At 34.6% G+C, this 71,580-nt stretch overlaps 1 protein-coding gene and 1 long non-coding RNA gene across 2 annotated transcripts; both read right to left on the bottom strand.

Moving 5' to 3' along the window:
- Positions 1–24,730: 24,730 nt before the first annotated feature.
- LOC127839696 (uncharacterized) lies at positions 24,731–55,274 on the bottom strand. Its single transcript, XM_052368080.1, has 15 exons — positions 55,084–55,274; positions 54,402–54,471; positions 50,781–50,877; positions 50,530–50,675; positions 49,487–49,604; positions 48,336–48,408; positions 47,862–48,065; positions 46,780–46,909; positions 45,920–46,030; positions 45,109–45,306; positions 44,650–44,747; positions 30,677–30,773; positions 28,735–28,938; positions 28,292–28,389; positions 24,731–24,943 (listed from the first exon to the last, which is right to left on the bottom strand). The coding sequence occupies exons 1-15, from the start codon at positions 55,111–55,113 to the stop codon at positions 24,731–24,733; spliced, it is 1,887 nt and encodes a 628-aa protein (XP_052224040.1). The 5' UTR covers positions 55,114–55,274.
- Positions 36,337–42,452, bottom strand: LOC127839438 (uncharacterized). The gene is made up of 3 exons (XR_008030350.1): positions 42,364–42,452; positions 38,354–39,443; positions 36,337–37,935 (listed from the first exon to the last, which is right to left on the bottom strand). It is a non-coding gene; the product is annotated as an uncharacterized LOC127839438 (long non-coding RNA).
- Positions 55,275–71,580: the final 16,306 nt, after the last annotated feature.

The following is a 71,580-nucleotide window of genomic DNA, read 5'->3' as shown; positions in this document are numbered from 1 at the left end:
GTTATTTAGCGTAGTTAACAGTCAGAGGAATTCTTAACATAATGATTTTCGGTTTATTCTTAATGACGTCACATAAACGTCATCTGATTTTACGATGTAGATTTTAGCGCGAAAACAAAAACGGGACTATTGTAACGTCGACACGTAAAGACACAAGTATATAAGTTTTTATATAGAAAATGAGCAAGCATTTGATTGAAAGGGTTAAGTTTCTCGTACGTCGGACTTGGTACCTCCTTATTGAGAATTTTTTACCAGCTTATTTAGTAAGTTCCTCCATATAACAGAAATCAAATATATCTCCTGATGTAAGAGTTGGTACCTTCTTTTTTAAAGATTGGTACCTCGTTATTTAGAAATAGGCATCTCGTAATTGTGGAATTGGTGTGCCCTTATTTAGAAATGAGTACCTCCTTCATTACGAACTGGTAACTCCTTATTTAGAAACAAGTACCTCCTTATTTACGAGTTTCAACCTCCTTATCGGTATATTATTTTCGAGTTGGATCATCCGTATCTATGAATTGGTACCCCCTTATTTACGAATTGATACCTGTTTACTTACGACTTTATACCTCCTTACAAGGAGTGTGAAACTCCTTATCTATTTATGTATATCTTTATTTGGAGAGTCTTATTTGGAAACCAATGGTATTGACGGCACAGTGAAGATTTCACTATGCACGTGATTCAGGTTAGGTGGCTCTATAACCCCCTTGTTGTTCCGGAGAATGATTCCGTTTCCATGGAGATGACCGACAACGACAGGGCGCGCTTCACCATCCAGCGGCAATTCTCCATTGACTGATAACCGAAGTGTTTTAATTATGTTGAAAGTAATGTACACATGTGCGCTCCAAGTTAATAAAGCGAATATCGCCAAACTTGTTACAATATTAAGTTTCTGCATTGAAATATGTTTAACCAATGAATTCGTGCCCTTATTTAATTACATATAATAATGGGTTCGATTTTATGTTTTTAATCAATACATATTGGTGTTGTTGTTGTTTTTTTTAAACTTTTATTCTGATTTTGGAAGATATTTGTTCATTTAAATCAGTATTTGGAACATACTAAAATACATGAGTCGTGTATAAAGATTTAACTGCCAGGTTCCAAGCATGGAAATTAATTAATTAATGGAATCGAATAAACTGGCGGGGTACGTGATTCGATCTTGTGTCTCAGTAAAAATGTTCCTGGTGATCAAACCAGCACATAGAAAGGATGCTGGCTCGTACGCACACGTTGTGAATGCAACCACCGTAATCTCCGCCCGATTTTGTCAAAGATTGAAGTAAACTGCTGTTTTGTCTAGATTTCTATTCTGACATAACTCAAATTAATGAGCAATTTAATAGTATGTCAGTAAGTGACAAGATACGCATGTTTGTATAAAGGGTCTAACACGAAACAAAGCGATGTTCAGCAACAGCACCCTGCACATAGAGTAAGTTTGTGAGTGGGTTGTTTTCAATTCCCAAACCACGTTCACTTAACACATTCTGGGTTGCATGTTAACCGATCTTCAAGTTTTCTAAAATTTCATGCATGGAATGCGTTACGTCATATTAAAACTTCATTTCATCGTCATACATTTATACTATCCGTTTGGACGCCCCGGAGATCGTTGGTTATCCATCACGTGACATCCACATGCAGGTGTGCGAGCGGACACCACGTGTCGTCATGTGATGCAACGTGACCGGTCAGCCCTCTCCCACCATCACGTGGTTCTACCTTTTTCAACATTACTTTCAGCCATATTCAGGCGAAAAGCTAACCAACGCCTACTGTTCCATTTTACCAGTACTGAGTGCACATATTTATACCAGTAACTGACAACTGCCCTTCTTAAATCAGAGGAAAGAGATGAATGGTATAGACAGGATTTAACGACTTATCGCACACGAGTTAATGAGGCGGGGCCGGGGATCGCGCCCGTGATTCTCAGATTTTTGTCTTCTGTAGTCAATACAACCAAACAACACGCAGAGGCTACCTCCCCTGTCAGTAAACAATAAGATCTCTGTGAAGAGTTCCCTTCTAAATTTGGAAGAAAAAATTCTGTGACGTGCCTATCAGAGTAAAATTAACAGTTGCATACACCGTGATAAAAAAATAATAATTTACAAGTTTGCAATTTAAACAATGGGACACGAACACGCGCGTAACCTTTAAAATGTGATTTCTCGTTTCCTAAACTTTTAAATTTAGACGAAGATTGAGCGTATAAATGGTAATGCATATAAATCAAGTCGTTATTCAAGACATAATTGGTTCATATGATCCATCACCATGTTATGTTTCGCTTTTTAGCATATTCATTACCGTGTTTAAAGTCACTATAACGCTCAAAATCAACGAAAATTTCGTTAAGTATATCGTAAAATAAAGTTAGCACCTTAACAGTCAGTGTTCCTTATAGCAACAGCCAAAATTTCAACGCTAGATGTGGTATGATTACTTAGATTTTTGTAGATACAAAATGCTCGTTTTCATTTATTTGTGGCCATAATTAATTCCGGGTGTGTAGACATACCGAAATCCCCGTAATAACCGAAATCCCCCAAAATCCCCCGAAATCCCCAATAATATTTATTATTTATCAAAATACTGCTGATATTAAGATAGAATATTGCAAAATACAATCTATTCACTGATGAAAAATTGTTTTTTTCCATGTTTGGTAGTGAAAAACTAAAATATATACATAATTATTGGGATTCCGAGTATGAATCCATAGTGCATGTTTTCACATGCACGATCAGGTACAGAAATCCCCGCTGACCATGAATTAGGACTACAGGTTTCACTGCCATTTACCGCTTCGACCATTATCCTTTTTATTATTCATCTGTTTTCAAAGTATGCCTTGTGAATTGTTGTGCAATACATACTCTAATACAGTAACTTACAGTGGATGTGTGATTTATAAGGCCTTTTAACAATAACTTGATAACAAAAGCTAACCAAGTTGGAAATTGTGTGTCGCGTGTAATCTCTTACATAGTCCCGACTTTAAATGTTACGGTCACATTTGAAGTATGGTGTTCAAATATCGACATCGAACACTTTGCACGGACTTTAACTTCAGAATTTATCGGACTGTTTTAAACAAACGTATCACCAATGATCAATATTTGGTAAGAATGTCTTGGCTACAAGGCATGTGTCCCTAGCTAGAAGGCCAAACTCGTACCAAAAGTTCAATGTTCAAACTATGTGCATGACTGTAGCTCAATCATTTTACCGGTCTTTTCAAAATAAATTCTAAAAGTGAGAGGACGGACGTATTGTGGTCAATACATTCCTCAAAGTTGAAGCCTGTATTGTCATACAAATGTGAGGAACATTCTTTAAAACGGGCCCGACGTATATGCATCTAATTTAGTTATTTTTTTCACTTACTCCACTACATCTTGTCATAAAGCATACATGTATACACGGCAGATCTACAATCACATGATCTTTATTCCGGACGTGGACCACTACAAACGAGATCAATATCGATGCGAGGTCAGCAACGCGCACAGAAATGACGTCATTGTGTTCCACGTTCACGGCATAGGTAATAGGAAACACTTTAGAGTTGCTGCCGAACGTGTTCGGCCCCGAGATTTTCAGGGGCGACATCTTTATTGAATAATTAAACTGTTAAACACTTATTATTGTATATGAAACATTATTCTGTTTACTTGTTAATAGGCTTTTATAGAGCCTGTTCTTAGTGTCATCTGCTTTGCATTTGCCCCATCTCTTTTAACAGAATGCAAATAAAAACATCGATTAGCTTAAACAAACTCTCACCATTTCACAAGTTATAAAGGGCCTCACGTTTCCATATGGTTTGTGATTGTATATTTCTGCACATTTGTGGGTGAATTCATCTTCGCATAAACGCACTACATTGCCCGTTTTGTTTTTAAATAATGTGAAATATGTTTTAAAAAAAACAAATAAAAGCTAAACACCCTGTATAATTCTCCGTGTATTTACAAAACTTCCGGTCTTAAGCGCCACCACGAAAGTAGCTTAGGCTCGTGTATTAATGCTTCTCTAAAAAGAGTTGGTGCGCTTGTTTAACGGCCGTAGCGAAGCTGCGTAAATAACGCATTATATGTAAGCCTCGCTCTGGGAAAACGGGGCTTAATGCATGTTTGTAAAGTGTCGTCCCACATTAGCCTATGCAGTCCGCACGTGCTGATTACGGACAACACTTTCCGCCTTAACAGGATTTTCGCTAAGATACTTCCTTTCATCGAAAAATACCATAAAAGCGGACAGTGCTGTCCCTGATAAGCCTGTGTGGACTTTACAGGCTAATCTGGGACGAAACTTTATACACATGCATTAAGCATCGTTTACCCAGAGCGGGGTTCATTTGAAGAAGGGTATAATTTTGCGCATCTTGCAGCTGCTCAGTTTATATTGTTAACACACTAGAACACAAATATGAAATAATTCCTCACATTTCAAGTGTAAAACATGTCGTTGAATAAAACAGGTCATGCGTGAAATAGGGATTGGATGCCATTGCAAACTTCACAGATTGTGGATTGACTGAGTTTAGTGAAGAATAAAAATAAAAATGTTGTCATGTGAAGAATTATAATCTAAGTTTCACAGACGTGATAATTAGGACTTTGTGAACAAGTATTTGTACTGTCATCTTGATTACATTATAGTGGATGTATATCGTTTATTATCGCATATGTGTTCCATTTCAGATCGGATTTTATCCTATTACCAAATGAAAATCGATAGTATAACAACGATCGTATAAACTTCAGCTTTATACTATCGCTATTTTTAGATCAGATTTTGGGTTTTTCCAACAAATGGAGAATATGTTTTTGTCAACTACGGAAAGATAAAATCGTCAAAAAATGCGTTATTTTATAATTATAAATGGAAAAAAGGGGGACAAAATAGGATACATATAATATTATGTGAGTTTTGTATAAAGATAAAGTTTATAATGCTTGGCTCGAACCATGGTAGCGCTCGGCAAGCCTCGCGGTAACATGGTTCTAAGCCTCGCATGATAAACTTGATCTTTATCCAAAACTCACATAATATTCTATATATAACACTGGACCCAGAAAACCCGTGCGGGCCGGGCATGACACACACCGAAAAAGCTCATTCTAGCTGGGGCCAGAGTAACAACGATGACAACTCGTTTACATTAATGATTGCTTGCAAGACTTTTAACACGATTATTGCAGTGCCCCAGATAATTAGTTGGGAAATAGGGTTATCACCCATTGATTTTGAAAAATACGGTAATTTCATTCTTGGAATAGAGTGAAATGAGTTACAAAAATAAATACCAAACAATCATTGCTGCTTAACTTCTGTTAAAGCTGCATACTTGTATTAATTCAATAAAACTGTAAACGAACATAATTAACTTTAATAAACTGATGATCTTTAATCCCTGAAACTGTCCATTATATAAACTTTAAACTTAAAAAAAGACATTTTTATTTCGCATCGTAATATAAACTGAAAGTACAGACGCTTTACAAATACATTCGCAATGAGCGACGGATTAAGTCAGATTGAAAACGCATGTATCTCGTCGTAAATAATTTGGTCATACGCTTTACTTCACTATGAAATATAGTCCGCAGAGCGTTTGAATAACTTGGACTGTTTTTCCGGCTCCGTCATCCAGGGGGTTGCTGAAGGAAAGCGTCAAGCCAAAGAGAAAATGCCGAAAATGAGCAAAGCATTATCGATCGAAGCTGTACGCTTGTATCGTACGCTTAAAAATTGACGAATTTGCGTAAAAGTCAAATTAGTTGCGATTTCAATAGGCATGATATTGTATTTCTTTGCGTTTTAAACATTTTAATAGTGTGAAAGACGCATTTACGCAGATTATCTGGGGCACTGTTATTGCACATGTAAAATGATAGAGAAACAACATAATACTAAGGTTTAACCAGAAACCAAACCTCTAAAAGTGTGTTCTACAGCTGTTAAATATTTATCAATCAACGCAAATAAAACTAGCAAGACATTTCAGGTAAAAATTAAAGTTAATGACATGAAATGGGTGTGCAAAAGTTCAAAGGGATATTTTCGACGAAAAATACAGGAACGGTATTGCATTTTTTTTAAACGAATTTAAATGAAATTATTCTCGGTTTGATAAATACCGTATAGTATGGTGTTATACGTGTTATTTAGAAGAGAGATTATGGTAATGGTTTAGCGCGAAAATTGCACGGGTTTTGTGATTAAGATTTAGCGCGAAAGCGCACGAGTTTTTCGTGTTTGGGTATATATGATTTGCAAATCTATTGAGTCGCCATTCAAGGGTGTATTTCACAGGCAAAAGTAATGGAAAAGGAAAACGAAGGGGTGATAAAGTAGTTTAGGCGTTCATTTGCGAAATACATAGTATTCTGAAGGAGATTTTCGATGAGAGGACTGATTCTCTGCTAGAAGCGGAATGGTGAGCTGGAACAAAGGTCAGACTTGATATTTCTGTTTATTGTAATAACACTGGCTACAACATTACGATTGAAATTTACACAGTTTGTGTTTGTTGTTAACTTTTATGATAAGTATATTCAATAACATGCTCCATATCTTTATTTGTGCTGTTGTTTTTGTTTAGTTCCAACTATTCAGATACATCAATTGATTTGATTATTGGGTAAAAATGAAACTATTGAAGTTCAAAAATAGGTCGCAAATGTAATGGTCTGGTAGGATTATATATAGGTAAGGCCACATAGTGTGTCACTCCAGGTTGTTTGATAGCAGAGTTAGATCACTCTCCCTCTTGTTTTTACGAACACCTTGCTTTATTTTTGTTGTTCTTAAGATATAACCCCTTATATGGTAATACATGTGTTACAAGTTTGTGTATTAGTTCCAAACGTTTGATTCAACAAACGATTAATAACAATTAACTGCCGTTTTTCCTTATAATTCAGCACGATGGTTGTGTGCGATATATGACGTGGTATGATAATGAGCGGATGAAAATTTATGCGAACGTATCTTTCAACTATTCAGGTTTTCCAATTGTGAATTAAGAATGTAACATCAAAAATCGATATATTACGGAAATATATATTCTATTCATCTATGAAACAGCTATAGAGACTTGTCTTGTAAACTTTTTCGGAACATGTTTCTGTTTTGCATATATTACATCTCGTTCGCTGGATATTGAAAAAACAGTTTATATGTAATTGTTGTATACAATTAAAAAAATCTCAAAATTGAATTAAAACATTAAGAGTTATTATATTTTTCATAATAATTTAAGACGTTAAGTTTTCGCTGCAAGGTTGGTGTCAATAACGGTGCATGCATATGTGCTAATTAATTTACGATATTTTGGATAAACTTTGGTATAAATTTGGTTTGAAAAGAGCGTTGACAATAAGACTGTTGTTTTAAAACTTAGATGAAAGGCATTTATCGGTTTTGTTAAATTTAGTTTCGTCATAGTTAAATGCATTTTTAAAGATTATGTACTGTAATGATAACAAAAGTGGACCGGATTTATTTGCATTATAAGTCATTTTGTTTTCGTGATAGTTTTTGTTCTTGTTTGGTGGTCTGTTGGCTTGATCTGTAAAGACATTTTGCTTTTATGGTGTTTGGCCGTTTTTTGAATGCCAGTTAACATGTATAATTTGCCTATCGTTTTGGTGAAGGCCAGTTGACCAGATGTGGATAAACCCAGTTAGCGCGTGTAGTTTGTTAACCAAACTTGTTAAAACGTGCGTTTACATTTACATTTTTGTTTTTATTTAATGTTGTTAAGATTGTACTGTTCGAAGGGTATTATATATATTGGAGAACATTAAATGTATGTTATTAAAGGCCAGATTGGAGTATGTAAATTAACCGGTTGGCTCGGGTTGTCCGTTGACAGTTTGTTGAAGGCAGATTTTTTCAGATGCGTATAAGCCAGTTTGCTTGCGTGTCAGTTCACTAAAATGTCTCAAAACACATGTTGAAATTGCATTAATACATGTTTGCGAAGTTTATTTTTTCAGTAGCTGGACAGTTCGAAGAATAAATAATGAACAGTGTAACATTATAGTAAGAGGGCAGCTCGAACGGTATAATTTGTTTTTTTGTGTAATTATGTGTTAGAAAATAACTTGTTAAGATTAATAATGGTGATTTTATTGATGATGATGTTATTAATGTTGATGATGTTAGCGTTATTGATGAGGAGGAGGAATATTTGACAGTATTTTGTGTATAGATAATACTACATTTACGAATTTTGAGTGAATTAAATTATTTTAGGTTTGATAAATACCGAATCATGTTGGTCTATACATATTATTTAGAAGAGAAAGAGAGTATGGTTATGGTTTAGCACGAAAAAATGAATGAGTTTCTAGGTTTTGCGTTTAATTGAACAAAAACAAGTAACGGTTCAGCAACAGGGATTATTCTCAAAAGGTACAGGCATTCCTTTTAGAGTCACAGAAATTCAACTTTGCATCAATACCGGTTTTCTTTGCGATTTGTTTGATGGGTTAAAATTCCATAATTTGACGAGTTTTCCAGCCGACCAAGTACCTATAGCTTTGTATTTGAGTGTGTTAAGCATTGTTATTTTCAAATTAGTAAATCAAAATTAATACGGTGTTCTATTATATCAATTGAGCTCATGCTATTTCCATGAAAATTTGAGTCGGGTTTCGATCAGTAGCTTAAAGTATGTCTGTGCTGGTGAATTGAACCTAAAAACAAATGTCAAGTCGGTAGTTTTAATTTTAAGAGCAGAACATACGTATTGATTACGAGAACATTAGGTACATGTGTTTGGTATTTGTGCATGTCTCTTGTGGTCATTGGACCAAGTTGTTTAAGGCAAATTGGCCTGATTTGGAAAGCCAGTTGGCTTGTATGGTTAGTTGACCGTTTTTAAAGCCAGTCTTTATGATGTGTGTAAGCCTGTTGGCTTGTGTTGTCAGGTTACCGAACTTTCTTAGAACGAAAGTCTCATAGAATTAACAATATTTGCAAGTTTATTGTTTGCAGTGCAGTAACTGGACAGTTCGAATAGTATATTAAGTATTGAAGAACATAAAGATATGGTTTATGTAGTATGTTATTATTATTACTAGGATTATTATTATGATGTATTTTATTTTTGTTTTAATAAATATTATAAATTTTATAAATATTGTTTTATTATTTCTGTTTTATTCTCTTTTTTATTATCTAAGTGGCCGGTTGACAGTTTGTTGGTGGCCATAGGTGCCTGATGAGTATAAGCCGGTTGGCATGTGTGGTCAGTTGACCGTTTGTGAAGGCCAGAGTATGCCTGATATTGATACGCCAGTTGGCTTGTGTTAGTTGACCGTACTTTCTTAGAACGCATGTCCACATGGAATAAACAATCTTTGCAAGTTTATTTTTTGCAGTGCAATAACTGGACAGTACGAATGGTATGTTAAGTATTGGAGAAAATAGAGGTATGGTTTATGTAGTATTTTTTTATTATTATTAAGATTATGATAATGATGTTTTTTTATTTTCGTTTTACTAATTATCATTAATTTTGCAAATATTGTTTTATTATATCTGTTTTATTCTCTTGTGTATTATCCGAGTGGTCATTTGACAGTTTGTGAAGGCCAGAGTGTGCCTGTTGTTGATTAGCCAGTTGGCTGGCTGTGTGGTCACTTGACCGTTTGTAAAGGCTAGTGTGTGCCAGATGTTCATTAGCCAGTGTGCTTGTGTTAGATGACCGTACTTTCTTAGAACGCATGTCCACATGGAATAAACAATCTTTGCAAGTTTATTTTTGCAGTGCAGTAACTGGACTGTGTTCGAATGGTATATTAAGTACTGGAGAACATAAAGGTATGGTTTATTTACTATGTTATTATTATTATTAAGATAATGATTATGACATTTTTAATTATTGTTTTATTATATCTGTTTTATTCTCTTGTGTATAATCCGAGTGGTCAGTTGACCGTTTGTGAAGGCCATAGTGTGCCTGTTGTTGATTAGCCAGTTGGCTTGTGTGGTCATTTGACCGTTTGTAAAGACCAGAGTGTGCCATATGTTGAATAGCCAGTTGGCTTGTTTGGTCATTTGACCGTTGTTGAAGGCCATAGTGTGCCTATTGTGGTTGAATGTTATATTCTTATTGCTTTTACAGATGTTTGTTATTATATCTTTTCAGTTAAATGACAGTTCGAGAGGTATATAACGTGGTGGAGAATATTTAGGTATTCATTTCATGTTTTGTATTATTTATAATTTATATTCTCTCTTTGTTTTATTCGAAAGTCCTGTCAAATACAAGCACTCACTCCTATTTGTCTTTGGGTTATTATTTGTATGATAATAATAATGATGTTGAAAGGATGATGATGATATGGATAATAATTATGATGAGTATTTAATAGTATTTTGAGAATAGAGAATAATAAATTTACTCACAACTAAGGGTAAATGAAATTATTCTCGGTTTGATAAATACGGTATAGTATGGTGTTATACATGTTATTTGGAAGAGAGATTGTGGTAATGGTTTAGCGCGAAAATTGCACGGGTTTTGTGTTTAAGATTTAGCGCGAAAGCGCACGACTTTTTCGTGTTTGGGTATATATGATTTGCAAATCTATTGAGTCGCCATTCGAGGGTGTTATTGACAAGCAAAAGTAATGGAAAATGAAAACGAAGGGGTGATAACCCCGCCCGCCCTTAATGGACATATGTATATCTGAATAATTGGTTACATTATTTTTAAGTTTATAATTTTGCAAAAATAAAGTCGATATTAAGTTTATTTTCAGTTCGTTTTTTAGTCCATGTGAGATAGTATCTAAACACGAACCGATTTCTTCACTAAGAAAGTCGATGAGTGTATTTACATTTAAGTTTGAAGCAACTAAGTTTTCTTGATTATTTTGTTTCATCTTTTGCTTCATATTGTGTTTTAATGTGAATTTTCAAGTTATGTATTTCATATTTGAGAATCTCACTTCCTGGAGATAGTACTTCCTGCATATTTATTGAAATCTTGGTATGTTTTAATGTCAGTGTTATCATTTTTAGCTCATCTATTTTTTGAAAAAAAATTATGAGCTATTGTCATCACCTTGGCGTCGGCGTCGGCGTCGGCGTTGGCGTCCGGTTAAGTTCTGCGTTTAGGTCCACTTTTCTCAGAAAGTATCAATGCTATTGCATTCAAACTTGGTACACTTACTAACTATCATGAGAGGACTGAGCAGGCAAAGTTAGATAACTCTGGCGTGCATTTTGACAGAATTATGTGCCCTTTTTATACTTAGAAAATTGAAAATTTTGGTTAAGTTTTGCGTTTAGGTCCACTTTTCTCAGAAAGTATCAATGCTATTGCATTCAAACTTGGTACACTTACTTTCTATCATGAGGGGACTGGGCAGGCAAAGTTAGATAACTCTGGCGTGCATTTTGACAGAATTATGTGCCCTTTTTATACTTAGAAAATTGAAAATTTTGGTTAAGTTTTATGTTTAGGTCCATTTTATTCCTTAAGTATCAAAGCTATTGCTTTCATACTTGCAACACTTACTAACTATCATAAGGGGACTGTGCATGCAAAGTAATGTAACTCTGACTGGCATTTTGACAGAATTATGTGCCCTTTTTATACTTAGAAAATTGAAAATTTGTTTAAGTTTTGTGTTTAGGTCCACTTTATTCCTACAGTATCAAAGCCATTGCTTTCATACTTGCAACACTTATTAACTATCATAAGGGGACTGTGCAGGCAAAGTTATGTAACTCTGACTGGCATTTGGACGGAATTATGGGCCCTTTATACTTAGAAAATTTAAAATTTGGTTAAGTTGTGTTTTGGTCCACTTTACCCCTAAAGTATCAAAGATATTGCTTTCATACTTGGAACACTCGCAAACTATCATAAGGGTACAGTAAAAGGACAAGTTGCATAACTCTGGTTGTCATTTTTACGGAATTATGGCCCTTTTTTTACTTAGTAACTTTGAATATATGGTTAAATTTTGTGTTTCGATCCACTTTACTTTTTAAGTATCAAGGCTATTGCTTTCAAACTTCAAATACTTTCATGCTATCATGAGGTTACTGTACCTGGCAAGTTGAATTTTACCTTGACCTTTGAATGAACTTCTCTCGAGGTCAAATTATTAAATTTTGCTAAAATTGCCATAACTTCTTTATTTATGATTAGATTTGATTGATACTTTGACAAAACTACTCTTACCTGACATACCACAATAGACTCCACCCAAACCATCCCCCGTGCCCTTCCCCCCTCTCCCTCCCCCCCCCCCGAATTCCCCCCCACCCCTCGAATTTTTTTTTTTGATCATCTCACAAATGACCACCACACCCTCACACTATACCCCCCACCCCACCCCCCCCCCCCAATTTTTTTTTTCAACGGTTAAAAAACCCAAATATTTTTTTTATTATTTTATGTTTGAAATACCGTCCAACCATCGCACCCAAGAATCCCCCCACCTCCCCCCCCCCCCTCCCCCCCACCCGAATCCCCCCCCCCCTAATTTATTTTTTTTTAATCATCTCACAAATGACCACCACACCCTCACACTATACCCCCCCCCCCAGCCCCCCCACCCAATTTTATTTTTTTATTTGTTTTGAAACTGTTAAAAAACACAAATATTTATTTTTATTATTTTATATTTGAAATACCGTCCAACCATCGCACCCCCTCCCCCGCCGAATTTTATAAAAAAAATTCGCATTTTTGGAAAATAATTTAATATGTCCACACCCCCACACTATACATCCCTCTTCACTCCACCCCTCCCTCCTTTGTGATTGAAAATGAGAGTCCCTTCACCTTTAAAAAGAAAATAGATGAGCGGTCTGCACCCGCAAGGGGGTGCTCTTGTTTGTTTTCTTACGTAATGAACGTTGATTTAAAAAAAAAGGATTTTTATTTTTATGATTACTTAATTTTTTCGTTACGGTGTGACTGGTTTTATTTTGAAGTCGGTTTAATGTAGCTTTAAAAAAAAATCAAAAAAAATATCAAAAGCATATATATATATATATATATATATATATATATATATATATATATATATATATATATATATATATATATATATATATATATATATTACAACGGAATACTTATGATTTATCAACATTATTTTTAAATGTTTATGGATGTTATGGCTTGAATGATTTGTTTTTTCTTGTTGATGTCGGGGTGTGTACGGGATGCTTTTGATGTTTGTTTGTTATGTTAATGTGCGCAATTAAATTGATAACGTTTATTTACATGTTTTACTAAAGAATACTTATTTTTATAGTAAATAATAGCTGCTTATTTGTAGATTTCTCTTAAATTAGAGGTTTCGGGAGGTGATGAAGGCACCTAGACACCGGTCTTGAGCCATGGGTCCTCATACGTCCCCCTGCCATTAAAAGAAAAAAGAAAGACAAGAAAAATGGCAGTAGGGTTGCGTATCCCGCTCGCGGTTTTACATGAATCGTTTATTACTACCGATTATTGTATGAGGTGTACGTGAAGTCATGTTCACTTCTCTTGATTGGTGGTGGTGGATGAATCTTGCATATAATAGCAGCTTATTTAAACAAATTAATGTTTCACATTTGTACATTTATAATATTTAAGCAACTTAACGTGATCGATGGGCATTTAGGGGTGTCTTGTGTGCACTTTGGGCATCGGCGGGGATCAGTTTAGTCAAACAGTAACTCTTGATTTTAGGTATATACTTGCCGTCGAATTGTTATGAATAAATTTGCACTTTTTTACATGCCACACATGTGCACGTTACGTATTCATAATTGCATGCCCTTCATCATTTAAGTAGTATCGTTTCAGTTCTTTAGACATCTGCACAAAGATATTACACCTTTTACAGTCGTCTCGAGACTCCTCAACTGAGCGGTGGCACATGGAACACATACGAGCGTCAGACGAATTGTTTTTTGCATTTTTATGTGGAAAGTCCTGTCAAATACAAGCACTTACTCCTATTTGTCTTTGGGTTATTATTTGTATGATAATAATAATGATGTTGAAAGGATGATGATGATATGGATGATAATGATGATGAGTATTTAATAGTATTTTGAGAATAGAGAATAATAAATTTACTCATAACTATGAATAATCAATAATACTTATTAAACGATTAGTAAATTGTTTAATTAAAAGTAAAATGACCAAAGTACTGTTTCGCACATACGCACGATTGATTATAATTGAAGAGCAAGGTTTCTGAAGACGTCCGTTCAAACTCCATTTGAATCATGTAACGAAAACGTATTTGTATCAATGTACTTTTTATTAACGATTGCATTAAATGGACATTGCTGCTAGAATAACATATGTGCGAAAATTAAGAATATGAATTGTTCTTTTATATGCCAATATAATAGGATTAACCGTCGCAATGCCTATTTAATGCATATTTTATAATTAAAAAGATGAAATTGTTTCATTAAAAAATATAATTTATAACAACACCGGAAGCCCAACAATGAATTACAATTGCAAAGAAATCGTGCTCGAAATGTGATGTCGCTGTCATCAATAGTGAATGTCAAAAGTTGGAATTCCGCGAAGAAGCAAACAATGATGCTTTGCGAAACGAAGAACACATCGATCGACGCAGTAAATGACTATGTTCAGATCTTGGGTCCAGTGAGGCCCGTCATCATTTTTGACGGATCGGGTTCAAAAATATTTTCGAACAAAAAATAAAATGTGTGTATTAAGAAGTGCAAAAGGTTCATCCGTGCATTATGTGTTGAATTATACTTTTGAAATTGTAACTGATATGCAGTTTAATTCATTTTCTTTTTTATCGAAAGTTTTCAATTGTGGTGCTGTCTGTAGAAGTGTGTGGAGGGGATCCCGGAGTACCCGGATGAAATCCACCTTTCGGGTATGGTGAAAATCAAACAAACTCACATGCTTCCGGGAACGCGGATTGAACCCCGGTCGCGTAGGTACATGTAAGAAGCGTGTGTACCAACCACTGCACTAACCGGATAAATCGAAATATGTTGAAAAAACAACATTTACAACCTTCTAACCATGTAAAATGATTTGCGTATTTAAAACAACTTCGGTCTTTAGCGCCACCACGGAAGTACCATTGGCTCGTTCATTAATTCATCCCTAAAAAGTGGTGGCGTCCGTGATTCAAGGCCATAACAAAACAGCGTAAATAACGCGTTACATGTAAGCTTCACTTTGGGGAAAACGGGGCAAAATGCATGTGTTTATAGTGTCGTCTCACATTAACCTAGGCAGTCCGCACAGGCTGATCAGGGACAACACTTTTCGCCTTAACAGGATTATCGCTAAGACACTTTCTTTAAACGAAAAATACCATACAAGCGGACAGTGCTGTCCATGATAAGCCTGTGCGGACTTTACAGGCTAATCTGGGACGACACTTTATGCACATGCATTAAGCATCGTTTACCCAGAGCGCGGTGCATTTGTAGTTGAGTATAATTCAGCGCATCTTGCAGATGCTTTGTAAAACGTCGTTATCTTTTTCACAAACCATATTGTTAACCCACTAGATCACACATATGAAATAATTCCCCACAAGTGTACAAAATGTCTTTCCATAAAACAGGTCATGCGTGAAATAAAGATTGAATGCAATTGCAAACTTCACAGATTGTGGATTGAATAAAAATACAATTTTTTGTTGTCATGTGAAGAATGATAATGTTTTGTGAAAAACTATTTTTACTGTCATCTTGATGACATTACAGTTGATGTTTATCGTTAATTATCGCATATGTGTTCCATCGCAGATCGGATTATAACTCTAGATCCAGGAAACCCGAGAGGGCCGAGAATCATGATACGCACCGAAAAAGTTCATTCTAGCCGGGGCCAAAGTAACAATAACAACTACTCGTTTAGATAATTGAGGTTCTTGTTTTATTGAATATGCTTTCAAGTCCTTTAACACGATTATTGTACATGTAAAATGACAGAGTGACAACATAATACTTAAGTTAAACCAAAAACCCAATCTCTAAAAGTGTGACCAAAGTTCCGCTTTGCACATGCGTAGTTTTGACTCTAATTAAATAGCACAATTTTGGTAGACGTCTATTCAAACCCGCATTTGAACCATGTAACATATTTGTTGCAATGTACTTTTATTAGCGATAACATTAATTAGGCATTGCAATACCATATGTGCGGAAAATCAGAATATGCATTGTTCTATCACATGCCGTTATTTTCAGATTAACCGTCAACATGTCTATATAATGCATATTCTATATTGTTTTTATAAATGATTTTCATTAAAAATTGCACAGAATTCGTGTTCGATATGTGATGTTGATGTCATCAATAGTAAATGTCTAAATTTGGAATTCCGCGAAGAAACATTCAAGAAGGCATTACGAAATGGAAGCAACATCGATCAACGCAGTAAATGTCTACAATGTCTAGCTAGATATTGGGTCCAGAGCGTCCTGTCATCATCTTTGATGGATTGTGTTCTGAAATGTACACGGACTAAGCATAACGTGTGTGTATTCGAGGTTCTTCCGTGCCGGAGGCTGCATTATTTGTTGAATTATACTTTTGAAATTTTAGCTGAGCTGCACGTTCATTCATTTTCTTTTTTACCGAAGATTTTCAATTGTGATGCTGTCTTGAGATGTGTGTTTGAGGAACGCCGGAGTACCCGGATGAAACCCTTCTTTCGGGTATGGTAAAAACCAACCAAACTCACATGCTTCCAGGAACGCAGAGTGAACACTGGTCGCGTAGGCGAGAATCGTGTGTTTCAACCACTGTACTTACCGGACTGCCTAAAAGCATGACATTGTAGTCTTCTTATTAATGTGTGACGTCACTGCGCTCGTCCGATCTCTATGCCATCATGTGATTTTACACAATTTTGTACGGAATCCGGATAGCGCCATCTATAATCTCGCACTTCTTTCATCAAGGGCGAAACTAGACACACGAAGCGATACTTGATATTTTTCTTGACAGACGCGGCGACGCACGATAGTTTTCTTGACAGTCGCGGCGACGCGCGATATATTTAACACGATTCATCGCTTTTTTGGCTACATAAACAAGGGCGATATATCGTGTTAAATATATCGTGCGTCGCAGCGACTGTCAAGAAAAATATCGTGCGTCGCCGTAAGACGATAGTTAACTGTAATTATTTATCGCCAATAAACTAAAAGGAACCATACATGTGGCTTCTAGATGGGATTTTTAATCTTACCTAGTAATCTAGTTTTGAACTAAGCTCCACCGGCAGATTAAAAGAATGTGTGATTTGCAGTTCACGTTATTTAATGCTCAAGAATGATAAAAACATAGCAGGAGATATCCGATATAAAGATATTCGGAAAGGTTTAAGTACTTTGTGTATGTGTGTACACGTATTTTCATGTACATGTGCAATAAAATTACTTGACGAAAATTTGGACAAACTTCGAATAAAAGCTTTATTGTCAAGTTATTATTTTTAATGAACTATATTTTAATGTAGGCGTGATATTGTGTTTTGGGGGTAAACCGGAGTACCCGGCGGAAACCCCACCTGTCCTAAATGGTGACCACCCACCAAACTCACGTGGTGCCAGGAACGGTGATTGAACCCGAGTTGCCTTGGTACGAATCTTAAGACCGACAGCCCTTAGCCATGATTATCTTCGTCAATAAATGTGTATTTATCGGGCCATACTGACCTGCATAGTTTATAGCAAAGCATTATTGTGGCACTGTGGTAAACTATTTTAAATTTTCAACATGATATGTGACCATGAATATTACTTTTGGTTTTAAGCATAGCAACACAAGTATTATATTCATAATATATTTGTCAGTAGCAAGAGTGACGGGTTGTCTCGGGGGTCGTGGGCTCAAGTCACATACCTACTGTAAGTAAGCATTATCTAAATGTCCCGTGATTATTTACTGGTGAAGTTTTATCGAATGATAAAACGATGCGTTATGTTGCTATGTATAGAGGTGAAAATAACGTAGCGACGTAATCAGTCTATGTGTAGAACGGATCTATGATTTCATTTTAAAACAAAACGAGCACTTAAATTGATCGAGTAATATGTGTAAAAGTACTTAACCAATATTCGGGCTCACGTCTTTTGAACACCTATATATGGGTGATACATTAATGTTCCCTTTATATTTGTTTCTGAGATTCCACTTAACCCTAGTAGGCTTAACGCTCGTATTGTACCTTACGAGTATTTCGATACTTTATTGTTATTTGTTTAAGACCTATTTCTTGAAATTATAATAGTGAGTTATAGGTCATTGTTTTAGCGAGTATTTTTCTTATTAAGTATTTATACGTCGAAACATTTTCATTTAAATGTACATAATGTACTTAAGAAATAGAAAACCCAACATCGGACTCTATGGCATGTACGTGACCAGTTAGGCAGCCCCTAATTGTATATGGACCAAAGCAGGAGGCTAAGAACTGTCACACAGTAATAATTATATTGTATAATTCTCAAGGCATTCTTATTCAGAATGTAAACCAATTTTGGAATATATGTAATATTAAATTCTAAAAATAAAATATTGCCAGATTTAACAATCGCTAAAGTGAAACATCAAAATACAATAAAGCGCTTCCGCACTTTGAGACGTAGCTGAGTGGAACCCTGGCAGTGACGTCATTCGTCAATAATTTCTACGCGCGATCAATATCAGAATAATATACTGACCGGTTCTTATACCATTCGGATTGCCGTGATCGGATTTGTATGACCAAAATCAGACATATAGATAAAGAAGGACAAATAATGTTAAATATTGTTTTAATTTGTATCGCTATGTATATGGTCACGTACATTGTTGCGCACTTATTAACAAATTCATATTTTAATTTATTCAATCAGATCTATCAATATCAATACCATACATAATTTGTATATTGACTTCAAAGCTTAAACGCGTTTAATAACCCGACCTAAGTCATTCCATTTGACAATCCAATGTCGTCAGTACATGTACATGTAGTATGTTTTCTATATTACAAGAAATATTGGTTTGGTTTCACGTTTTAGAAAACCTGCCTTTCTTGTTGATTTCAACTAACTACAATAATATTACGAAACCAACTAAGAAATGCAGACAAAAATGAACAGCGGTATAAAAACTTCGGTAAAGGTAACTAACCGCCACTTAAACAATTTGTTAACTTTAACATACAAGCAACGCGTGTTCTGTGAAACAATGTAGATACGTGGAAAGGAATTACGTAAGCTGCTAAACAATCGGCTCTTTCCAAACGTTACAGTTTTGTTTCTTCGAATTCGTTAATGCACTTTGCTCTTTGCATAACACATAAATAACAGTAATTCAGATTTGAAATACTTCGTGAACATCTTGAAATTAGAAATAACACTATTGTACTGAAATGAACTAAGCAGCTAATAGGTCATGTATATACAAATGCAAAATTGAAAGAAAAAATGTCATCAGAACGGGCCTCAATTTGAAAACGAAAAGCATTTTAAAATTTTAGCATCCAAGCAAAGGTTATAAAGTATATTTAGAACATCACGGTGTAAAAATGATTGTTAATGTACATTATTTTAAATAAAAAATATACCTCCTTGAAGCCGAAATAATACTAACTTTCATGCTTGCAAAGTTTTTGTCTTCTTATGTTGGCATCTTTAAGATGAAATAGGCTTTAGTGGATATTTAGTTCGCAGCAAGGGTTTTTAAATATAAGAAAGTTTTTTTGCAAGTTTATTGTACACAAATCCAGAAGGCCAAAAGTGGACAAACAAAGCTTTTAGTGTTTTACACAGTAAATAGTTATGGGCATGCAAAGAAATAATAGGTTTAAGTGCACAATACATAAATGTACTCTAAAATAATGGATGATTGTATTAATAACCATCGATAGTATATATATAATTAAATATTTTTAATTAAATTTAATTGTTAAAACGCTATTTAAGTACAGCAATATTTCAAATTTATTGAATCGTTTAGGTCTAAATATGAATAATTGCAATAATTATACTTTTTACTTAATCAAAGAAACACAATAATTCCACGAGGTACATGCTTATCATAACACGATACAAAGCAGTATGTTCATGTTTGAGAGTGATATAACAAAACTATAAAATACTTTAGTTAGCTATACCTCAATTCATATCTATTATAGAAACTTCTACACTTTGTATCTGTAATAAAATGGTATTTACTAAGATCTTAATTCTGAACATTTTATTACAGATACAAAGTGTAGAAGTTTGTCGCCCAAATATTCTGAAAATCATGATTTTCGTTTTGTCTGTATTAACAATAAGCTTCCAGCGCTAAAAATAACCTTGAAGTTAAACTAAGCCTTTTTGTAATTCTTCTGCTGTGTTACCAAAAATAATCGGCATACAGTACAAAGAACATTAACAAAGTATTAACATCAATATCTTCTATTCCTTTAATGCACACTTTTGACACTAAGTCATTTAAATACATCAAAAATAAAAAATGGGGACAAACATTCAGCCTGTCTCACTACAAGAATGCATTCGACACTATCACGTTATTAGTTACAATCTTTGACTTTGGACTTAATTGCATTATACATTAATCTCATAATATGCAGTAAAGGACCCGAATACATATTTTTATCAGTTTATACCATGAATTATCTCGGACAAAATAGGCACATATCTTAGTAAAATCAATCAAAGCAACATGAAACTGTTTACCATGATTTAAAATGTGAGCTATGAGTCCATGTTACACACCCAAATATTTTCAACGCCCGGGCTTATATATACACATAGCAAAGTACTCAAAAGTAAATATTTAATTAAATAACGCATGTTACCTTCCCTGGTCAAATCCCTATTCGATCTTGCTGCACAAAATACTTAAACCATTGATTGGCCCATTAAATAACATGAGCATGCCATAAATGCCCGTTATAAAAGTTGAATATCCAAATATCAAAATTATTATTATTTGCGATTTCCATATCCCAATACGATTTCTAATAAAAACTAGTAAGTAGTTTTATTTTAGTGTTCAGAGTTTTTAAATTTAAAAACAAAGTAACTTATAGATAATCAATTATATTTCCAAAGCTGGGTCTACATTTGATGTTTTGAGGTCGCTGAAAACGGAGGTAGACACATTACGTCAAAGTCCCAAAGTTATTTTCTTGCTGCATATTGTCACACTCTACAAATGTCCATGCATATGTATGTTATAACTGTTGACTTTAGCCAAAAATAATGAAAGCATTTTGAACGTATTGTCTCTCATAATAATACATTTTCTTAAAGATAATTGTTTGATGATTTGATTCAAGCAATAAAAAGGTATGTCATGTGACAAATCAAAGTTCACTGATTTTTTTAACATTTTTGTTTGGTCGCTTTTTTGAGATTAGCATTAGTATTAATCTCACTGTAGTCTGCAATATTTAAACATAAAATAATTTTGGATGAACGTTATTTTTTTCTCTGCACACATGTCGAAAATAAAATGTATGTAACTGAAAGCAGCTCTCCCATTTAATCGAGCTATTCACATTCGAAAACCATCTTAAGCTGAAGGGTTTCCCATAAATAATATTTCTTGATTGTCATGAAAAGTGCTGCCTATTGGTTTTACAAATTGATTACCACAACAAGATAAAGTGTGTGTTTAATTCAAAGGATGCTTATACACAATCCAAGCAAGAACATAAATCATTATATAAGATAATTTAAAAACTCTGTATGAAACATTAAGGGTTTTTGGACGACACATCAAATAAAACATGTTATACATGTTGAAAGAAACAACATTTTTCGAAGAGTGATGGCGTGTAACAAAGGATAATGCACGTGATCATTTTCATTTTCAAAAATTGGAACTCAATTTCCAAATTTTGTCATTTGTATAGCACATGTGCTAACGTTTACCCTCGTTCTACGCGTTTCAAACACAGCTGTCAGACGCATTGTTAACGGTTTGTTCCACAAATTGCCCTTCTGGTGTGTTTGTTTTTGAGTCAGGCATCTCGTTATTGGATTGGCCCGTTAACGCATTTGTTGTGTCTGTCTGAGTCTCTGTTTCTTTTCTATAGTTTATCCGAAAAAAAAAAGAAAACATTAAAAAATTAAACAAACATGTCTTTTATGTGATAGAACTAATTCAGAATAAAGATATACTTATAAATGAACAAAACAAAAATAATCGAAGAGATGTTTATAAGACTCTATACTGAGTACTCAATTAAATTGCGCGTGTATTACGGCCTTAATATTGCTTACATATCCAGATAATGTAAGCACGCGAACAATCACGCATTTACGCGTGCACGCTGACATTTTGCTAGTTAGCGTTCGTTTCAAGAACGTTTGTGTGCAATGGTATTTGTTGTGGCCCAATTTCGTGGTATGATGCTGAACCATTTTAGGGTGCAGGATCACGTGACTTTATGGGGTTTATGAAATCGATGTTTATGGATGTTTAAAACACATCGGTAAAAGGTGCTTTTATTCTAATACCTTTTTAAGACAACTTTTCTGAGCAATTTCAACTAGTGCATAAAATACACTTTTATGCGGCTTAAGGCACTGTGAAAACATTATAATTACATTATATAATTAGTCCGTGTTCTTGGCAAAATATTATGTGTGTACAACATTCAATTACATGATTTTGCTGTACGCAACGTAAAATTTTGGCAACGACTTGAGACGTATTCAATAAATAAAATAAGTCTTAAATCTTAAGATATCGGCAAATGCTACAAGAACAACTTTCAATAACATGAGATATTTGCAAAATTAAAGTTTTAACGGTGTGTTTTATTCAGCCCAGCCCGTGTATAATCCCCTGTGAACTCCGTTGATCATGAACCCCGATTGTGTTCATACTAAGCTTTATTCAGTTATTCAGTTTTATCCTAGCAATCTGTGAAAACGCGAAAATTACGCTACATGCACGCACAATTGATTTTGGAAAAAAACGACAACGCACATGCACTAGTTATATGCTGCTTATTAGCAATTTATTCGTTAAATACAGTACGTCTATAGAACTTAAAATTGACTCATTCGATATGCATACACATCGACACATTTTGAGCTAAACGCCGATTGTTTCCTTTAAGCAAATAAGGAAATCACGGTGTTGATATTTTTATATTGTGTAGCTTTTCTAATAATGTGGTATTTCTTCTTAAAATACAAATGGTTAACCGGATAATTCGCTTGCAAGGTTTAGTATATATAGTTCAACAAAACTGTTAACACGTGAGCACTGTGTATTCAAGTTAATCATAAACGTTATTTTAACGATGTTATTAATTTCCGTAATGTCTTCAATGTTTCTTGAAATAAAAGAACAACTTAACACATTCTTGGTTCAACAAACAAGACATTATTTATAACATAGTGACTATTCTTTAGAATACCACAATTACAAAATAATTGCATTTGCACAACTATGTTTAATCTGATTTTCTAATGTTATAGAATTGCACGATTATGTTCTAAATGCTAACTTAAAAGGTTTATGAAAATGTATTTATGTCATACCTTTTTTTTCTTTTACGTTTCTTTTCGTACATAACCCATAAAGCAGTGCCGACAAAAGACAGTACCAAAGCCGACGGAAGGAATGACGCAAGAAATATTGTGAAAACTTGTGCTGAAATGCAAACAAATGTCGTTGGAGTAGTGCCTGCGACTCTTTAACTCTAGTGCCAATAATGCTTTGTATTAAGCTAACCCGAAATCCCGTTTATCATATCAATGTTTACTTGCACCCGACTGTTGTCAAATACTTTATCAGCACTGATCTCGTGTATCATATCAATTTGTACTTGTACCGACTATGTTCACGTACTTTATCATCATTTATCGATAAACATTTAAACAGGAAATAGTGAACTATACCTTAATAAGTCATATTAATAAGTAAATTATAGCTAAAGATATTAAATAGAAGATCAATACACTAAAGAAATAGTCAATTGTTTTAATGAATTGGTGGACTTAATTAAAAAAAAAATTACTGATAATAAATTATTATTATAAAAAATAACATGTGTGCATTTGTTAATGTTTAATCTACAATGTATTTGTTTTCAGATGTTTCTATTATAATTGTGCTAGACTGGAACAAAGCTAACAAACCACATTGAACGAGCAGCTAGGCGAGTCCAAATTGAGTCCGAATTGAGTACAGAAGTTGTGTATGAGGTTTATTTTTTATATCGTTTGTACTTTATTTTAGTTATTTGCAATATAAACGTTTAATATATATTGCAACGTAAAGCGCGTGAAGAGCACAGGCCTTCAGTCTTTTAGTGACTGTTTGTGATGTAAGCCGTTAACATCGTGATTATCGACTAAATAAATTCTAAGAGAATATGATGATATGGGCCTTGCTCTGTGACAAGGAGGCTTATGCATATGCGTTAGGTGTCGTCCCATATTAGCCTGTGCAGTCCGCACCGGCTAGTCAGGGACGACGCTTTCCGATTGTATGGTACTTTTGGTTTACAGAAAGTATCTTCTTGGCAAAAATTCAGTTAGGGCGGAAAGTGTTGTCCCTGATTAGCCTGTGCGGACTGCACAGGCTTATCTGAAACGACAGTTTACTCATATGCATTAAACCCCCTTTTCACATAGCACGGCTCATATACATGTAAAGCATATTGAAATATGGTATTTGTTAAGCACGTTTCCGCAGGTCTGCATTGTGTCTAGTTTCCTCGCCCTGTAGATCCTTGTGGATGCTTTGTTTAATAAAATGGTTTTCGTTCGATAAGCATGGCTGTAACAGTTTACTTTTATCGCAATCCGGCAGGGCTGGAACCCAACGCGAATCTTGACACGTCGAGTCAAAACTTCGTACTTCATTATTTTCCGGGCATTCTACGTGAACCTATGACAGGATAAAAAATTGTCAATCTGTTCACCTGCTAAGTGTTGTGTGTAAAAGGTAGGTTAGTACAAAACATTCATTAGTTTTTAATAAGGTTATATTTCTTTATTTGAACTTTTTCGACTTTCAATAAGAATTCAGAAAAATAATGGTACATAAGGAGCGTTCAAAACTAGGCTCTAAAAACGAATATGTGCTATATATAATGTTTAAACCAAAGATCTGTTCTACTGCCATGTTAGTAGCCTCCGACAAGTTTCAAACTATGTATGTCAAATTTTACCATGATACTAATTATTACATGTCAACATTACACACTTGACGTGTTCCCTGACATGATACTGTGTATAGTTCGTCTGGCCAGTGACAGTGCGTGTATGTCAGAGAGTAAATATGCTCTATAAAATATCATTCTGCCGTGCTATTTCATTAGAACTGTACGTGTGTCCATAACACAAGGATGCCCCCACATTAATCTCTTGTCTCAAAATTACCCTATGTTCGAAAACATGGTGCTACGTTTTCACTATTACGATTGGTGTCAAAAAAGGAACTGTTCGTGGTAATCTATAGGGTATTATCAGATCCTGAAGTCAATCGTGTCAAATTTGAACGGTTTACAAATTCGTACGTTCACGTCGTGGTGATTGTTGAAAGTGGGGAAAAAAAACTTCACGTTATTATACCTTCGTTTTCTATCATTAGCATGATTAACAAAGATAATTTATCAGGCTATATTTAAATCGTTCGTTTCCAGTCGTTGCCCCCATCGTGAATCCATTAAAAGACAAAGATATCGCAATCATAATCGAATCATATCGTAATGGAGCGCATTGATTCTTTATAAACGTAGGTTTAAGTATCATCCAATCGAGACCCAATTTGTAAATAAACCTTCGATGAAAGTTTGACTGTGTGGTTTTCATGATAATCCAGTCAGTTTTAAACTGTCAATTTACACACACTATGCTTTGAAAGCCATACCTGGAGCTTTCGTCCGTGTACTACGGACTTCATCAGCAGTATGAATTAACACCGCTAATTGTCGGGGTAATTGTCGATGCTAACGTACAGTCCCAGGTGTGCGAGAGTTGACAGACTTCCCAAAATACATAAGCAAACATGCCATTTAGACAAATTGTCAGCAGTATGGGATCTATCACCTACAATAGTGCCAAATACCTATTAACGGTACTGTCTCCGATAGTCGGGAAAACAGAACACTTCGTGAAGATTTCGAAACATTGCCCAACACTCATCAAAAACAAACAGGTGGAAGAGGATGAAGTGTTAATATCGTATGACGTAAGTGCACTTTTCACCAGTGTCCCAGTAGATAGAGCCTTGGATATTATCCATAATAAACTACTCGGAGACCCGGAGCTGGCCACTAGAACCACTATGTCTCCACATCAGGTCACCAGGCTGCTAGGTCTGTGCCTTAATTGCACATATTTTGTGTTTGATGGTAATTTCTTCCAACACATACATAAAGCCGCTATGAGTTCTCCGGTTTCGCCGATAGTATGTAACCATTATATGCAGCATTTTGAGGAACAGGCTCTCCGCACAGCCCCACACCCACCAGGCTGGTGGTTCCGCTACGTCGATGACACCCACACAAAACAGAAGTTTTAACATGTCGAGGTTTTCACAGTGCACATCAACTCCATTGACCCCGACATAAAGTTTACGATGGAAAAAGAAGAGAACGGCTCACTAGCTTTCATTGACACCAATACAATCAGAAAACCGGACGGCAGCGTTAAAATCACTATCGACAGAAAACCGACACATACAGACCAATATCTAGATTTAAACTCCCACCATCCGAATGAACACAAACTGTCAGTAGTAAGAACTCATTTTGGCAGAGCTATTCAATAATATCAGAAGAACATGACCTAAATAATAAAATGCAGCATGTCAGCCAGTCCTTGAAGAAGTGCCACTATCCGGAATGGGCACTAAAGAAAGGCCAGCAAACCCAAGTCCAGTACGGAGAGCAAGAGAGTACCAGGGCAAGCCAAGTCTAAGGGCTACGTCGTTCTCCCATATGTTCAAGGTACCTCTGAACAGTTGAAGCGAACCTTTTTTAAACATAACATCAGCGTATCCTTTAAGCCACATAAAACTATAAGACAATCGCTAGTTCACCCCAAGGACAAACCAAACAAGAAAGACATATGCGGGCTTATCTACCATATCAACTGTGATGGCCATCCAAAGGAACAGTGTTCAATGGACTATATTGGTGAAACCGAAAGAAATCTAAAAGTACGTTTCGTGGAAAAAAGGAGACCGAGTTCAACATCATCTGAACTCTCAATGCATATACATGACTGTAAACCGAACCACACAATCACAATGGAGAACGTTAGGATTTTGGACCGTGAGTCATCTTGGTTCGAGAGAGGGGTCAAGGAGGCTATTTACATCCGCGCACTAAGACCGGCTCTCAACAAGGACGGGGGCCGCTACCAATTCTCGCACACCTGGGACTGTACGTTAACATAGCTCACCCCGACAATAAGCGGTGTTAGTGTTTCCCAACAGTAGATATTCATTCTGCTGATGAAGTCCGTAGTACACGGACGAAAACTCGAGGCATGGCTTTTAAAACATAGTGTGTGTAAATTGACAGTTTAAAACTTATTGGATTGTAAATAAACCCACCCATCGAACCTTCGGAAATCGTATCTGGAATGGAAATCAGACCTTTTCAGATAGAGCATTTTTCAAATCGTGAATAAATTGCACTTGAGCGCTAAGAAGCGTAGCATAAAGCACTTACACTTGTCATATCGTTTCTAAGCCTGAAATTTCAGAGAATTTTGATCAAAAGGACATTTATTGTGGTTTTTGAGTACATTAGATTGCACAAGTAAACATGTTTGTATAAAGGTTTGCAAAGTGTACTTTTAGAAGCAACACGTGGCAAGTTACGCGCGACACAATTAAAACAAATTCATAAAACAAATTACCTAACTTCATTATTTAGAAAACATCCGAACTAAACAACGAAGCAGTCTACTTAATATGTTATTAATAGTTCAATAACACTACCATAAATACTGATAGAGATGCGTGCCACACACAAATCGGACGGACGGAGGATAGGACAAGAGAAAATCTAAATGCTCCATTTGAAAGTGTTCACATTACAAATAAATGTATAGTTTTCGTAAGGGCACATGAATATGCTCATGCATAAACGTCAGCGCAAATTTAATGTTGATAAGCTTAATATATGCAAATATAAATGCTTACTACTTTTCTTTAAAGAAATGACATTTGATATTACGAGAAATTACTCGACATTAATGTTACGTAGAACGTATAGCTAACCAATCTTCCCGAGTCAACGTATTCCGTGGTTAAACCAACTCCGTCCGCAGGATTGTTTGGTTTGAAGACATATCGGTTCCTGTCGTACACACATCGATCTAAATCAAAGCGGATCATGTTTATTTAACATATATATAATGAAGCATATCGTCGAAAATAACCTTACCAAATGTACATGCGCCATCAGTTTTATTCCGGAGCACAAAAATGTAAATAGGACTCTTTAATTTTATTTTGCATTATTTTCTAATGATACATGTGTTTTCAAATAAGTCAACCAATATCGACCATCATATTATAACGGAATGTATGATTTAACAAGATAGTAAGGACGTAATTAATCTTACTTATTGCATTCCAATATGCTGCACATTTTGCAATCATAAGTAGTATGGTTTTTTTTTTTCGTTATGTAAGTATAACAGTCTACAACCGAGCATTACCTGGCTTACAGTTAGCATTAGTGACCCATTGGCCGTCTCGACATGTATAGTTTCCGGTTCCATGCTCAGAGCACCGGAGGTCCACCACAGTGAGGACAGTTCCATCCGGATGACGGGTACCAGATAGATCATCAATCTTTGTCTTGTTGTTGATTTGATACACAGAGTGAGTGAACAGGTCAATATCCGGGGCATCACAGACCACTAGTGGTATTCGTAAGTAAAAAAGACACACATATTGACATGTGTACGCCATAACACAATACGTAGGGTTAAAGGCTTAATAATTGTTTCAGAGAAACAATATAAAGTAAGAACACCAAGAACAAATTAAGAAGACATGATCCGACATAGAGTTATTTGGTTGTTATTGGTTGTATGGAATTGTGATCAATTGTGCCATAGTTAAGATGAGTGCTTCTTAAACATAAGGAATACTTATATTATACAGCACACAGGCACTTGAACAAACGCAGATCAACATTGTTTGTAATCCGTTTGAAAATGCATATTAATTATGCATATTACAAAATATTACAACTGCTGTTAATGGCACATTGAGGAGCAAACACACAGGGTACATTACATAGCGATGTACTCTTGCAAACACTTTTCATGTATATACTCTCAAAACCAAATGCCACTGTTGCCATCTTTAAGTAATCAGTTTAAGCTGTGCTATGGTAATGCACGTATGAACTCTATGATGAGTACGCATCTGTTTTGATAAGCCTCTTGACAACAATCAGAATCTTATAAACAAATAAAAATATTAGTTTATGTTATGAAATGACAACACGTGTCAAATCCTTAATAACGACATTACCATCCGTTTTAACTTTTGCTTTGAAAAGAAAGTCCACGTTGTCGTTGTCGCACTTTTTAGATGTGAAAAGGGTTTTGACAGGATAGCTATTCAATATGGATATCATTTCGGTTTGGAAATCTCAACCGTTCCATCTACCATATATTTCAAATAAAGAGGTAAGAAATATGGTTTCATTATTTTTGGTTGATGGATATTTCAGTGTACTGCTATAGAAAATGTTTGGCTTTACAGATAATTACTATGGTTTATAATGTCTTAGCATATCTTCAAACGTTCAATCTATCACAGGACAATATTTTGACTTTACAGGTTATAAGTTTAAACCAATGTTTTTTTAGCTATAGTGCATCGAAAGCCCCATAAAGGCTTAATAAAACGCTATCGAGTCCGTTTCCTGGGTGGAAACAGTACTTAGTGTCTTTGGGGGGAGATCTAAAGAACGCCAAAAAGGTAGGAATCAAACCCGCGACCTCACAGTCGTTTAGCGGTAATCATAGCCAATACCCCGCGGCGATTATCTAGTTAATTTTTGAGGAGTATATTTTTGGGACTTCAATATTGTTAAATCTACCACTGAAAAAAAAAGAATTTATAGGCTTGATTTTTTTTTGTCATCTCAATCGTACAATCTTCCGCTGCAAAATGGTTAAATCTTGCAAAGAAAAACGGGTTGAACTTGAGAGACAATGATTATGGTTTATAATTGTTGTTCGTAATTGCGATCGTATAATTCATTTTCAAGAATGTTAGGACTGTAAAGATGATTGCTATGGTATATAACTTTTGTTTATTATCAGCTCCGTCCAATCCGAAGAAAAGATTTAGAATTTAGAGCTTACCAATGTGGTTTATTTTATTTTTTGTATTCTCTAACTACCAAAAGCTGAGGCAAAAATTCTATTGAAGTAACTGATATTACTATCTTTTTGTTGGTATTCTAACCATCTACTGTTGAAACATTTATGCACGTTTGATGTTACCGATACGATTTTGGGTATTTGCTGTTTTATAATCTACAATCGATAGTGGATATATGGAGGAACGATTACTGATATTACATTCATGATGCTATTTTATGTCATATGTGAAATGTGTTTTGCAGCAATTATTTACCTGCGTCGCAATTCTGTAATGCTGGAACCCAACGGGAATCCCTGCATTCAGAATCATAACCTTGGGTCCCTTTTGATGCTCTGCACTCTACGTGCACCTTAAATAGGAAAATAAAATAAGCCAGGATATACATTTGCTATCCATTCACTTGCCATGTGTTGTGTTTTAACGCAAGGTTAAAGCAACTTTCATTAGTGTCTCAGTTTTTAACTTTTTAATAGGTTTCTGTATTTGGATCATTTTGACTTTCCATAAGAATTCATCAAAATAATGGCCGTTCAAAGGCTGGCAATTAATATGTGCTATAAATCACGTTCCAATCAACGATCTGTTCTTTTGCACGGTTAGTATCCTCCGACACGTGTTAAGTCTCAAACTATGGCCTAGTATCACGAACGTTCTCAGGTTTTAAACTCAACTCAGCAGATCAGATTTGAGTTTCCACTCAGCTGAGAATTGAGTATGACGGGGATCTCACGAACGAACTCAAAACTCATCTCAGTTGAGATCGACTCAACTTTCCGACTCAGCTCAAATATTTATTATTTGTTAAAGATGTAAGCGACGTTCTTCAAAAGGAGATTGATTTATAACATTTTTACGGGAAATAGTGTCGGTTTTTTTTTTCGTCTACGAGAGTGAAAATGCCTCTAGAGGTCAGATATTTTTCTGAAAGCGAAAGACTCTGTCTGTTTGAAAAAATAATAAACCATTACGATGCGCTTTATTTAATACTGCACCCGCAGCCGAGCGTTGGCTACCGTTATGCGGTGCTCTTATTTTTAAAGCATTAGTCTGTTTGGGCTAGTTGCCTTGCAAAATTACTACCCATCAGCACGTTAAACAGGCACATGTCTTGTTTAACACATAAAGCAGATTGAAAATGCTAGAAACTGTACAGAACTTGGGTGTTTGATGATAAAATGGCACTATGTTTATATATATGCTTAGTCTATGACTATTAATTAGTATGTCTGGTATATTAAATTGTGGGTTTTGTGGATATCTGTAATATAGGGATACATTATTGCTGCTTTGTTGTTTAAACATAAATAATCAATTATCCAGGGTGTAAACTTGTGTGTCTGTGTTTGTTATGCTCCCCCCCAAAAAATTGGGGGAGCATATAGTCGCCGCTTCGTCTGTCCGTGCATGTGTCCGTTCGTTCGTGCAAAATTTTTGTCCGGGCTATTTCTCAGCAATTAATGACCGGAATTCAATTAAACTTTATGGGAAGCTTCACTACCAAGAGGTGATGTGCATATTATCAGCGGGTTCTTGTCGGATGATTTTTCACAGAGTTATGGCCCTTTGAAATTTTCCATTGTACATATAGTGCAATTCTTGTCCGAGCTATTTCTCAGCAACTTATTACGGGAATTCAATGAAACTTTATGGGAAGCTTCACTACCAACAGGAGATGTGCATATTATCAGCCGGTTATGGTCGGATGATTTTTCGCAGAGTTATGGCCCTTTAAAATTTTCTATAAACTGTACATATAGTGCAATTCTTTTCCGGGCTATTTCTCCCCAACTACTGACTGGAATTCAATGAAGCTTTATGGGAAGCTTAACTACCTTGGGGAGATGCGCATGTTATTTGTGGGTTCTGGTTAGATGATTTATTTAGAGAGTTATGGCCCTTCGAAATTTTCAAGTCGCTAAACCATCCATCGTATTATTCTGTCCAAAGTTATGCCCCTCAAGCCTTATTTTTTTATCTGAATATAAAGTGCAATATTGTGACAAAAAAAAACTTTGGGGAGCATCACCCGTCTCCGACGGTTTCTTCTTTTAAATTCTTTTTCAACATTTATATACTTAATGACGTAATTGGAATGTATGGCATGAGAGTCACATGCACATGTTAATTTCGTAAGGCTAGTTAAATTTCATGATACAAAAACTATTAGAACCAAAACCAGTTCATGAAGCATTGAAGTCTTATTTTTAATGGTTTGTGTTATTTTCAACAACCACACATGCATGATACATTAAATATCTGTATGTTTTGTCTAATACATATCTTTTTGGAATAAATACAATTTAAACTGTTAAATTTATTTACTTGCAGTGACATGTCAAGCATGAAGACACAGCTTCACATAAACCCAGAACAAATGCTTAATGAGTCCAGAACCAGAAATGACATTCTTCGGGACATAAACAAAAATTTGGATGAAGAACTCGTGCCCAACTCGTGTCTTTAAAAAAAGAAATATTTCAACGTTCAATTATTTCCAGAAATCTTAATATGTATTTACTGATATGACATGATGTGTATATTGTACTCTCTAAATATTATAAATAACTCTCAATAAATATGAATGTTCTTAATGTTTTATTCATTGAATACACATGAAATTGCAACTGTTATAAAACAAGAGATGTGTTTGTCAGAAACACAATGCCTCCTATTGCGCCGCTTTGAAATCAAATGTCAATATATAAATAATAATTTGGCAGGTTTAGAAATTATCTCCCTTTTAAAGGTTATTACTTCCCTTGGATTGTATTTTTTTACTTTTGACCGTGAATGATGACCTTGACCTTTCACCACGCAAAATGTGCAGCTGCATGCCAAATATCCATTTGCAATTGTCAATATTCAAAAAGTTATGACCAAACTTTAACGAAGGTTAAAGTTTCAGGAAAGAAAAATATAATGATCTTTGACCTTAAAGGATGACCTTGACCGTGACTTTTCACCACTCAAAACGTGAAGCTCCATGAGATACACATGCATGCCAAATATGAAGTTGCTATCTTCATATTGCAAAAGTTATCAAACTTTAACCAAGGTTAAAGTTTTGGGACAGAATGACAGACAGACAGGCCAAAGACAATATACCCCCGATCGATCGGGGCATAAAAACAAGTAAATGTTATCATCATAAATATGTTTATAAAATTACGAAACAAATTGCACCGGTAAATAACAGTTTTAACATAAATAATAGTTTTTAGGGTAACTAAAGACTTGATTCTTTAACAAAGCATCATATCAAGGATGTCTTTCAGTACATGAATTATAACATTTGGCAAATATATTTGTTTATTTACCAAGCTTCTAATATGACAATAATATCCATGTTTATATACTCAACACTCTCTATTATTAAGTAAACATACATTTAAAAGCCTTCGTGTAAATGTCACTTTGAGAATTCTCAGTACTGATATCCAATACCCATAAGAGTCAATGGTCAGTTTGCAAAGAAAAATCACTTGAAAAAGCGTTAATAGGGAGATCTTTTCTGCTCTGCAGCTCGGATAATTATGAAATATATTTAACTACACTTTCTTTCGCAAACTTATATCCCATTATTGGATGTTTAATTGAACTAAAGCATGAGGAAGCAAAAACTGATAATTTGGCTTGTAATATAGCTCTTCCTATTTGGATAATATAAAATATTATGGCAATATATCACTTTCAATATTTTTATCACATGCCATACCCTGTTTCCCATGTAATATAACCATTACAAATATTTTTATCTTACACATGTGTTATATACTTTTTAAGTGTTTTTATTGGCTAAGTTTTTGTTTGATTGACCAATCGCATTTTGTTATTTTGCTGAAATGACGTTGCTACGTCAAATGACGTCACAAAATGTAAACAACATTCGAGATTTATCATTATGTTTGCGTAAATATTTATTTAATTTGCTCATTTAAAAGCATGTGATAAAAAAAGATCTGACACTCGTCATTTCATAAAAGGCGAGCTTACTAACAAAATTCCTGGACGAGTTTAATAAAATATGGTATAATATGACAACTCGTGCCAGATCCTATATATAACTATCACTTTACGATATTTTCAACTAAACAGTTCGATCAGCTGCTGCCTCTTATTGACTGCTGCTCTCTTTACTGGTGCGTTGTTTGTAACCGCAGGATCCATCATGTCCAAAACTTCAACCTCTATCAGCGGAATGAATAATTCCAAGCACAGGTTGTGCAGGCGCATGCAAATTTTTGCTGTTTCACAGCATTCGCTGTTTCACAGCACTCATTTGGCTTGGAAAGGCAGGCATCCACCAGTGCGATGCAGGCATCTAAAAAAATATCACAAGTCTTTCTTTAACATAGCACTAAGAATTAATAAAATTGCCCTCCTTAAAAAATAAAAAAACAATTTTTTACATTTTAATTGACAAAATTGTGCTGTTTCCACCGAGGTTTATTTTGTGTCAATATAAAGTTATACTGTATGTTCATTTATAAAAAATGTCAATAGCCTATGAAACACGTTATTTGTGTCTGTATTAGCCATTTATGCACAATGCCATTTAAATACACTGGAACAATTACTTTCATAAAAAGAGGACAAGCAAAATGTTTATTTAAGAGTTCAAATAAAATGTTCAGATATTGCTGTGAATTGATCTATTTTGTGAATTAATGCAACACGTTATCTTTAAGCCACTGCTATGAAACACCGAAGCATCATATGTAGCACTAGGCCATCTTTACACAGCATCAATGAACCATAAAGAAGAGTTAATGTGTTACTTAAGACAATTTTTCAAGATATAACTGATAGCTGAATTTGCTTAAACATTAACGAAAAGAAGCTTGATTACACAGTCCTCATGGTGTCAGTTTGTGGTAGTTAATGTTATTTGTGCATGTACATACAATAATCATTATTTTATGTCAACGATGATAAGCATTACGCTTAGTTCAATCAGCTATGGTATTTCTCAGCTTTCTTATCAAATTTTATTATAAGGTGATGAATCATAACACTGCATTTACATTTACCTCATGTTGGCATCAATGACAGCCGCTCAGTAATGTTAATAAACCCTTTCCTTCACACATCAGCTTCTTCAGATTCAGCTGGTTTTATAATTAGAATTACACTCCCGTCTACTGCTCCAACTACATTTGGAAGCCAACATTTCCAGTAAAATTCCTGCTTCAAAAGCAGAAAAGCTGGTTCTTGTGGAAATCTGAAAGTATCAATACAATTTTATTCAACTGTGAATAACAATTGGAGATAAAATAAATATAATGTAATGGACATTAACCCAATTTTGTTTATACAACTTAAGATTATTCTAAATATTAAAGCTCTAACATGGATGTCTATTCGAAATCTTGTTGTATTAGCCTAGGTAAGGGTCTATATGAGGTTCGATTGGTCATTGTGAGCTCGGGTACTACTAACATGTAACCCAGGTACATTTAAGTATACTTAAATGTACCCAGGGTACAAAAAATATACTGAAACATACCCAGGAATTATAAAGCTTAATTGATCATTGTCGGCATTTTTTTCAAATTAATAATGTTTGCATTTATGTCAATATTCTATAGAAAGGCCTCAATATTATCGAAACTCCTACTCAAAAATGCATGTTGGGACAGAGTTTGTTGAAAGAGATTTTTTTCGTATTCCGTAGCCTGATTTACAGCATCTGATTTTGGGCGGGAATAAAACTCGGGTACAGTCTAAATAGGCCAGGTACATGTTAGTATATTTTCCGTACCCGGGGACAGTTTCATAAACGATCGTACGACAATTTTAACTTACGAGAGAATTTTGTAATCGAAATAAGTAGACGAACTAACTCGCCTTGCTCATCAAACGTATACGTCGTTAGAGATGCAAATGACATTAATAAAGTACTCAACATTTTTAATCATATGTGGACTGTTCTGAGTGTTGGGTCAAAACGGGGTACATGGACTTAATTGACTTATTTACATTTTCAGAAAGCTCCATGTATGGTGCACACGGTAAAATTAAGATTTTTGCACACAAAAAATCAATTTAAGGTTAAAAGGGCTGATTTAGAAATGCCTATTAAAACACAAAAAATAAACATTTTTTGATTTATTTTCATGTCAATAAATTATGTTAATACATTAATAATACGTCTACAAGTGCATGAATAAATCAGTAACATATGGTGTTATAATATGATATACTTAATACTTCTGAAGAATTAGAAAACATTATAAACATTTTAAAATGTCTATTGGTTACCATGGAAACACCTTAAATAATTCAAACTATTGAAATTTTGGGTATGAAATGCACTTTTTAACTGTTGTTTGTTTAATAAATGATATATTGAAAAAAAAACATTCTTCCATACCTAATGCAGATACAAAGTCATAATGTCTATCTCAATAGATATAGACTCTTGTGGTTATTTGCGCTAAATTCGTTTGCAGAACATTTGGATCGGATAAGATTACCTACAACTAGCAAATTTTAACAAATTGAATGACACTACAAAATATGTCTTACAAACTGCACCATTATATTTTCCAAAAATCATCAGTGATTGTTTACAAAGAATCTCAATGTTTAATTGTACTGTAACCATGGAAACCAAGATCTATACACAACATCATTTTTTTGAAAGAGGTGAAAATAAAATAATGTATTTAAAAGACGTGAACATTAAATATTATGTTTATTAAACCTTGTAAAAAAACAAACACAAAAAGCAATGTTATAACAAATTGCATTTTTAAATCTCTTAGCAATTCAGATTTAATTGTAATTCAAGTATTATATACATCTTTAAAGAATTAAAACAGATCCCATTTAATTAAGTATATACATAGACAAACATAATTTTCTCAGATTTGTTTAATATTCATTTAATCGTACAATTAGTTTACACATGGCTATCTTAAAACCTATTAAATGACAATACATTCAGGAATCATTTATTTTTAAGTGTTAGTTGCATGGCAATGATCACAACTTTGTGGTCGCCATGGTTACTATTGTAAAAATTAAAAATGCATACAGTTGTTTAAGTTGACATGTAATATTAGAATGAATTAAAATAATTAAAAAAAATGCATAATAAAATGAGTATTTGTAAAATGTATTATACATTCAAACATATTCAATAAATATGAGTGCGGTCTTGAGGAAGTTTATAACTCTTAAATCTACAATTGTTGCAGCACATAATGATAGACTGCTCATGATTTGAAAATATTACAGCAACTAGGTGTACTATGAGTTATTAGTCACATATTGTTGGCATTGCTACATCTGCAAGTGGGATAGACAGGAATAGTTCCTTTTGCACAGCATTCTTATTCTTCCTCTTATAGCACAGGCATTGAGCAGAGAGGCTTAGTGTTTCCTGTTTGATTGGTATACAATAGCTTATGAAACTTCTTCCCAAGAAGGTCAAGTATTACTTGACATCTTCTGCACATTGACCCTGTGTGGCTTTTTATCTTCCAGCTGGCATGTCTGATGTTATTCTGTGTACATGTAAAACAAAAATGAGATTTAATCAGTTTTCATGAAATTAAGCAAATTGAGGTCATTATGCTGCTAAATGGCAACATAAAATTTAAATTGCACTTTTACTTTTATACAGTGACAAACAATGAGTATAGGGGAATTTCCTGATAGGAATTTATCCAAAACAAAACTGTGATTTTATTTTTTAAAACAAATTTAGGTGGGAAATATAAATAATTAAGTGATGGAATTTCACAATCAATTATAATAAAACAAATAAGAACTTCATTTATTAACTTAATGTAAACCAAATATAAGGAACTGGAAAATGTCACGGTCGCCATTTTTACTTTCGTTTTCAGTTGTAAATATATTGTATTTTGTAAATATTTTGGACATAAAAAAATTGAATTTGATTAAAAGAATAACACTTACCTTTTCAAAGACGAATTCAAACATTATTATTAGCATCGAGCTGAAAACGGTATCAACATGAGTTGAAAAAGTGTGTGTGGCTATAAACTAGCCCTTGCCAAATTCGTTAAAAGGGGAGTAACAAGTCAGCTCATTGAAATATTTGGTGGCCGACTTTGGTAAAAGGGAAGTAATAACTCAGCTCATTGACATTAAAAGGTCAAAATCAACTATTTGTTTGCTAAAAACTTATTTCAAGTACTAGTCTATGCCGATATTTATATAACTTAAATAAGATAAATGGTAAAATCACAGAAAACCTTAGGCAATGTATCAAAATTCAGCGCAAGTTAAGTGATGTCATTTCGAATGAGTTTTCTCATTATGACGCTTGCCGAATTAGTACCAAAAGTCTCAGAACATGACACATATGATATTGACTTAAGCAATTATGCATCTTCGAAAAATGTATCGTATTGTATATATGTACTACGATGTTTATTGAAACTGTTCCCTGGGGTACATTTAAGTATACTTAAAAGTACCCCAGGTACATGTCAGTAGTACCCGAGCCGACAATGACCAATTGAGCCTGTATGAGGCTTGATCATTTTCAATTTCAAATTATTAAAATGATCCAATGTGAATGTACTGACATTAATTGCTATGATATTACCCAAAATAAAACATACAAGCTAGTCAATTATACAAATAAGCACAAGTGACAATCTTTATAGTAATGACACAACATACAATCTACTTTACTCACCCATAATATAAACTTGTTGAAAATAGCAAACACAAACAGTATTTTGATGTCACATTCATTTTCATGAACATGATGTAATCATTAATTTTATGAATGGATACAAAAGGAATTAGAACACAGATTATTGTATTTGCTTCACAATGACAATAAAAAACATAGGTCATGTGGTATGTAAGAAAGAACTCTACGCGAATCAAGGGTCACTGTTTTATGGTCATCTTCTTACCGGCTTATCTCCAGTTGATGATGGTATCCCGCCAACACCTTTTTGGTTCACTTATGCGGCCTTTTTGAGAAGGCCTTCTTGGTTAACGGCCTTTCTGGTACTATACCGTCTTCAACCTAAAGCAAAACAGTGAATTTCTACTAGTATGCAGCAATGTTTTCCCTACCACATGCACACAGACATGTTCAATAATAAAGTCATGGCAAGTGCCCATACAGAGAATTGTGTCATCAAATAAATGACGATTTTGTTTTTAGAGGGTATAGAATTAAACGCCAAAAGTATTTAGTATACTGTAACCTGAAGTATTACACGTTCAACATAAGCGGGTGGCGTAAATCAGTCTTCATTTATTTATCATGGACGAACCATCTTTCGAACCTCTTAATTTTTGACATGTCAAAAACAAAATTGGCAATAGTAAAACGTATTTGTAAGAGTTTTATGTGATAAATAAATTGTTCCTACATACCTGACAACTTTAATTGTTATGCAAATCCTCTTTTGTTAACAGATTTGCGTAAAGTTTTCAGCACCACCATATCATGTAAAACTGTCATGGCCGCCAAAACAATCGTACCTCCTTTCGAACCCTTCATTGTTTACTATTTAAATTCACAATTCTAAGCAGATTTTGTTCAGTTTTTTATGAAACTAGAAAATAACATTAAAACTTGATTTATAACAATGTTTTTTAGAACAAATATATGTTTTTATTTCAATTTTAGTATTTTTACTCTTCACTTTTATGACATGGGCATTCGAAGACATCATTCCGCCGAACAACTTTCTGTTTGCAACAATAAATCAAGTGTGTCCAATGTTTTTGGTGATCACATTGTGCCCATTTTGTTAACACAAGGGAAACACAGTTTTTCAGTTCCTTGGGTTGAAAAAGTTTACACACACAACATTTGTCTTCTTCAGAAACATCATCTTCAGAAGACTGACTATCAGTATCACAGATGCCAATGTGCGAAGGTCCAGGAAGAGGTTCTGGGAGGGGGACATTACTTTGATTGACATTTGTTTCATTTGTTTTTGTTTGTTTTCTTTTGTTGATAGGAAAGACTGGTGTATCTTTGGAACGTGGTAAAGGCTGTGATAATATTTCTTGATTTATGCAATCACTGGTTATTTCCTGACCAGACACATGATTTCTTAAAGTCTTTTTTAGTGTATGGTGTGCTTTCTTCATTTCAATTATGTTTTCAGCAGTTGTAAAGTAATTGTCAATGCATGGCTGAGTGTCAGAAGACAATGTGTTTTCTTGAGGAACAACATAAGGAATTGATGGCTTAAAAATGTCAGCACTTATCACAGTTCTATTGAATGGAAATATGCCAGTCTTTTCAAAGGCAGCCCTCAGGCTATTCACGGATAATGCTGTCACATATGCATTGGATGCTAATTCTGCAATATTGTATCTTGTGATTTTTGAAGATGGATGTTCTCTAATAAATTTTTGACATGCATAATTATATATTTTCTGCAGAGGTCCATAGCAGGCTACATCAAGGGGTTGAAGCACGTGAGATGTATGTGCTGGAAGGACAAACAAAATTATGTTGTTTTTCTTTGCCCATTCCAACACAGGGACATTGATGTGAGATTTGTGGCCGTCAAATAGTATGATAATTTGCTGATTAGGATCAGATCTTTGAATGTACTTGATGAAGTGGGATTGTAAATATTCCAAAAAAATGCTTGAATTAGACCAGCCTGTCTTTGACATAATTGCATCTGATCCTGAAGAAGCACCTTGCATTAATGTTTCATTCATTCTCGCACCCTTGAAAACAAAGAAGGGAGGAATCTGTGTCCCAATTGCGTTACCGCCACCAATGACCGTGGTTGTTGCTGTCCGTGAAGAGGTGATTGCGGGAGCTGATGCATTACCACTTACTATGTATGGTGGGGCATGTTCAGTTTGAAACCCTTTTTCATCTATGTTATATATACACTCAGGTTTGTCAATAAGGTTTTTACTTTTCAGCACATTTTCTAAATTTGTGAAATAGCTTTCAACAGCTTGTTCATTGGTAGCTTCTGCCCTACATTTAGCTAACCCCCTAGGTTTTATGACTCTGAGCTCCAGCCACCTGTTGCGCAAGCCCTTAAACCATTTCACGGTCAATGGTTTGTCCCGTGTTCTCTTCTTAAGAAAGACTGCATAGTCACTTGCTTTTGAGACCACTTCTGTTATGGTAAAACCGTACCCCAAATCAGCCATCAGTTTAATATGTGCTACTAACTTTGCCTCCTCTTCCAATGTAAATAGTGGACCAGAACCTGTCATCGTGGTTTCTGGATCCACGCGGCCTTTTACCCTATCGCGAAGGGTGTTATGTGGCACTCCATACTGTCTAGCAGCAGTTTTAATAGGGATCCCCGTTTCTTTTACAAGTTTGTAAGCATTTGTGAGTGCTGATGGAGAGTACCCCTTATGTTTGTTTAACTCTTTTCATTGGGAATTTCTGAAAATTGTTGGACAAATATTAAATAAAAAGTTACAAAAACACAATCAGAAACATATGTTTTAAGTTGCAACAATTAGTGACATGCAACATTTTACTTCGTTTAATAATAGCTTTGTCACATGATTTGACCATGGTCACGTGACTTGTTGCCGCAGACGAAAAGTGTTTTTTGTCAAGCATAGTTGAGATCGAAAGTTAGACCATGTTTTATAGGTTTTTACATGAAAATCATATTATAGGTAAAAAAGCATTAATAAAAACAATGATTTTTACGTATTTTATGTTTAATACACTTATTTTACCTGTTTGTGACGCATTTTCGGAGATTGACAGCTACGCGCGAGTCGTCGTAAACAATACGTAGGTACCCACAAAACGATGACGTTGTGCGCGTGCGCGCATGCGCATAAAATGTAAACAAATGAAAGGTTCGAGAAGAGGCGAGGTGCGAGAAGAGGTACTTTCACGATACATCGATAAATACACGTTGGCAGTAATAGAATGAGTAAACATAAATAATATATTAAGAAACACCAGAATTTTAGATAAAACTTACTTATTATTGTAAGATTGTATTTATATAGTATTAAAACATTCATCGTTAAAAAGTTTTGCTAAAACCAAGGCATGTGTTGTCAAATGCTATGTTAACAAAGGGGAACTACTCTATACGTTTTGGGGTTAAATTCTACGTATTTTCCATTTGAAAATCAATGCAATTTAGCAATTATAATGGACCCTGTAAAACAAAGGTTTCTTTGCCCTATTTACTATCAAAACTGACCGCAAATATTGCATCGGCAATGAACGACGAGTCGGTGCGTCCAATTCATAAATCAGCAATCCAACAATGAAATAAATAAATAGTTTCCGGGTGAAATCGATATATATCGCTTACTTTTTCTTAAGGGTTGCTGCTGTCCTCAAAACGCGTTAAATCGGCTAACGTCCTCGTAAACGTTGAATGCGTTCAACAAAAGCGGCCATGTTTGAGTACTGCTTTATAACTTGAGACAGGTCGAACGCTTGCTCAATTATTTTTGCTCAAACTCAGAGATGAGTCTGACTCAGTACTTAAAAACGTTTTGTGATCACCAACTTGAGCAAGCTGTTTACACTCATCTCAAAAGTTGAGCAAAATCTCAAAGTTGAGTCAAAATATCGACGTAAGTATGTTTGTGATACTAGGCCATATGTCTGTCAAATTGTACCACGATACTAAAAATTATATTTAAAAATAACACACTTTACGTGTTCCCTGCAAATAAACTTGGTATTATTCGTCTTACCAGTGGCAGTGCATTTATACCATAAAGAATATATGCTGGATGCAATATCATTCTGTCAGTGATATTCCATGAGACTTATACATGTATCCATAAGACAATCATATCCCCACATTTAACTCTTGTCTCAAAATTACACTATGGTCGAAAAGTTAATGCTACGTTTCCACTATAATGATTGGCCTCACGAATGAAAAGATCGTGGTGATCTTATCCGATCTTATCGGGTATAATCAGAAATTGAAAAAATCGTGTCAAATTTGATGTTAAAAAAATCGTACTTTAAAGTCGTGGTGATCGCAGTTGATAGTGTGCACAAAACACTTTACGTTCTTTTACCTTCTATTTCGATCTTAAGAATTAATAAAAACAATTATCGATGAGGCTATATTGATATCATTCGTTTCCAGTCGTGGTCTCATCGTGAAAACAATCGATTAAAAGACAAGGATATTACAATCGAAATCGAATCGCTTCACAATGAAGCGAATTGATTCTTTATCAACGTAAGGTAACGTATCATCGAATCGAGACCCAATATTTGACAAATTCAAAACCCAATTATCGAACCGTCTGATATCGTATATGAAATGGAGATCAGATTTCGGAATCCTAAAATCTTGAATAAATGACACTCAAGCGGAAAGAGGCTAAGATTATGCACTGACACGCGTCATATCGTATCTCAGCCTGAAATTGCAGAGAAAAACCGAGATTTGTTAATTGTGGCAATCGTTGCGCTTGTGTCTAATCACACTTCAGTGCGAACGAAGCATTTAACTAAAACCCAGGTAAGTAACATGAAATTCGTGTTTAAATATTTATTAAGTTCCATACCTGAGACACCAATAACTTTTCGGTTACGTACTATATAGATTTTAAAAAACATCTTCTTTTTTTTGCTAAAAGGGGCGTTATGTCGTATAATCCGAGTCGAAATATAGAGAATTGCTAGTTCACATGTTTATAAATATGTTTGCAAAGTCTCAGCATTCTAGCAGTATCATATATTGCGTTACGCACGACTGAAGTAAAACATGAATTCAATTTTGCTTATAAGGACCATTACTGCGGTTTTGCAGTATAATAATTTGCGCTTGTAGACATGTTTATTAAAAGTTTTGTAGTGTCATACTTTTAGCGGCACCCCGTAGTAAGTTACGCGCGAAACAATTAAAACAAATTCATAAAAATACCATATTTCATTATTTGGAAAACATCCGGAATAAAATATGAAGCATTCAACTTAAAATGATATCAATAGTTCCATAACACTACCAGAAATACTTTAAGAGTTGCGGGCCACACAAAAATCGGACGGACGGAGGGACGGACCATCGGACACGCGATTATCTTAATGTTCCATTTAAAAGTGCTGCACATGGCAATTAAACGTATGTGCATTAATATGTCCACCAATAAACGTCAGCGCAAATGTAATGCTGTTGAGCTAACGATATGCGAAAATAAATGCTTAATACTTGTCTTTACAGGAATAACATATGCTATTTAAAAACAATACTCAACATTAACGTTACGTAGAACGTAAAGCTTACCAATGTTCCTGAGTTAACGTATTCCGTGGTTCGACCAACTTCGGCCGCAGGAATATTCGGTTTGAAGACATATCGGGTCCTGTCGTAAACACATCGATCTAGATCAAAGCAAAAAGTATTTCTTTATACATGTATATATTAAGGCGTGTCGTCGTAAATAACCTTACTAATTGTGCATGCGTCTACAGTGGTGTTATGGAGCACATATAATGTATATATTACTCCTGATTTTATAATTATGCATTATTATTTTTTCTTATGATACTTATAATCCAATATCGGTAATCATATAATAAAGGAATGTATGTTTATAACATCATATTTCAACCTAACTTTTATCTCAAAGTTGGGCGGTCATAAATCTTACTTATTGCATTCCCACAAGCAGCACATTTTTCAAGTAAGTAGTTTCGGTTGTTGTCATTTTGCTAGAATAAGAATCTTCAAACCGAGCATTACCTTGAGTGCAGTTAACTTTAGCAACCCATTGACCGTCTTGGCAGGTATAATTTCCGGTTCCACGTTCGGAGCATCGTAGATCCAGCACTGTGAGGACAGTTCCATTCGGATGCCGGGTACCTGATAGTTCATCCATCTTTGTCTTCTTGTTGGAGACCCGATAGGTTGACAAGTCAATATCCGGGGCAGCGCAGAACACTGATGGAATTTGTGAGAGAAACAAATATGTATAGCGTGACACATTTATATGTGATGTAAGGCTCCAAACGCGACATTTGTGAGAGAAAAACAACACGCGCAAACACTGTTACACAATTTATTTAAGGGAATACCCAAAATGCATTTGTAATTGAAACACTATTTTGTTAACAATGCTATTTATATGAATACTGAAAAAAATATTAACTCCACACTTACTTTAGAGCTTTTTGAGAATGAGCTTTTAGTAGAAATGTAAAGTTTGCAATTTAATCGCAATTGTGCGATATTTAAATGTAGATATTACTTCACACAGCACACACGTGTTTCTTAAATCACATGCATACTTAAACTTAACCGGTTAAAGCAATGGTAAATCTGCAGCTAGGGAAAAATAGGTGTACGAACGAATTCAAATCGAAGTCAATTTTCCATCCACTACTTGCAAAGTATTAGCATATTTATTTGACAGTTATATACAGATGGCCATGCAGAAGTTTATAACTTTTTTTACATTAACCAACAGCCTTTGAAAACAAATGAAATTTTGAAATAATGTATACTATTGCGATTTGTTTAGATCTTTATATTTTTTCAACCGTTACGTCCATACTTCTCGCGTTGTTGCATCGTTGTACCGGATCTTCGGGGAGTCCCTGGCAGAAGCATTCGCAGTTTTTCCCCACGAATGCACCCTTCGGGCATTCTACGTGAGCACATTTCTCTACAACAGCAGGTATGCACAAATCAAGAAAAGTCCCTAAAACGTTTGTGCAAATCCAAGTGGGTCGATACAAAGAGGAATATTGTAATAAGAAATGAACTATAAAATGGCGGTGTTGCTCATTCTTCGTTCAATGATTCTAATGTATGTGTAACATGCAATCTTTATTAGCAAATTTTGTTGTTGTTTGTTTAAATTCAAGAGATTTGCGTTGGAACACGGATTAAGTGCACACATTACTAAGCAGTTTTAACTTTGTTAGAGTATTTGTGGGTTCAGACTTATGGACACTTTTTTAAATTTAAACTTAAAGCTTGTTATTTGTCCTATATCAAGACGTTGAAATACGTGTATACGTACACATACCAACAAGTGCGCATTGAACTAAACTTTATCCATGTGAATGTTTGATGACGATCGGTAAGCTAAAAGGCACTCAATAGAATATTTTCCGGATAGGTAGGCATATTTACTTACAAATTCCAATTCTGATTAGTTTCGTAACCCCTTTGTCAATACATATTTTCAAAACCAATCATGTTAATCCCTTAAAACCATATGACGTTCAATTGTTCCTTTGTAATTAGCTATTGATCTAACCTTTCAATGAAAAATCATATCATATTAAAACAATGTCCTAAACATGTATAAAAAAGTCTTATAGGACGTACGATACACAAAAGATGGTGACACACATGACTTCCTTAGAAGTACTTTAAGTTTAATAGCCTTATCAAGTTAAGTCCAACCTTTGCACTTATACATGGCGTTTACAATTTGTACATCATGGAAGCTGAGATGTTGTGCTTCTCCAATTATATCCAAATAATCTCCGTCTTTCGGTTCCAACGAAGTTTCATTGCGTGGGTCGGCGAAAAACTGAAAACGTGTGCTATCATTATGTATAACAGTTTCAGTCAAAGCCAACACACTTGAACGACCTAATAATATGCTTAACTGTTCTTTCTAAAGTTATCCCAAAATACAGAATCTTCCACAGCATATTTATGTTAATAAATGTTGAACATGTGTACATTGTTCATCAAATTATAATTTGTGTACATATATTTCAAAAACTACCGATTGTTTCAAGGTATGACAACTTTAACAACGTTCCATTGCTATTCAAAATATTTGAAGACGTTTGTTAAAGAGTCATTCCTGTCGGAATTGGTTAACCTATGACGAAGTCATTTGTTACGACTACCAATGACTTCAAACAGTGACCGACCGAATACGCTCTTAAAGGGGCCTTTTCACAGATTTTGGCATATTTTGAAGTTTGTCATTAAATGCTTTATATAGCTAAATGTAAACATTGGATCTTAAAAGCTCCAGTAAAAAGTCAAGACTAAAATTAAAACAAGGAAAAAAAGTAGCCGGAACCAGGGCTCGAACCAGTGACCCCCGGAGTCCTGAAGATAGTCTGAAGTAAAATCGCATTAGCCCTCTCGGCTATTCTGCCGTGTATACACAGCATAAGTATTTTATACCTTATATAAGCAATCTTCGTAGTTTCGTAAATTTAAACGACAACAACAGAACTCTCCAAATTATTCAATCGTTTCGCCTTGCAACGCTTTATAATTTTTAGGTTTTCAAATCGTCAAAAGATACATCTAATGGCTATATTGGACTATGGTAAATGTTTAGTAATACTGTTTCCTCACAAATATCATAAATAAATCGAAAATTTGCGAATCTGAAACAACTTTTTTCAATTTTGTCAATTTACCAAACCGTGAAAAGATCCCTTTAATTGACAACATTTTTGAACACATTGGACAAAAAGCAGTTTATGTTGCTGTTCTATATAATGCTGGAAACTTACATTTTTGCCATAATGCATAATGCTGTGATAGTCATACGTCTGGTTAAAATCGAGATATTCGTCTACGATAAGTTTGTCAAAGTTGTAGTGGTATGTCCGGTTAATGTTCTCGTAATGTACGATGATGTAATCGTCCCGATCCGCTTTCGTGTGTTCATGGTAAAGACCGATGGAGTGCCCTATCTCATGTAAAATTATCGGCAACTGAAATGTCAAATGTCAGCTCATAAAAGAGGCAATGATTGAGTCCGTTTGATTATCAAATTTCTTAAAACGATGCCGTTTTGCGCTTAATTGTGATATTAAGATCTGTTAAGAACATAAAATAGCTACAATAATTTAGTGCAATATTTAATTTATATGTGTCACAAGACAGAACAAATAGTTTGCAGATACATTCGACCACTAGATATAGTAACTGACCAACCATGAGCACTTAACTACCTAATTGACGCCCATGTAATCTATATTTACCGTCATACACTTTTGCGGATCCAGGGAGATGTATTGGGGTCCTATCATCCTCCCTACATATGACTCGCAGATGCTTGATGGAAAAAGGGCAAAGGTATATATATATATATATATATATATATATATATATATATATATATATATATATATATATATATATATATATATATATATATATATATGGTTGAGAAAAAATATTAAACACCAACGAATGAATCTTTCTAAAACACTGGATCCAAAACGGATGCAAGAACAGAAAGCAGTAATAATAGATTGGAGCCAGTCTATTGTAAATCACTACGAACATTCAATTAGCCTGTAACAATACGGGCTCTAGGCGAGTGCACGTTTTTATCGGTGAGTTTCGATCAATCAATTTTGAATTATCTATTTTTAGAACTTTCCACTGTCCAATATTGCATGTACAACCATATCTGTGTTGACAAGCCCCTGATGAAGACGAAAAGTCGAAAGCGCTAGGGCATATGTATAAAATATGTAATTAGCACTGTTTGAACAGCATATTTCTCCAATCTATATATATATATATATATATATATATATATATATATATATATATGGTTGAGAAAAAATATTAAACACCAACGAATGAATCTTTCTAAAACACTGGATCCAAAACGGATGCAAGAACAGAAAGCAGTAATAATAGATTGGAGCCAGTCTATTGTATATATATATATATATATATATATATATATTAAAATGAGACTTGTTTTGAGAAGACTGGGCGCTGGGCGTTATGTATTTGCGCAAAGTGTCGCTCAGATTAGCTTGTGAAGTCGGCACAGGCTTATAAGGGACGACAATGTCCGCCTAAACTGGATTTTCGTTTAGAAGAGACTTCCTTTAAACTAAACATTTTTATAAGATAGGAAAGTTTCACGACAATTGATGTTTTTTTTCCTTTTTTCTAGTTTTTGGTTAAACAGTAATTTTTGTTGAGTTTCGGTTTTGTTGTTGTTTGCTTAAAAACCATACTGACAAAAATTCTGACTTAAAAATAAAGCTTCGTCTTACTTTTTGAAAGAAACAAGACGTAAATATAAATCAAATTCTAACCTCAAAGCATGCATATCGGTCGTGAGTAAATGATTTATATGAGCATGCAATATTTATATCAAACTGCCCACTTTTCAACAGGAGTAAAAATGATACGATCATATTGGAATGTTCTTTCTACGAAGTGCAAGCACGTGTATCTGCTCCAGTGTTCCAGTGCCTTTATAATGGTTCGGATTCCAGCGGTACCTGTAATTAAAACACTCAAGTCAACCAAATATTGCATTAAAAACGCCTCAACAAGTTGATTTCTGTGTTTAAAAATCTTCTGAAATGCATGTTTGATATTTATAGATTATTAGACGTTTCATTGTACAATACAGATATATATTTGGACGAGCACATAGTTTGACGTCATATTGGACGAGCCGTTAGGCGAGTTCAATATGACTACAAACTGTGTGCGAGTCCAAATATATCACGTATTGTAGAGTTCTATTGTCTAATAAGCTTTTTATTCTATATCCCTTTCTTCAGCTCTTTGTTTTATTTTAATTTTAATTTTTATTTTAAAATGCTTTAATTGCGTCTATGCTATTTTCAAGACAAGCGCCCGCGTGAATCGATTATTGTACATTCGGATACTTTTTCTCGGTAACGTCTTTTATCGTAATAAAACAGTTGCTATGTGCACTTGCACTCAACTGTCCAATATGGAAAAAATACAGACTTTTTGGATCCAATATCGGAATATATTGGACGGTCACGTGGTACATGTAAAGAATGCCGATTTGATGAATTTATTTGATATAGAATAAATATTTGTAAAAGCAATATAGTACATCCCAGATTGTTTATGTCGTATGAGATAATTTCAAGAAATTCATGTCTGTTTGCGTTTCTGTAAATCAAACGCCATTGGGTTCTAAATTAAACTATTGCATTTGGACGACTGGTAGAACAATACTATTATAATGGCAAAATGTGTTTAAACAAAACACATTTAATAATTACCTGATAAGGTATTCTTCAATAACAATGCGTACGATATTTTTAGTTGCAAAACATCTTGTTTGAGCTATAATTGGCAATTGATACACTTTTCGGAGTGTATGTTAAACGTATAAACAATTGAATTGTATAAGAATTTCGATTTCATCTCAGACGATCTTACCAAATCCTTCGTCTATCTGATACGGTATTTCGAGCGGCCAGTGGTTCTCCTTGCTGTTCGATGCGATTGTTATTCGACGATTTGCAGCCTGACCAACACCGTGTATCTCGCAGGTAACATCCTCTGGTTTGAAGTAATATTCCTTTCTAAAAATTGGTAAAACAATTAAATAATTAATTAAGAATGCCTTGTTCAATAATGCGGTTCGATACAAAATGTTTTCGTTTTCTTATACAAATTCGATAAGTTACCTTAAAGCATCCTTGTATGTTTTTTCGTCTATCACCATATCGTAATGCAGCTTCACCAGCGTTCTGTTGCTGCCCTTCATTCTATACCGACACCAGTCTTAAATATATGTAAGCTTTAAAAACCATGATATACTACTATAGGCTAATAATGAGTATAGTAATTGTGAAATTACAACGGAAGAATAAGGCTGTTGCTATGCGCTAGTTTTGTATTCAATGCTTTTTTGTCAGTACAGTACACGGCAATATATTGTTTACAACTAAAAACGAAATATGAAGATGCTTAATGATGAAACCATTGCTTCGTAACGGACAATGAACATTCGTTGTTGTGCAAAGGGTTAAAGGCTATCAGAACCTCACACTGAGCCGAACATTAATCACAAACACAACGGTCACTTGTCACTTGTATGCAGATAGACAAAGCACAATTGGTTAAGATCGTAATTTTAATTTAATATTTGATATTATACTTAATAGTCGGAAACCTTAAATTTAATGGACATTTTCAAAACTACAGCGCATGAAAAAATGTGAAACTCTGTCCTTTATATCGTGTTACCTAACCGCAAACTAGGTCCAGTTGCTGCACGCTCCAACCGCGCGTTTGAACGGTTAGAAAAATGTCGGATCAGTGTGGGGACTTCATGTTACAAACGCGCGGTTGCACTTTACTGAAAAAAATCTTATTTGTTTAAAACGATCATGATACCTATAGAAAACTCTCATGAATGAGCGGGCTCTCCACTTTATTCCATTAAAAATGGTGAAATATTTAAAAAGACATCATTAAAAATGTTAACTGGGTCGAGCTTTATTCTTCCAACACAAATCTTAAAAAGTATCGCGGTATAGGCACCGTGATTAAGAAGCTTGATATTCAGTATCTTAAAAAGATGAATATTTTTGTTAGCTTATAGGACAGTCTGTTTTAGTAGATCAAAAAAAGTTTGCTGAGCTCGCTGTGTTGTTTTAGTTCACTCTGGTGTTTTGTGCAATTAGCGTCCATTTTGATGTTTTTAGACAGGGACTTTGTAACGGAATATGTCGAAATTGCTTGATTAGAATAAAATTGCTTAAAAACATATTTTAGCTTTAATCTATAACAGCCATATTGTGCAGTGACGCGAAAATGCATACATCTTTGGTAGAGAACCCCTAAAGGAACGCATGTGCACATTGTCAGAGAGATTGGCCAATTACTGAAGGTATTTTATCAGTTATGAACTCCCGCCTTACTTTTAAAGTCGGATAATGAAGACATTCATAACCGAGTTAGAATGTCAATGGGTTTTGATTTATCACTATATTAACTTTTTACAGCGATTTCTGGTGTGAATGATTTATTGCTGACATTTATTTTTGGTTTCATATCCAGGAAATGTCATGTTTGACTAACAGTATTTATATTCATATAAGCATTTGATATGTTATCAAATTAAAGCTCTTATTTTGCTATCATGCATTGTAAGACTTAAAAATACTTATAAGTGTGCACATATAATGATAGGTGATATATACTTAGTTCAATTTAGTTAAAACCTATTTATTTTATCTGGATTGTATCAAAAGCCTCAGACTAATTTGAAACGCTCTTGAGTCCATTTCATGAAACTAGAACCAGTACTTGATGTCTTTTAGAGAGATCTAAAGAACGCTCCTACGTGGAGATCGAACCCATGACCGCCCGATCGATAGTTATATATACGTCACATTATGTATTGTACTTAAGTTGACGTTGTTTGAATTTACAGTTAATCAACGTGTTTTTTTATTTTTAGAGGCTCAAATTTATGAATCATTGAGGAGCAGAGTGAAACTCAAACGACATGCTTCTCCTGCACCCGATGATCCCAAAAGTGGTATAAAATGTACCATGTACACATACTTTACGTCGACACAAGTTAAAGATCAGACGTTATAAATGACTACGGCATTTAAGTTAACGAAGACGTATAAAACTCGTGCCCATAATACATGTACATGTCTCAAAATTATTTTAAAAGGAATTCGTTTAGTATACGATATGTCAATTTTGACAATATCTTTATTTTTTTAAACATACCAGTTTGCCCGTTTGATGTCATAATAGTCCTTTTGTATTCTGGGAAGGGTTTCCTTGTTTCAAATTAATATTTTTTTGTAGTGGATATTCTTTTGCATAATAAGCATATTCCTATTAAAATGACCAACAATAAATTTTTAAAACAATCCTTTATTAATGTGTTGGTATTTCGAAGTTTATGAGGTCCTTTCGGCTGCATAATGTATTGACCAGGAGTGAGTCCAATAACCCCTACCCAATTTACTTATTAGAGACGCACTTATGAGATGAGGCATAATGAAACCAATATTACGTCGTTTTATCTATAAGCACATGCATACATCAGGCTACAGTATTAATAAACAGTTGAGTTCAAATGTTTTAAATGAAACACTTATCAAAAATAGCAAATGTTCAATTATAAGAATTCTAAATTATCAAAAGCAGTAAAACTTAGACTTTCATTGACGTTTTATTCCATACAATGATGTATTAAATATTGAAAACTTACAACTACTCTTCAGAAGGGTGCGATGATTAATTGGGCTAGGACAACAAACATTCAAGCGATGCATTTTGAATGTGTGTCACGTGTGTGACATGTGTTTGTATTGAAATCAAGGCGTTAAGTACGCAATAAAATTCAACCCATAGTTTATCAACAGAATAACAGAATAATTGCATTGTGAAGAAGCAATGGGGACAATTATCAGTTGCATGACGTATAAAAAAGTAATGACAAAGATGGATTTTAATGGTTACAACCACCATCTTTAACACAAAAATTACAATAAGATGTATAACTCCATTGTCAACACAATGAAAATACAAGCTCAAACATGATTGACACTTTCATTATCACAATGAATTAGTGTTGATTTAAAGGTAAGACTTTTAATATATGCATTTTACAAGGCACAAGTTATCTGTTTTTACAGAAACTCTTGATGGCGATTCTATGACTTCAAATTTGTATTTATATATATTTACAATTACCTTTTCTTATTCGTTCAGCTATTATTGTACGTATGCATAAGTTTTGTACTGTTTGCTTTTTTTATGTCAAAACCGTTGAAATCATAATATTCCTCATTCATCAACGCTTTTTAAACCTCTGACATAGATAGACTTTTGTTTCCTTACGTAAAGAGTTTTCTACAAAAAAGAAAAAGTAGCATTGCAGAGTAGCACCTATTATTACAGAAAGTGGGCGTATTATATATATGTGCGCTATCGGCCAGTGTAATACCACTGTATCACAAAATGTGTTGTCATCGGGTCGTTGTCATGCAGTAGGACAAAATGCTTCTATATAAGTAAACAGCAGCAGGTATTAATTGTTTAAAGATAAAGAATATAATTATATTAAGTATACAAATACAATACGGAATATAGCATGAATTAGTAAAGAAATTTGACAGGATAAGAGTACATGTAATCGCAGGACAACGTCAATATACACCATTGGACTTATTGATAAATAGTTCAATACTACTTACATACATAACACAAGTGTGGCTATACATAGTATCAGAGTTATTATACGTAATATATGTGTGTACATTCATATATGTTACCGTCATATTCTTCTTTTACTTGTCGGAACACATCGTCAATGGCTGAATGTCCCTGACCAAATACCAGAACCTAAAAAGTACAGTACTCCTTTCTATGAGTTTTGTCAAAATTATTGTATAAATGCTTTAGCAGCTTAAGTTATGAAAACAATTCTTAAAAGGCTATGCTGTGTTACAATTAATGGTTTACAATATGCATCAATTTTGACAAACTATTTCTTGACTTAATTGTTTTACTTTTTTTTTCAACTGTTTATCATATGATTGTTAACGAACGAGCATTGTTTAAATAAATAACTTCCATATTATAATAAATACTGTTTTATATAACCTATAGTAAAATGGTCATGTTTGTCTTTCACATGGAATCCTCAATAAGTGAGGTGCACGGTATGATATTAATAAGCAACATTGAAAAACACTTTAAGGCATAAACTGTTTTATTCAGGTTATTCTGTTAAAATTTCAAGAAAAAAATAGCGAGTCGTTACTGCTATATAAACATTCATTCAATTAATAAGTTGTTGTTTTTGTCGTATATCTGATCCCCGTTAACAAAACAATAGTCATTTTAGCATGCGACCAACGAAAAACTTGCATTGACGTGCATAACTTTCGGCTTTCGTAGTTTGAAATTTTCGTTGTTCAAAAAGATTTAGTATAATGAATATGCTCTACTTACAAACACTATCAATTGCGCTGCTTTCCACATTGTCAAGTATTCCGATAGGATTAAACCAGAATAATGAGAACATTAACTTTTTCAAGGCAGTTAATATACTTCATTTCTGATTAAAACTGAAGTTTTTATACACGTTTTCTATAGAAATTGAACCGTTTGCTCGAAAATATAAGCCCTCAGTGGCTGTCATCTACGCAATATATTACCGTTGTAAATTTCATTCCGGGATATAGGGAAGTTATATAAAGTGGGTTATTGTTTAAAGAATACACACTTGTAAAACTCTTAGAACCGGACTGGCTACGGTTTATCCCGGTCATGTCCCGGTTGTCACCGGTAGTGCCCCGGTGAAAGCCGGCAGCGTCCCGGCATAGCCTCGGTAATCGCCGGTAGTGCCCTGGTGAAATCCGGCAGCGTCCCGGCAGAGCCCCGGTATACCGTAACACCGCCGGCACTCACCGTGTCTATACCGGCATCAGACCCCGGCAGAGCTACGGCAATGCCCCGGTTTCACCCCGGTCGTCGCCGGTAATGCCCAGGCGGAGCCCCGGTGAATGCCGGTGGCATTCCGGCAGAGCGCCGGTTTTCTTATGTACCGTAGCTATACCGGGACTCTAACGGCATTCATTAAAATGAAAAAAATGAAAATTGTATGAAAAAGTTAACGCTTTCTGCGCAGATTGAGGGTGTTGACATGTTGATTTTCTCTTCTTTCTTCGCATATTTCTAAGTATTGTGGTATTCTGCATTGATCATTTAAGTTTAAATACAATTCACCGTACAATATTATTTTTTTGACATTTTCAGTTTTGAACCCCCCAATTTTTTTTCCTCCATTTTTTGTGAACCATTGATTTAAACAATTCACTCTCATTCATACAAATTTTGAACAAACAACACTTTTTTAGTATGTATTAATATATAAATGCATAATATATACAAATGTGATAGTTTATAACATGTGACAAAAGGAATAAAGAAACAAGGGCTGTTTGTAAAACATGCATGCCCCCCATATGGGCTGCAAGTTGTAGTGGCAGCCATTGTGTGAATACGTTTTTTGTCATTGTGACCTTGACCTTTAACCTAGTGACATGAAAATGAATAGGGATCATCTGCCAGTCATGATCAATGTACCTATGAAGTTTCATGATCCTAGGCGTAGGCATTCTTGAGTTATCATCCGGAAACTATTTTACTATTTCGACTTACTGTGACCTTGACCTTTGACCTAGTGACCAGAAAATCAATAGGGATCATCTGCCAGTCATGGTCAATGTTCCTATGAAGTTTCATGATCCTAGGCGTAAGCATTCTTGAGCTATTATCCGGAAACCATTTTACTGTTCCGAGTCACTGTGCCCTTGACCTTTGACCTAGTGACCTGAAAATCAATAGGGGTCATCTGCCAGTCATGATCAATGTACCTATGAAGTTTCATGATCCTAAGCGTAAGCATTATTGGGTTATCATCCTGAAACCATTTTACTGTTTCGAGTCACTGTGACATTGACCTTTTACCTAGTGATCTGAAAATCAATAGGGTTCATCTGCTAGTCATGACCAATGTTCCAATGAAGTTTCATGATCCTTGGCCTAAGCATTCTTGACTTATCATCCGGAAACCATTTTACTCTTTCGAGTCACTGTGACCTTGATCTTTGACCTAGTGACCTGAAAATCAATAGGGGTCATCTGCCAGTCATGATCAATGTACCTGTGAAGTTTCATGATCCTAGATCTAAGCGTTCTAGAGTTATCATCCGGAAACCATCTGGTGGACGGACCGACCGACATGTGCAAAACAATATACCCCCTCTTCTTCAAAGGGGGGCATACAAATTAACAAACAAGTGATGTCATCATCCTTCGAAAACGAGAAAAATTGCCATATCTAGTCACGAGTCTTTTTTTAAATAAATTGTCAAACAAGAGCTGTCACCATAGGATGACATATGCCGTTTATAAACGGTTTGAGAGAAGTTATAGCAGTTTTCGAAACCTAAACGCAGATTTCGAAACCTAAACGCGGACCCTAAGTTCAAGGTCAAGGTCACAGGGGTCAAAATGTTTGTTCGTATGGAAAGGCATTGTCCATATAAACATGCATACCAAATATGAAGGTTATACCTCAAGGGACATAGAAGTTATGAGCATTTTTCGAAACTTAAACGCAGATTTTGAAACCTAAACGCAGACCATAAGTTCAAGGTCAAGGTCACAGGGGTCAAAATTTGTGTGTGTATGGAAAGGCCTTGCCCATATACACATGCATACCAAATATGCTGGCTTTATCTCAAGGGACATAGAAGTTATGAGCATTTTTCGAAACCTCAACGCAAAGTGTGACGGAAAGACATAAACATGGCAAAAGGAAATTACAATCTTCGAACATAGAAATCATCTACAATGTATGCTTGAATGAAAAATAAAGAAAACAAGAGCGTCAGAGGACAGCGCGCTCGACTATTCGAGTGCTTGACAGTATAACATAAGCCATCATGGGGAAATTAATCAAATTAATCAATAAGGTCAAGGTAATTGTTTAGGTATATTTTCAACAATCTATTGAGCATTCGTAAAGACATAAAACAAACAAATAAGATTTTTTTTTCAAGTTTGATAGCAATAGCTTGGGTGGGATGTTTTGATGGTCCTTCAAAAATAAAGTAAATAAATATTTGTTTCTTTTTTTAAACCATGTTTCAAAGAAATGAAAAAAATGTGGGTTGGGTAGGGGGGAGGGTTGAGCGGGGGTATAATGTGGGGCGTGGTCATTTATTAGAAAGTCTTTCAAAAATATAAAAGGAAAACAAAATTTATTCTTATTTTTTTTTGGGGGGGGGGGGTTGGGTGCAGGGATTCTGAGTTGGGGCTTGGGGTATTGTTTTGTTTGGGTGGAGTCCATTGTGGTATTCAGGTAAGTGTCGTATTGTCAAGTTATGAATAAAATCGTATCATACATTAAGAAGTTATGGAAATTTAACTAAAATTTATTATTGTGACCTTGAGAGTCAAGGCATTCAAAGGTTAAGGTACAATTTAACTTGCCAGGTACAGTACCCTCATGGTATTAAGAAAATATTTGAAGCTTGAAAGCAATAGCTTTGATACTTTAGAAGTCAAGTAGATCTAAACACAAAATTTAAGAACATATTCAGTTACTTAGACAAAAAAGGGCCATAATTCTTACACAATGCTTGATACAGTTGTCTGCTCTTGTTTATAGATTGGGGTCATGTTGGTTAAAATAGTTTGCAAAATATGAAAGCAATATGTCAAGGGATATTGAAAATATTTGAGGTGGTACGCAAACTTTAACATAGATTTATCAATAGTATGCATATTCTAAATGGAAAAGGGCCATAATTTTACAAAATACTTGATACAGTTGTCTGTTATTGTTTATAGATTGGGGTCATGTTGTTAAAGAATTTTGCACAATATGAAAGCAATAGGTCAAGGGACATTGAAAATATTTGAGGTTGTACGCAAACTTTAACATAGATTTAACAATAATATGCATATTCTAAGTGAAAAAAGGGCCATAACTTTTACAGAATGGTTGATTCAGTTGTCTGCTCTTGTTTAAAGGTTGGGGTCATGTTGGTAAAGAAGTATGCAAAATATTAAAGCAATATGTCAAGGGACATAGGAAATATTTGGGGTTGTACGCAAACTTTAACATTAATAATATGCATATTCGAAGTGAAAATAGGGCCATGATTCATACAAAATGCTTGATTCAGTTGTCTGCTCTTGTTTAAAGGTTTGAGTCATGTTGTAAAGAAGTATGCAAAATATTAAAGCAATATGTCAATGGACATAGGAAATATCTGGGATGGTACGCAAACTTTAATATTAATAGTATGCATATTCTAAGTGTAAAAAGGGTCATAATTCTACAAAATGCTTGATACAGTTGTCTGCTCTTGTTTAAAGGTTGGGGTCATGTTGGTAAAGAAGTATGCAAAATATTTACCCCCTAAGCAATATGTCAAGGCACGTAGGAAATATTTGGGTTGGTACGCAAACTTTAACATTTGTACGCTCACGCTCACGCCGACGCCGGGGTGAGTAGGGTAGCTCCACTATATATATTTCATATATAATAGGCTTTATAATAATAAGCTAAAAATGGGGGTCACCAGTGAAAACGAAAACTTCCCGCTTTACAATCAAGGTTACCCCCCTTTTCCAGAAACGCCATACTGAATTTGAGATTTTTATATGTGAGCATTAAGATGAGCTAAATGTTCAAAAATTATTATAAATAGATAAAAAAAGAGGAAAAGCCTATAATAAACCCATAAACATATATTAAACATACATACATCTCATATATCATGTGTGAGATGGAACCTACTCAGTGCAGTAAGATTTGCTAACCTTGTTTGAAATTGCACGTGAAATGCGTTCTTCTATAAATAAGACTTGAAAATGTTACAGGGAAATAAGAACATTAATAATTAAGTAACACGGCACATATAATCATTCAATCAAACACGTTTAAAGGAAAATAGATTTATCAATGTATCACTGGCTAGTGATACTAGTGATATTAAACATTAAACTTATTATGACAAACAAAACAAATACACGATTGTCATGGTAGTTCTTTGATGAACTTCGACAGGTTGGAATAAGTGTCTCCAAAAGACGCTTGGCATTGGTGACCCTGGGCTGACCGTCAAAGTTATTCATTATAAAAATGTTCTTGAGACCATCGCGTTCAAAGATCATTTTAAGATGCATAAGGTTGAGTCCAGAGCCAGCTATAATATTTATGTTGTTGCAGCATTGAACACATGAATGTAAACAAGAACACTCAGTGACTGTAAGTTCCTAGCTTTTTTACGGGTTGAATTTGAGTCCATAATCTGTCTGGTTTCATTTTCCTCCTGCACAGGTAATCAGCATACAATGTATCACTGAAATGTTGAAGTTGATATTTGACTAGTACATGTAGTTATATTCTGACAGGTTCATAAGATCATCAATAAGTTTCAGTCGAACAAACTTATGCACAATTGCAAATTGTGTATGAATAATTTTAACCATTTGTATTTATAAAAATAAAAATATTTGGTCTTTTCTTATTAATTTGGCTTCAATAAGCCTTCTCAAAGTTGTTTCTATAAATTGACAACATTTTCTTCAAGTTATTTAACAAAATAATTATATACAGATGTCAAATACACAAGCACTTGTATAGGAGTAAGAACTGATATTAGTGTTTCATGAGAAGTGTGAAATGATCCATTATGATATGCGTCATCGTTTTTATTTATTCAGACATTCACGACATAGCATGTCATTACTAGTATTTTATATGATAAACCACTTTAAACTGGATTAATAAGTAAGTGTAAACACCACATATCCAGTAGGGATAATACATGTATTATCCCTACTGGATATGAAACTGACTATTAACGTTACATTTTATTTATTACTTAAAACATTGATTCTACATTAACAATCACATAAATTAGTAAAATATCTACTTCGTTTCCATCTTATAAGCCTGTCTGCTATAAAGGAGATAGTTGAAACTTGATGAATGGTCCTTCCCGCATGTATTTCCATTTTCTTTAAGTTTAATTGATCATTGGAACATACAGTGTTGACAAAAAGTAATTAACCGTTCCTGGACCACCAATGTTGTTGATCATTGCTGAAAAGATAATAAATATGCAGCATTTTAATTTGAATAACCATAATACATAATTTAGGTGATCACACAAAAAGTTACTTTTAATATACTTTTTTGTTGTTTGTTTGAGGAAAACATCAATACTCGGTCATAAATTCAAATATGCTGTCCTTGATTTCCATGCATTTACAACACAACTTTTTCCTAACATGGCACATTTTCTTTTTCAAAATGAAAGCAAATATGAGCCTGATTATGTGGTAAAAATCACTGACAGGGTGCACTTTTCCTACAAAAACTACTTTACTCCAATTATGAATAATGAAACTGGTATACTTGAAAAAAAGCAACATCTATGTACCTTCCTGTTCGAGCTTTGTGTTGATAGCAAAACAAGGCATTTCTTTCTTGAAAAGTTGAAGACTCTTCTTTACGTGATGGGTTTTGCCGTACGATAACCCGTTCACATGGCTACAGTCATCACACAAGCATAAATCCACTTTATCCCCTTTTACTTCTCACCAACAATATAAAATGTTGTAAGTGACACGGGTTCTAAACGTTATTCTTCACAGTGGTCAAAATTTTCAAGCGTTTGACATCGTTTTTCCAGGAATCGTTTTTTCATAAATATCAACACTGCCATGCATTAGTCTAGTTGACGTTTATCATTAACTCCAGTCACATTAATATGAACAATAATAACACTTTTATTAATCTTTCTCTTTCAATATAGCAAATTGCTTTTTCTTTAAACGACCAATCTGTAAGGTACAATGTCGGCCATATGTGTTGTCTTTGTATTTAGCGGATCCTACATTTAGTATTTCATAGCGTATTTATAGAATATTCGTAGTTTTCTGCACATTCCCGGATAACGTTCGGATTGACGGATATGTACGAAAGAAGGAGATATTGCACGAAGTTCATTAGAGTGCTTATACCTTAAAAAAATGTATCAGAAAAAATTCTTCTTACTGTCTCCGAGACACTCGTATATTTTCGGCCTAGACCGTCAAGTGAGGAACTTATTCTCGCATGAATATGCAACAATAATAAAAACTATAACGTACCCAATGCTTAGGAATTATGCTTCAATAATATTTTTTACACGTTTTATGACACTGTCATGTAATATAGTGATGTTCTGTATTCACAATGCGGGTTATTGAGAACTTCTTTGCAGGGACCTATTTGTTTGTATAGGTCCCTCTTCATTGATTGCGCATGAATGACCGCCAAGTGGTTGATCGGACATTTACGAATTCATTCATTCGTGGTTGTTTTGGCAGCCAGCCAAGTCAGCTCATCTCAGAAATCGGTATGAGTACTATGGTCTAGGGGCTTCGCCCCAGGCCAAAAATAAAATAAGGACCTTTAAGATATTGGGCAGAATTAAGTTCCCGTGTTTTATTGTTTGTTTATTTTGGATGTTTTGCCGTTTTCAACGCTTGTTCTGTCCTTTAAAACTTAAGGTACTTTAAAAACATCATACCCCTTGTTCTGTCGTAATAGAATGGAAAGCTCGCTTTATCATCGTATGTAATCAATAGACTGCTGACGTCATAGGGGTCAATTTCGCTGGCGGATACCGAGTATATGAGCGTCCCTGGGGCCGTGTCACCGTAAATCCACACATCCCGGGGGAGGTTCGTGAACTCTGGGGCTTTGTCTGAAAAAATACAGTTTCATATCACTGATAGACACTGATAAGGTAAATATGTCATATTTTGATTTCTTCTTCTTCTTCTTCTTCTTCTTCTTCTTGATGATGATGATGATGATGATGATGATGATGATGATGATGATGATGATGATGATGATGATGATGATCATGATGATGATGATGATGATGATGATGATGATGATGATGATGATGATGATGATGATGATGATGATGATGATGATGTTGATGATATTGATGATGATGACGACGACGACGGCGACGACGACGACGGCGATGACGACGACGACGACGATGATGATGATGATGATGATGATGATGACGATACATATTACATGTACTTACTTTTGGCTGCCGTAGCTCTAATGGCAAAGGCGGTGTTCTTGATGGATTAAGCGGGTCGTTTGCGGAAGCAGCACTCCAATCAAAAATGCCTTCTCCGGATGGATCTAAGGCATTCATGTTCTTAAAAATCCTTTGTTCGTCTGGTAATGACTCATTACCGTCGCGTTTCGCTATAATGCTCGTCTGAGTGCTCGAGAGCCTTCATGTTTAAAAACATAGAAGCCGAAAGTTCAAAAAAAGTCTCAATTGAGTCGCGTTCTGGAAAAACTGAGCTTAATTTTTTCGTTTAAATGAAGCCTTTTCTAAACGTAAATCCAGTCTAGGCGGAAAGTGTCGTCTCTGATAAGCCTGTGCGTACTCCACAGGCTACTCTGGGACGACACTTTACGCACATGCATTTAGCCCAGTTTTCTCAGAACGCGATTGTTCTAATAATTGTATACCTATGTAGCTAGTAAATATTATATATAAACTATTAATAGCTAGCACGGAGTGTATATTGATAGGAGATGAATCGAGTATTTGACACTTACTGTAGTAAATTCAATCTTATGCAAAAAATATTCATCCGATTTTATTGGTTTATACGTTATCTTGTTGCTTATTAATTCCTCTTTCAAAAAAATATAACTTTTAGTATATTCCCGTTTTTTAATGGATTTATAGCGAGTTTAACACAAGAAATACACATTGTATGTTTTACCACCACGCGTTTTACCGTGTTGTGGCTATCGATCTTTTACAATTAGCGTACAGCGAAGCGCCGAGGTTATACATTTTGATGTACCCACTCACGTCTTTTGTTAAATCATAGTTTCATTTCTCGGCCGATTTTGACAAATTATATATCATTAGAAAGCTTACGTTACGTAGTAAACAGATATATAAATATATATTAAGTTTTTCTTCTGATTTTGACAGCCCGGCGAGTTATAACTTTAACTTTTGCAAATATCATACCGTTTTGGAGTTTACGGTTGACATGTTCGTACTTAATACCAATTTGTAGCATTTATATACTGATAACAAAAATAGTGAGTTGTGATAATAACATCATCGGTGTTATAAACTGCCGCAACACCCCTTAACCTTAAAACCACTCTGGATCCGCAGACGATTTATTGCTTAAATCTTCCTATCTTACGGAGGATTCCGGAGATAGTCGATGCATAATGATTGCTTAAAAACGTGGTTTAAAGCTCCTACCATGCTATCAGATAGTTGTTCCGAATCGTTATGCGGTCTTTCTGGGGCACTTGAAATTCGATTACATTACCAACTGCTCCACCTGAATAGCAAATTTAGAAAAGGGGGATAGAATTTTTACCTGTATAAAATCTTATTTTATTAATTGCAATTAGCTGATCACATCAGCCTCGTTCTGGGAAAACTGGTCTTAATGCATTTGCGTAAATGTGTCGTCTCAGATCTGTCTGTGCTAATCCGCTCTCCACAATCTCCGCTTTTGGGTTTTTTTTTTGTTTAAAGAAGGTCCCTTCTTAGCAAAAATCAAGTGTAGGCGGAAAGTGTAGTCCCTGATTAGCCTATACGGCCTGCACAGGTTAATCTGGGACGAAACTTCACATGCATAAAGCCCCGATTTTCCATAGCGAGGATCAAATATTCCAACGTGACATTCTGATGTGTCTTACGAAAATGAACGCATTATCTTAGTTAAACAAAACAAACAACAAGGCAAGAATGCGATATTCAAATAGCAAGCAATATAGTTCGATTATCAACAGCTTGTCATATATAGTTTAGATAGGTGCCTGTAATAGGCGTGTCAATATTTGGGTCGTGTTTTGGGAAGACGGAACTTAATTCATTTGCGTTCAGTGGTGTCCCGGAATCTGGGACGACACTTTCCGCCTACATTGAATTTTCATTTTGAAGAGACGTCCTTTAATTTCTTACAATCAGAAAGTGTCGCTCCTGATAAGCCTGTGCGGACTGCACAGGCTAAACTGGGGCGACACTTTCCGCACATGCATTTAGGCGAATTTTCTCAGACCGATGTGCATATAGACAACAGCCCTTCATAGGCGAGGTATCATTTACTTGGCACTGTGAAGTAGTTTGCCCCTCTTATCGTGTACTGTTGACTGTCGTCATGCTGCCACACTTGCAACGTCAAACTTCCGGCGGACTGCGCGATGAAGGTCCAGGACTGGAGTACACCGCACGAACAATTGTCGGGCACGTAGTATTCCGTCGTCTCCATGATATAGCCTGCGTCTGATGGTTCAACATATAATAATAGTAGTCATCATCATAAAAGACCGCCTCAAATAGCAGTAGACCTAAGTGCTATTACACTAGTAAGTTTTTTTTCTGAGAACATCATACCATAATAGTTTATATTAAATATACTGGATCTTCATTTAGAAGAGACTGTCTTTAAACGGAAAATTGCATGAAGACGGAGAGTGTCATCCTTGATAAGTATGTTAGGATTGCACGGGCTAATCTTCGATGAAACTTACATCCATTAAGCCCAGTTTTCCCAGAACGCGGATCATCTGCTCTGGTAGGCTTTTAAAATGATATTTCATAAAATCAGACGCTCATACAATATTCAAGTGCTATGCAGTACTATGTAGTGCGATGTAAAGCCATGTAGTGCTATATAGAGCTATGTAGTGCTATGTAAAGCTATGCAGTGCTATGTAAAGCTATGCATTGCTATGTTGTGCGATGTAAAGCTATACAGTGCTATGTAAATCTATGCAGTGCTATGCAAAGCTATGTAGTGCTTTGAATGTTATGTTAAGCGATTCTACTGTTCGTGAAGCTGCAAACAGTTCATTTATTGTGTTATCTTATCCAAAAAGACCCTTTAATATATATGGCGCTTTTCAACAATTACAGCATTTTACCTTCTAAAGATGGTATGCTGTTGCTAGCCAACGGTTTGTATTCCGCAAGCAAATCTTAGATTTAAGACTTATACGCATTACTGTTCTCAAGGTTATTTTACGCTAAATCTAACAACATCTACCACTTATTACATGATGATTATTTGAGCCGCGTTCTGGGAAAACTGGGCTTAGTGTATAGTGCGTTAAGTGTCGTCCAAGATTAGAATGTGCAGTCCACACAGACTAAGCACGGACGGGGTTTTTCGCTTTAAATGAATTTTTCGTTTAAACGAAGTCCCTTCTAAAATAAAATCCACTTTAGGCGGAAAGTTTCGTCCCTGATTAAACTATGCGGACGGCACATCACGCACATGCATTGAGCCCAGTTTTCCCAGAACGAGGCTCATATATATTTAGAACATAACACAATAAGAAGCCTGTAAAAGTCGAAAGTTTTTCTTAAGTAAATGTCTATACTTTATTATTTTGCCTTAATTACGAAGTAGTGCACAGGGGTTTTTATATTAAGAAACATATACTAGTAACATCTTCTTTTACAATTTTGCGAAGTTTCTTATGCGATGTGTTTAATACTTGCAAATATGGGGAAAATGAAGCTCTAGACCCAGTATCTTGAGATAAAGTCTGGTGCCATCCGATAAAGTTTGATTGAGGGCCATTGAAGTAAAGGGCAATACATACAGCGTTACCCCACAAATATATCAATAAAAAATGCTCACTGTCAACGCATAAGATTTTGGATTCACATTTAACATAGAGTATCAATGTAATACAGTGTTGCATATATTTGGTTAAGATGTATACGTGCATTTTTTTATCGGATGTTCTTTCGAATCACAAAAGTCGTGTTTTTGTTACGAGCAGTGTTGCATTTTGGTGATACGTTACGTTCAATTGATTATGAGTTGTACGTGGCGTCTTTCTTTTGTCAACGTTCAAACACGAGCATTAGACTAAAGTTTGATTCTGGTTATAGCAGTGATAAAGAGCTTTGTTTTTCAACTTTTTGGTTCCAAACCAAAATAACATGATCGCAATTGATAACCCATTGCAACTCAACACCAATGCGAATGTTTATTTCGAAGCATAATGTTACTTGTCGCATAATAATGCATACCATATAATACATTGTCCAATATACCATGGTAAATCTAATGAATGTTTCCTATCAAAACAAGTATGAAAAATGCCACGTCTTACCTCGACATATGCATTTTTCTTGAGTGAAAGCAGTGTTTGTTGAACTCTTTTAGTACAATAATCGATGTACACGATTCGAACTTGTTTTGTTATTCTGGAGATCAAATCAAACATGGCAGATGTGTAACGACATCTGGTATTACAAGCTTTATCCATATAGCCTATTAGTTTGGCTTGAAATGTGTCGCTGTGTTGGTCAGTCCACGAAGACGATGAAGCAGGAAATGGTTGACAATGATATTTCTCTTTAAAACAATTAAAACATAATAGAATTAACAATAGTTTATTTCACTAAATATATGCAAAAACGTACGTCTATGAATACAATGCCCATATTCAAACGCGAACAGATTTAACTTAAATCATAATAAGGATTATTTTTACTGAAAAACGGTGCGGCATAATCTATGGTTTAGATGTAAAAGCAAACAAAACGTATATCATTAGACACATACAAATAATATTTGTGTTTACATATGTGATTGACCAAGGTCGTTGTCAATTACTAATGCAAATAATGCGTTTACTAAGGTTAACAATGTGTTTGACCGAATACACATATATGTGTACATTAAACGAGATATTGCATTTAGAAATATTATATATCAGAGTTACGACCATTGACCGTTTAAATCCCTCGGAAAGGTCTTCACCGTTTTGTGTTATTTCAAATTTGCACATGGTCAAATTATTAAGTGTGTGTAAAGTTTCGCCATTTTTCATCATTTTTCATTAGTGTGTTTAAATTAACGTTGTTTTTGTTATCAATGAGCATGTATGTAAGTTTTGTTCAAACTCAAAGCGCATATTTTTTAAATGGTTAATATGAACAGATATTAAATTGTCTTTTTCAGAGGACATCATGTCTTTAAACGAATTAACGTTTTGCTCGAATATGTCCGCAATGTACAAATCGATTCTTCGTTTAGATACATTTGTTTACGTTTTCAATAATACAAGAAACTGACAAAAGTAGATGATTCAATCGCTCAACATATTTCGTATTATTGGTCATTTTAGTAAAACACAAAAACACTGTACGGATGTAACAGATATATTCAAATATGTAATACATATGTGTAATCAATCTTCTACAAAGACAGATTACTCCTCAGACACTTTTTTAATGTTTCAGTTTTTTTCCTATTAAAAAAATGCACGCTTGAGTATATTACCCCAAACACAATATGCAACATTACTTTAGATTTCTCACTCTATCGACCATAATCGCGTATCTAAGAATGCAAGAGGACACGTATAATTCAGCATTTTGATAACAAGTTGATATCTTATACGAGTATGTGTGTTGTAATTGAATACTTATGATAGTTGATGTGCATGCATGTAGCGGCAAAGGATATACCTTTAGCGAAATAACATAAAGATTTATATGACAAGAAGTGACATATGTATGATACGTTTGCGACTTATTCTAACCAGTGCATATACAGTTCTCCATTTGCATTTTATATCACTTTAGGTTTGGGTATGTTCTCAAGTATAAAACTACGCTAATTGATCATAACCGTAATCGACATGTCATGAAACGGTGATATTGTCAATGGATATATCGTATGTGGACTATCTCGGAATGTAGATAATATACGTATACGCATTTTCCCAATTTTGAATATATTTTATTGTTGTGCTCATACAATAATCAAGTTTTGCTTGCAAACAAAAAATTAGCAACTCTTTATGGTTTGTTCTGTTTGTTATATGAGTGATATATTTAACTGCGGTGTTAAAAAACACGATTCCTTTATAATCAAAGCAATATATAGTCGCATGTGTCGTTCTTTAAAATATAGAAAATGCGAGATTTTTAATCGACTCATTTGACAATTAACATTTTAAAATCTCACGTTATCGCTTTAGACTAGCCCGATGAAGCTAATGTGTCAAATGTGTAGTGGAAATATTGGCATGCAAAGGTTGTGTTGGGTATTCATTGAGTTTAATGGCCCTTCGCTCTTACTAAAACATAACGCTTTTAACTGTTGCGTCGGCATTAACGTGTCTCACGGATTGTGATTTGTATACATTAAATAAACAAACAAATGAATACTTCAGTAGTTACACTTCATTACCTTTTCAAGTTTACGGTGCTTGGCTAATGGGAGATTCATTGAAACGCCGCGCGCAGCTATGGTTATCAATTGCGACATTCAGTGTCAAATATATTACTTTGAGTAAAACATTTCATGTATCATTGGATTGATGTTATTTCAAATTATCACTATGTGAACAATATGAACATTTTTCATCAATCGAACGTAATTGTACATTTTTTTTACAAACGTTAATGTTTCCAACATATCCCGTTGACCGACTTATTAAAACCAATTTTATATAAGCATAACGATATAGGCAGCCCTCTGCAAAAAATTTACTGAATAGACATAAAGAAACGAATTGTGTTCAGTAACATAATATTATAAACAATATAATGATCTATAGTGTTGTGGTCTTGAATAAAACTGGGTTTTCAAGTCAACGACATTAATTAAATGCAAGCATAAAATGACTCTTACTTTACTTCAACGTGTTAATAATAGAAGAAAGGACACACTACACTAACTGCTTTTAGTAACTTAATTGCATTTCCAGGCCAGGAAAGTTCTACAGCTTAAATACGCGTTTGCATAATCCATCGCAGATATTAACAGGCTGAATGAAGGATAGTGTTGAACGTAATAAAACGATTTTGAAAAACGGTCACAATTGTCCAGTGTGTTGTTATCCAATGTGTGTTGTTATTTTTTGTAAACAATAGTATTTCATACTATGTATATAATACACAATAAGTAGCTATAACTGATAGCTTAGCTATAACTTATAATTCATTTTCGAAAATAATTTTCAATTAATTATGGCCCATTAAATACTATTTAAAATAAATTGACACGCAAACTTATTGTTTCGTTATCAAGTTTTTTTTAAATTATAAATGTCACTCATGTGTGTACAAAATTATTTTGCGTAATTATTTTTTGTGTAAATTCCATAGAATTCTCCTATTGTGTGTGATTAACAGTTCTAAAACCAGTGCTTTTGCTTTTGCCATTTGTATATAGTTGGGTGAATGAATTGTTTGTGTGTGAGTTTGCTGCATGTTGGATGCATTTATGTGACATAACGTACATACATAGTACCATATTCAATCATTTATTTATTTATTAAACAATGAACTAGATGTTAAGCAAAGCCTTTTTCAATACCCCTATATCAATCGCCCTTGCTGCCATCGGTTCGGATGACTGGTCATACGCCGGGATGAAAAGCTTATAAAGTGTGAATACAATGGAGAACAGTGTTGTGCGTTAAGTGAATGGTCGCCAATGTATTAAATATGTTTATTTTATGGTTTCCGGTGGTTTATAGAGAAATATCAGTGAATTAAAACTGATAAGTTCACTGTTTCAAACAATGAAAATAATCAGTGAAAATTATCGATAGTTTTCATTGTTTATGTTAAATGACGTCATTTTTGACGAAATGACGCCTTTTTTCCCAGCAAAATTCTTTATTTAAACTCTTTAACGATGTATATAAACTGTGAAAAAAAGCATAAAATAAAAAGAACATTTGTTGGGTTCGGTGGATTATCGATTTTAATTCACTCGTGATTATATATAATATATATTTTCTATGATCACTCGTGAATTAAAATCGATAATCCACCGAATCCAACAAATGTCCTCTATATATTGCTGTAAAGTGCAAGACGTTAAACAAGTATCCGAGTAGTTTTGTACAATGAAACCATTGTATACATCGATTGTTATCTCGATATTTAATCGTTAACAAATTACCAATCACTTTGTGTCTTTTTTCATTGCTAATAACATCTTGTATTTAATTTTTCATTTCTTTATTAGGGGCGTTGTGGAATTGGCAATTACTAAATTACTGAGTTTCTATTACTATGGCATAACATGTTTGACTTCAGCGGTCTGATGGCCTCGACACAGTGAACAAATCTTTGCAAACAAAATAATCTTAGCACATATGTACAAACTTAAATTATTTGTTTAAACATCGGCACAAGATTTTGATGACAGAAATCAACCGTGTGAAGACTTGCTTTGGAAGTTTTTTACGTGTAAAATGCGAATATGGAAATTCAATAGGGTTTATTACCGTCTTGTTCGTATAAAATGCGAATATAGAAATCCAATCGGGTTTATTACGGTAAACTCAGTCAATGTGAAATATCGCCATCTTTCGCATACAATGTTTTGCAAATTTAATTCGTAAGGCGAGTATACTTGATACACGTCTATATGACATACTTTCAGTATTCCCCTTAATATATTAACCATGGAAAATCTATAACATTTTGTATAACAATTTATTAGATAGCATACATTTCCAAAAGTATATTTCGAAGATATATTGCGATAAAAATCTTTGACATTATGTTCAGTATCCTACGGAATATTTAAATTTGACATAAGACTAACATCAAACAAGCAAGTAAGTGCATGTGAACAAATACCGTAAAGAATCTCGCTCACACATCAAAGGTTCAATGCACTCATTCCAAATTCAAGTCGACACTTCATAGTACGAAAAATGTGGGTACGAAAAAATTTGAGTACGAACAAATGGGTACGAAAAAAAATTGGGTACGAACAAATTTGTTTCTCTGAAAACAGCCGAGCTAAACAATGAAAGTACTTTATGAAACATTAATGATTAATTTATATTCCCAATATTAGTTTTGA

Source organism: Dreissena polymorpha, chromosome 7 (genome assembly GCF_020536995.1).
Source record: "Dreissena polymorpha isolate Duluth1 chromosome 7, UMN_Dpol_1.0, whole genome shotgun sequence".
NCBI lineage: Eukaryota > Metazoa > Mollusca > Bivalvia > Myida > Dreissenidae > Dreissena > Dreissena polymorpha.
Note: the sequence above shows the minus strand (reverse complement) of the source record. Positions and strands in the feature narration are given on the sequence as shown.

Bases quoted from the DNA above. Each gene is read 5' to 3' on its own strand.
- LOC127839696 (XM_052368080.1), bottom strand. From the start codon at position 55,113: ATGTGGAAAGCAGCGCAATTGATAGTGTTT. The intron at 46,910-47,861 runs GTAAGTTTCCAG...ACACGTTTTCAG, and splicing joins TTATGCATTATGGCAAAAAT to TTTTTCGCCGACCCACGCAA. The intron at 45,307-45,919 runs GTATGGACGTAA...AAATTCCATCAG, and splicing joins ACGATGCAACAACGCGAGAA to TGTTCTGCGCTGCCCCGGAT.